Source organism: Coffea eugenioides, chromosome 1 (assembly GCF_003713205.1).
Source record: "Coffea eugenioides isolate CCC68of chromosome 1, Ceug_1.0, whole genome shotgun sequence".
Lineage (NCBI taxonomy): Eukaryota > Viridiplantae > Streptophyta > Magnoliopsida > Gentianales > Rubiaceae > Coffea > Coffea eugenioides.
The window spans coordinates 34,567,875-34,639,963 of record NC_040035.1 but is presented as its reverse complement, the minus strand read 5'-3'; the positions used below and the strand labels follow the sequence as shown (position 1 = coordinate 34,639,963).

General features: G+C 36.2%; 1 protein-coding gene and 1 pseudogene across 1 annotated transcript; both read left to right on the top strand.

The window, feature by feature from the left end:
• Window positions 1-29,878: 29,878 nt before the first annotated feature.
• On the top strand, window positions 29,879-58,385 carry LOC113771057 (annotated as a pseudogene).
• Window positions 58,386-64,725: 6,340 nt separating this feature from the next.
• On the top strand, window positions 64,726-66,593 carry LOC113768797 (protein GAST1-like). Its single transcript, XM_027313291.1, has 4 exons — window positions 64,726-64,841; window positions 65,300-65,356; window positions 65,538-65,574; window positions 66,113-66,593. Exons 1-4 carry the CDS (start codon window positions 64,776-64,778, stop codon window positions 66,292-66,294), a joined length of 342 nt encoding a protein of 113 aa, XP_027169092.1. The 5' UTR covers window positions 64,726-64,775; the 3' UTR covers window positions 66,295-66,593.
• Window positions 66,594-72,089: the final 5,496 nt, after the last annotated feature.

Genomic DNA, 72,089 nt, shown 5'->3' with positions numbered 1-72,089 from the left:
ATTTTTAAATGTTTGATTCCATTTATAGTCCAATGCATGAATCGATTTAGTAAAGTTGGTGGGCCTGGTTGCAAAGGGGCATATAAAAGACCAACATCCAACTTCTTCCAAGAATTAGAATTCAAGCTATATATCCATATGGTTGTACTTTTAGAGTTTGAACTTGAACTTTCCTTTTGTAATATAGGAATTCTAACAATTCTGTAGTCTTTACTATCCAAAATAAAGGAAATCCCAACTAAAGATCAATGATTATTTGATGGCAGCTCAAGAAGTCTAGACTTGTTGGTCGTAGGATTCCATAATACAATCAAAGGTTTTGAATATATTTTCAATAATACTAATCCATTAGATGAAGCCTCAACCACCACCTTATCAAAATGACTGATCTTGAAAGGAAATGAGACATTGAATGCCTTGCCACATTTAGTAGTATCTTCACCGTCTCCAACATCATTAGGTGCAAATTGCAATAGAGAAATTGTTGAATCTCAGTACTATGTATTCCAAATCCAAGTAGCTTCTCAGTATTGGTAGGCAGATGTTCGAGCACATGCATTGACGTGAAACTAATGCTATTAATGAGTGCATACCAAGACTTGCAAACACTCTTAAAGCACACCAATGTCTTGCCTGGAGGTCTTAAGAGTATGTTTACCATTATGTCTGGTGGTAAATTGCCTTCTATGAGCATGTTTAGAGGTATCCCATAATTTTCTGTAATAATAAACAATGACAGAATTTAGAGATTTACAATGTATGATCTTTTTATCATTTATAATAGCAATTTGCCACAAGTAATATGGTGTTTTAGTTTCTCATTTTAATGCAAAATGTATTCAATTTTACTCAATTGGAATATATGTTGTAAATGAATTTATAAACCAAACCATGATACTTATTGTTTGGATTATTAAGTAAACAACTATGAGAAACACACTTTTCCAAATAAAGAATGAGTAATTGAACGTAAAAGATTATTTGAAATGTCCAAAATTCTTCCAATTTTCAAACATCTATCTCCTCAAAGGGAAAATATCTTTCTCAAATTATTCATGCATGGAAAGTTTCTTTACATTTCCAAATTGCCAAAAACCCTTTTAACTTTTTATTTGAAGCTTTGAAAGGATCACTAATATATTGAATAAAAAGAATGTATTTAGAAGAATTTTATTATCACCATATCTATCCAAATGAGTAAAATAAAAACTGCTATTCTAACTTAAAAAATTCATAAATTTATACTAGTATAAAGTAGAAAAATTCACCTAAACTCAAACTTTATTTAGCAACTCTATCCAAAAGACATGAAGGATAGTAATCGAAAAAAGATTGAATGACAACAGTTTGAAATGAGTTTAAGAAAATCAATATATTTATAAATCTAACTTGATTGTAGAAAATCTTAGGAAGTCTGAGTTTACTACTAATACCAAAGGTATTCTATCAACAAAGTGGCAGTTTAAGAAAAAAAAATGTGGGCATATTAGAAGTCGCCATTTTAGAAAATCATAAATTTGTTACAATACTCTATTTATGCATTCTATTTCTTACAACATAAAAAGGGTAACTAATTTAAACTTTAAGAACTGAAAAGGGATGAAAATGATTTCAAAATATGTCAAATTTAAATATACAATAACATTGTAGATTTACGCCTTTATTGGCTTAGCAAATATACGGTTGAAAACTTGAAACTTATAATGCATAAGGAAAAGTTTTTTAAATACAATGTTCCAATAGCACACTCCCAAAACATCCAAATACAAATAATAATAATAATAATAATAATAATAATAATAATAATAATATACTACCACTCCTACCTTTTATCCTCCGCTACCATCCCTCTCCACTCTACCTCCCATCACCAATACCATCTCCTATCTCCTACTTCTCTAACTCCGGTCATCGCCTCGCACTTTCTTATTCCCTCTTCCCCATCCCCTAGTTTTCCCCTTCCTCTGTCCCTTGGTTTCTCATTCCTTCCTCCTCCCCTCTCATCCTTCTTTCCTTCCTCCCCCTAGCCATATCCCACCTCTTTTTTCTCCAACTGCGGCCACCACCTCACACGTCCTTGTTTCTCCTTCCCTCCTCTCTCCCAAATCTCTCCTCACTTCCATCCTCTCCCTCTCTCCCCCTCGGACCCCTCATCTCCCCTTCCTCCCACGATTAGACCAAATCTAGTCGTGGGTAGGAGGGAAGGGGGTAAGAGAATGAGAGTTCTCATTTCCTTCCTTGCACTCCCTGGAACCCTCTCCTCTTCTTCTTCACACCCCTTCCTCTCTCCTTTCTCCTGCGATCAAATCTAGTAGTGCTGATAGAGAGGAGAAATTTGAGAGGGTACATAGGAAGAGAAGAGGAGAGAGAGGAGAGAGGAAGAAAATAGAGAGGATATGGGAAGAGAAAGGAGGGGCAGTGGCCCGTGGCATTGGTGGAAGAGAAGAGGTGGTGGGCAATTGTAGTGAGAACTTTTAAAATGTTTTTAAACTATCCCAAAAAATTTTGAATTTTAAAATAATCTCTAAGATACATTTACAGTGAAAGTTTTTCATATACAATGCTATAGTGAAAAGTATCCAAAAAAGTATCTAATCCATATGAACTAATTTTTTTAAAAAAATAAAAAGAGTAATTTTTAAAATTTTTTTAACCCTATCTAGCCCAAATTTTAAACCCTGAATCTAGCAGCTAATACAACTTAAAGAGCCATCCCTTGGTAATTGAACCAACCCTAGTGGCTTATTTTAATAAATTAATAATATTTGAAATTATTTTCTTTATAAATAAGAAATGAGATTCTTAACTTTAAACTACAAATCATGTACGCAATTAAAATATTTTATTAATTGTTTAAAACTATTTAACTGAAATTGACTATCATATTGATTATAACATATTTAAATTTATGAATTTACTAACAACTTTACATGAGATTTTCATTTTTAATTTCCAACCCAAAATTACTCTACTTCAACTTTCCTCTCCCTATTATCCTCTATCACTCTCACACTCTCCCTATCATTCACCTTTTATAACTACTACATGAAGAGTTGATCAATCATAGTTTTTTCTAGTTTACAGCTATAGAATCCAAGCATTTCACATTGGCTCACACTTGGGTAGACTCGATTTTCAAAGACCGAATGGCCCAGATAGTGCCACACTATTTTACCAAGTGGTGTGGCATAATCTGGATCATTGGGTTTTTGAAAATCAAGTCTACCCAAGCTTGGGTCTTTCACATTAGTAATATTTGACTTTTTCCTTACACTCTTTTATATTATGCCTTGCAATTCTTTCCTTCAATAGCAATGTAGAGATCATTGCTCCACTAATACTAACCACAATATAAACAAATGAAATTTATAAGATATAACTAATATGTGCTGGTATATGTGTGCATGTGTGTGCATCATATTTGTAATGATAATACATCTTCTTAAATAGTTCCTATATTGTTATTCTATTTTGTTTATTATATATGCATCTTCTTTCTCTTTTTGCAGCAGGGATGGAGAATTTACCTCTTTGATGGATCCATTCGTTGTCAATGACATTGTTCTTCAATTTTTGTAATTGCAATTGCAAAGACTTCTAATATGCCCTTGGAAAGCTTATCATTCTACTATTAAGTGCATCGACAGCAGGAGGATTGATAGTAGTAGTGGTGGTTGTCTTTTGTAGATTGAAAAAAAAGAACAAAGTTGATGTAGGTTAGGTGGCGTCCGGGTTTAGTTAAAGTTGTGGTACACTAGCTTGCATCTAGTTTGAACCTTGTGTATTTGTTGCATGTGGTATTTATGAAAGTTTTTCTATAGATATCACCTATATAAATTATTGTTCTTACTTTAAGGCATCTGTCACATTCATTTTTTCCATTCTTCTTCTACGACAACCTAGTTCTTCCATAACCATGTATAATATAATATCTTTGTGACAGCCCCAACTTCCCCTAGGGCATACCCTAAGGGTTAGCGAGCTGCCTGCCCAACTCTCGCTAGAACTACTAAACCGAACCCACACAAGCTAAAACGTTCCGAAAAATATTACAGCGCTTAAACGTTTCGACGACCGCGAACAACGAAGAACGAAAACGAAACTGAAAATGAAAAGTAACTGCCACGTCACAATTTGGCCGGATTGGAGGCAGTGGCTCGAACCAAAAATTTTCAAAATCCTCTGCGAATCTGGCCAGATATCCGGCCAAGAACTGGCTGGATTATCGGCCGGATTCCGTGAACATTTCCCTCCAAAATTTTCTTCTTTTCTCGTTCAACTTCCGCACTCGTCCAAAACCCAACCAAATACAAGTAAACTATGTCTAACATGAGAGAATGTACATTTCTAAGTACAAACATGAGGAAACACTTTTATATATATACATTGGTAAGTTTACAAATCAAAAGGATACATTGAATTAAGATACATTTAGGTTTTCAAATTGTCGAGGAGCTATACAAAAGAACAAAAGAATCTCTAATTAGCTCAACTCGCTTCACAAAATCATGATTTCCAAAAGTTGTTCCTGTAAGGTAAACAAAGATAACGAGGGTGAGCTTTCGCTCAATGAGGTACCAACAGTTTATACAGTCAAGAACCACAGAAGTACACTTCAAACAATCATACAGACCTCATTTAAATACCAAGGAACACCACATTTAAAGGATACGGATGGCGCTCAAGTGCCAATTTTCCTTTTTTACTACTTGATCCAAACCCGTTGACTCTCCGTCAACGTTTGAAAGTAACCACGACCGTAGACACCACTTACACCATATTCCGTCCACCATACACACTTCTTATCGGGCCCGAACACCTTACAGTAACAGTGGGGTAATACTCGAGTATACCATAGGGTCGAGAAGATAACACTCCACTCGACAAGCAATAAACCCATGGTTCATTATCTAATCAACCAAGTTCTTGCCGGCTCGACTCGATTAACGACCAATGAGGTTTGAGCTTAGAGATCACAGTAAAGTCATTGGACTTAGCCCCAAACGACATCAAACCATGCACAGGTAACGAATTCACAGATTATACAGTATACCATCACACATATAAGAGAACGAGAGTGATAAAGTACACCCTCGTCTCATGCACAGAGTTCACAGTCAGTCAATCCAAAGATTCAAGTACAAACAACCATTTAAGTATTAAATCATGCAATGGTACACTCACCAGTTCAAGCAAAGAAAGTTCACAAATTTCAGTCCAACATAGGCCTTGGATCACCGGCACGTCTTAAAAACAAGCAAGAAACAACAATTGAGACTCGCACACGAGTCGTATACTCGCTCAATGAACTACTAATGCAAAACCAATATAGCTTGGAAGGAAAAAATAAATAACATTTAGGGCTAAAAGCTTAAACAAGCCCAAAACCTTTCATTTCTACTCAACCTCAACCTAAACTCAAAGGAATCCAATATCTTAAATATTTGGACAGCATTTCCCCTTAAATTCCACACTTTTCCATCCTACAAACAACCACCAAACTTCATCCAAAACAATCACAAGTACACCTACAAATTATAGGCTATACAACACACCTTATTAGGGTTACAATATCCTTCAATCTTAGTCAATCAAGAGCTCTACAACCAACCATAGAAAAACCCTAATTGAAAACCCTAAAACTGAAATTTTACTCTACAAACTGAAATTTTTCGCAAACAACCACAACTAACATATAAAAACTTCATTTTACATCAAAACAATCACAAGTACACCTACAAATTATAGGCTATACAACACACCTTATTAGGGTTACAATATCCTTCAATCTTAGTCAATCAAGAGCTCTACAACCAACCATAGAAAAACCCTAATTGAAAACCCTAAAACTGAAATTTTACTCTACAAACTGAAATTTTTCGCAAACAACCACAACTAACATATAAAAACTTCATTTTACACCATATCAAGCTATCATTCCATGGCCAACCATAAACATCATATAAAAACCGAAAAATCACCAATAAAATCTGAAATCTAGGAAACTCTACTTTAATTCATGAAATCTTCCACAAAATAGCACATATAGCCACTACAACCCATTAATTTACCATTATTAAAACAATAAGGGAATTTTTCAAACAAGGTACTTTGAAACCCCAAGAAAGTTGATAGCTTAGTGCTTTCCCTTCCAAAATCACTCCACCACCCTCTATAATCCTTCCTAGCAAGAGACTTCTATGGAGAAATTTAAGTTTTGGTTGGTTGAATCACAAGATTGAGCAAGAGATGGAAGATACAAGATGAAGGTTTCTCTCTTCTTCCTCTCCTCAATGGCCGGCCAAGATGGATGAAAAATGAGAGATTTTTGGTCAAAATTAATGTTTGGAAAAGGTAAGAAAGGTGAGTCAAAGTCCACCCTCTAATGATTTTGCAACATATGGCGTCTCTTATGTTTATCTCATCCTCCTATATCACCCTAGACTAATCAATCCAACTTACCAATTATCTCCTAACACCTGGTAAAAATAATATCCCTTAATATGAAACTTTACGTATTCGTTAAAATTTATCACACTTAATGCACTAGGGGGTCCCACGTCCAATATCCACTATTATCGTCTCATGAACTAACGTATACTAGAAAAATGATTTAAAAACTATAATCACTCATAAAATATCTAGAAAATTATCATAATAAAGAAAATATAGAGTATGCGTGCAAAGAAATAAAATAATGCCTAAAATTAAGAAAAAAAATTGGGTTCTCATACTCGCTCCCCCTTAAAGAATTTCGTTTTCGAAATTTCTTACCGTAATTCACAAAAAACTCAAGGTATTTCTTTTGCATCTCTTCTTCCACCTCCCAAGTTGCCTCTTCTACCCCGTGGTTTCTCCACAAGATCTTCACCAATGGAATTTGTTTGTTTCTTGGCTCCTTAACCTTCCGGTCGAGTAATTGCACGGGTTTCTCCTCGTAGGTAAGTGTTTCATCTATCTCAATCTCCTTCGGTTGTAAAATGTGAGTTGGATCGGAATAATACTTTTTGAGTATCGAAACATGGAAGATGTCGTGAATCCTGGACAAACTTGATGGTAGTTCAAGTTGATACGCTACCTTTCCAACTCTTTGGAGAATTTTGAAGGGTCCTACGAATCTCGATTGTAGTTTCTTTTCTCTACCCGCCGTAACACTTCGTAACAGTGTGATCTTAAGGAAAACACGGTCTCCAACTTCGAACTCCAAATCTTTCCTTTGGTTGTCCGCGTAGCTCTTTTGTCGGTTTTGAGCTGTTTGGAGTCTTTGACGTATCAACTTGATCTTTTCTTGAGCATCCTCCATCCATGAAATGGTTGTTGGATCTAAAACCTTCTTTTCGCCCACTTCATCCCAATAGATCGGTGACCGACATTTCCGTCACTAAGGTGCCATTTGAATTGATGAATGGTAACTATTATTGTAAGCAAATTCCACTAAGGTCATGTGTTGGCCCCAACTACCCCCAAAATCTAAGATACAAGTCCTCAACATATCTTCAAGGGTTTGAGTGGTTCGCTCTAACTGTCCATCCGTTTGGGGGTGATAAGTGGTACTAAGGTTGAGTTTGGTCCCCAAGATCTCCTGAAATTTCTGCCAAAACCTAGATACAAATCGGGGATCTCTGTTTGAAACTATACTCACTGAAATTCCGTGTAGTCTCACGATTTCATTCATATACAGTTGAACCAATTTTTTCAGGGAATATTTCATGTTCACAGGCAAGAAGTGGGCTGATTTGGTTAACCGATCAACGATCACCCAAACGGCATCATGTTCTTTTTTTGTCTTTGACAATCCAGAGATAAAGTCCATTGTAATATTTTCTCACTTCCATTCGGGTACTCAAGAGGTTGCAACAAACCCGAGGGTTTTGGATGTTCAGCCTTAACTCGCTGACAGATAAGACAAGATTGTACATAGTGGCCAATTTCTCTCTTCATATCATTCCACCAATACAACTTTCGTAGATCTTGATACATCTTGTTACTACCCGGATGGATCATATACTTCAATCGATGGGTTTCCTCCAAAATCTCCTTTTTTAAAGTTTCATCCTTAGGCACCACTACTCAATTCCGATACTTTAAGATCCTTTCAGAGCTCAAATTAAAATCAGGCAATTTCCCCTTCTCAACTTTTTCCTTCCACTTTTGCATCATCGGATCCTCCTCTTGGGCCTCTTTAATTCGACCTAGTATAGCAGATGTTACCCGGATATTCCTAAAGGTTACCTTTTGACGTTCCAAACTAGGGTTCCACTCACTAACTGCTCCTAACATCTCCCACTCTTTAACTATTAACCCAACTATTTGAGCCTTCCGACTTAAGATATCAGCTACTACATTCGCCTTCCCCGGATGGTAGTTAATCGTGCAGCCGTAATTTTCTAGAAATTTCATCCACCGTCGTTGCCTCATATTCAACTCCTTTTGGGAAAAGAGATATTTAAGACTCTTATGGTCAGAATAAATCTCAAAGGTTACCCCGTACAGATAGTGTCTCCACTTTTTCAGAGCAAAGACAACTGCGGCCAGCTCCAAGTCGTGGGCAGGATAGTTTTGTTCGTGAGATTTCAATTTCCTAGAGGCAAAAGATATCGCGTTCTTATTTTGCATCAACACGCATCCCAATCCTTCGTTTGAAGCATCAGTATAAACGGTGAAACTATTCTTACCATTAGACAGGACTAGAATAGGGGTCATGGTTAACTTCCGTTTCAATTCCTGAAAACTACCTTCACACCTAGTGTCTCACAGAAAACGGCCATTCTTTTTCGTCAAATCGGTTAAAAGGCCAGCAAGTTTTGAGAAGTCCTTAATAAATCGACGATAGTATCCATTCAACCCTAGAAAGCTACAAATTTTCGTGAGAGTTTCTGGTCTTTTCCACTCAGTCACCGTCTCTTCTTTCGCCGGATCTACAGTGATACCCTCTTTTGAAATCACATGCCCCAAGAACAAGATTTCTTCCTGCCAAAATTCACACTTACTAAATTTGGCATATAGCTAGTGATCTCTTAGGGTTTGTAAGACTAACTTCAAGTGCTGTTCATGCTCCTCTCGAGTTTTTGAATAAACCAAAATGTCATCAATAAACACCACAACAAATCGGTCCAGGCAGGGTTTAAAAACTCGATGCATTAAATCCATAAAGGCGGCAAGGGCATTGGTCAATCCAAAGGGTATAACGGTAAATTTGAAATGCCCATATCTAGAATTGAAGGCAGTTTTTGGTACATCCTCCTTCCGAATTAATAACTGATAGTATCCCTGTCGGAGGTCTAATTTCAAAAATACCGCTGTTCCTTGTAGTTGGTCAAACAATTCATCGATATGGGGCAGTGGGTATTTATTCTTAATGGTCACATTGTTCAAACCCCGATAATCTATACACAACCTCAAGGTCTCGTCCTTTTTTTTTGACAAATAGTACAGGGGCTCCCCATGGAGATCCGCTCTCTCAGATAAACTCTAGTTCCAACAATCTTGCAACTGTAATTTCAACTCCTTAAATTCAGCAGGTGCCATCCGATATGAGGTCTTAGAAATAGGTAATGTCCCCGGTAACAAGTCAATCTTGAACTCTATCTCCCTCTCCGGAGGTAAGGTTACTAATTCATCAGGGAACACATCCGGATATTCACTCACTACTAGTACATCTTCTACCCTCAACTTATCAGTGGGAGTATTTATAAGAAAAGTTAGGAACCCTTGTGCCCCTCTACTCAGTAGTTTCCTAGTCCAAATACCCGAAATCAATGCAGATGAGGCTAAAGTACCCCTTACGTCTAGCCTTAAAGTTGCCTCTCCAGGTATATTAAATTCTACCACTTTCCTTTTACAGTCAAGTTAGGCATCATACCTAACTAACCAGTCCATACCTAATATAACGTCGTACCCCTTAATAGTTAAGCTTATAAGATTCCCCAAGAGCTTTCTCTCTCCTACCCAAATTTCACAATTTGCATACATCACACTAATGATAAAACGTTGGCCCCCCGTAGGAGTACTAACTTCCAAATCATAAGGCAAGTTAACAGGTTTTATATCAATTCCGTACATAAAATCGAGGTTAACAAAGGAATGGGTAGCACCAGAGTCTATCAAAATCCTAACTAGACGATGGAAGACAGGGATCGTACCTTCTACGACTCCAGATGAGTCAGGGACTTGATGTTGCTCAATGGAGTATACCCGAGTTGGCACCTTTTGTCTCGTCCCTTCCACTTTAGATTGCCCGGAATTGGCCTTTGACGACTGCGACGTTACTTTCGACTTTCGGGGTAAAACCGGACAGTTAGCAATTTGATGCTCCGCACTCCCACAGCGTAAACATTTCCTTTCCTTCCTCCAGCAGTTGTCCTCCGTGTGGCTCGGTTTCCCATAATATCCGCAAGGACCCCGGGAAACAGAGGCTGAGCTTTCCTGTGAGGCACTTCTCTGTTGGTCTCGTCCAACTGAACCACCCCTTGGCGAGGTTCCTCTTGACATTCTCGGAAGTCTCACTCCTCCGACCCCTCTTCCAGACTTGGGAGGGTTACCCTTTCACCTTACCCTGAACTACTTCCAGAAAATCCCGTTTTCTCACCTGGAACTTTTTAACTTGAAGTCTCGCATTTTCAACTCGCAGTGCTTTTTCCATAGCCTCACTAAAAGTATTAATCTGAGCTACCGCCAGATCCTTTTGAATTTCCACATTTAGTCCTTGAATAAATCGCCGCACCCTCCTTTGTTCAGTTATAATAAGTTCAGAGGCGAATTTAGACAGTCTAGTAAATTGGCTCTCATACTCGGCCACCGTTTGAGTTCCCTGGCGAAACCTAATGAACTCGTCCTCCTTCTTTTCCTGAATTAAGGGCGAAAAGTACTTTGCATTGAACTCCCTTATGAAATTTACCCACGTCTTTGGTGTTTGTTCTCTTTCTCAATTCGTTCGTATCACGTTTCACCAGGAACGGGTGGTCCCTTCCAACTGGAAGACAGCAAAAGTGACATGTCTCTCCTCCGAATAGCGTAAAGCCGCAAAGATATCTATCATCTTCTCCAACCATCTTTCGGCCACGTCTGGGTCAGGTGCCCCAAGAAATTTTGGAGGGGAGAACTTTTGGAATCTTTCGAGAGCTCGGTCCTCACCCTCTATATGATTGCCAGGGTTCCCAAGTTTGTGAACAGGGTATTGGCTCTGGTGTTCCACTACGTGGGCCAACAGGTCCGTCATTCGCTGAATAGTAACAGCTACCTGAGCATTAGGGTCGACTCTAGGCTTAGGATTGGATTCAGGTGTGGGTTCCCGATTACCCCTTTCAGTTGAGGGTTGTCTAATTCCGCGTCCAAGGCCTCGGCCACTACGAGTACCCTCCATGATTTTAATCCAATCTAGGGTTGAAACACAAGTACGATATTAAAGCAATAGATAAACAGGATAAAAGAACAAGAAATAGGCACTAGACAAAGGCATCTATGCATATAACACACAGATGTATCAAACAAGTCATACAGTAGCAGTCAGTCAAATATATACAAAAGTAATCCCATGAAAGTAGTGGGGTCATCCAAAATACAATATACAAAGTTAGGCCAAAATACAAAAGTTTTCCCCACATGGAATGAAAACATAGCTCAAAGGAGCTCTAACCTAGTTCCCAACTGAATCCACGGACTCTCCCCCTTGGCTAGAACTAGGTGTGCTCCCCTCTACAGGTGTTCCGTCACCGAGAGCCTCTATTTGAACATTGGCGCCAATCACTCCTTAGATCAGCGTCTCGCCTCCCGACCGGTTACTAACTTCCCTAATCACCCTCATAAGGCGATCAGTAGCCACGTGCAACTGCTCTCTAAAGGCATCGGTTCTCTCTTGTTCCATAGCGACATCCCCTTGGAGCTCGCGAATCCGGTTAGCTTGCATTCGCATGACACCCCTTAGTCTCACCATTTCGATTTGGTCCCTAGCGGTGGCTCGCCTAAGCCTTCTCTGCTCATTAAGGATGGCAACGACTACCTGGTCTATATAAGAGTAGTTCTGGCAACGACTACAGCGGCGAGTCCGACTAGCAGCACTCCATCGGCGGATTGGTCCTCCAGGCCTCTCCTGATAATCAATTATGCGAAAGCGTCTCGGAGGCGGCTCACCTCCGCCTTCTCCACTTGTTCAGCCATAACCTACAAGGATAGCGAAGGTTTATATCTTAGACAAGGTAATCATACTTAATGGCACCTTGACACAATCCCCACAGGTACTAAAAATAAATTTCTAACTTGCCCAAGTCGTTTCTAACCTAGGCTCTGATGCCAACTGTGACAGCCCCACCTTCCCCTAGGGCGTACCCTAAGGGTTAGCGAATTGCCTGCTAACTCTCGCCAAAACTACTAAACCGAACCCACACAAGCTAAAATGTTCCGAAAGATATTACAGTGCTTAAACATTTCGACAACCGTTAACAACGAAGAACGAAAACGAAACTGAAAATGAACATAAACTGCCACGTCACAATCCTGCCGGTTTCTGGCCGGATTCCTGGCCGGATTGGAGGCAGTGGCTCGAACCAAAAATTTTCAAAATCCTCTGCAAATCCGACCAGATATCCGGCCAATTAATCCGGCCAGATATCTGGCCAAGAACTGGCCGGATTCCGTGAACAGTTCCCTCCAAAATTTTCTTCTTTTCTCGTTCAACGTCCGCACTCGTCCGAAACCCAACCAAATACAAGTAAACTATGTCTAACATGAGAGAATGTACATTCCTAAGTACAAACATGAGGAAACACTTTTATATATATACGTTGGTAAGTTTACAAATCAAAAGGATACATTGAATTAAGATATATTTAGGGTTTCCAAATTGTCGAGGAGCTTTACAAAAGAACAAAAGCATCTCTAACTAGCTCAACTCGCTTATCAAAATCATGATTTCCAACAGTTGTTCCTATAAGGAAAACAAAGATAACGAGAGTGAGTTTTCGCTCAATGAGGTACCAACAGTTTATACAGTCAAGAACCACAGAAGTACACTTTAAACAATCATATAGACCTCGTTTAAATACCAAGGAACACCACATTTAAAGGATACGGATGACGCTCAAGTGCCAATTTCTCTTTTTCACTATTTGATCCAAACCCGTTGACTCTCCGTCAACATTTGAAAGTAACCACGACCGTAGACACCACTTACACCATATTCCGTCCACCATACACACCCCTTACCGGGCCCGAACACCTCACAGTAACAGTGGGGTGATACTCGAGTATACCATAGGGTTGAGGAGATAACACTCCACTCGACAAACAGTAAACCCATGGTTCGTTATCTAATCGACCAAACTCTTGCCGGCTCGACTCGATTAATGACCAATGAGGTTTGAGCTCAGAGATCACAGTAAAGTCATTGGACTCAGCCCCAAACGACATCAAACCATGCACAGGTAACGAATTCACAGATTATACAGTATACAGTCACACAGATAAGAGAACGAAAATGATAAACTACACCCTCGTCTCATGCACAGAGTTCACAGTCAGTCAATCCAAAGATTCAAGTACAAACAACCATTTAAGCATTAAATCATACAATGGTACACTCACCAGTTCAAGCAAAGCAAGTTCACAAATTTCCGTCCGACGTAGGCCTTGGATCACCGGCACGTCCTAAAAACAAGCAGGAAACAACAATTGAGACTCGCACACGAGTCGTATACTCACTCAATGTCAATGAACTACTAATGCAAGACCAATATAGCTTGGAAGGAAAAAATAAATAACATTTAGGGCTAAAAGCTTAAACAAGCCCAAAACCTTTCATTTCTACTCAACCTCAACCTAAACTCAAAGGAACCCAATATCTTAAACATTTGGACAGCATTTCCCCTTAAATTCCACACTTTTCCGTTCGACAAACAACCACCAAACTTCATCCAAAACAACCACAAGTACACCTACAAATTATAGGCTATACAACACACCTTATTAGGGTTACAATACCCTTCAATCTTAGTCAATCAAGAGCTCTACAACCAACCATAGAAAAATCCTAATTTAAAACCCTAAAACTGAAATTTTATTCTACAAACTGAAATTTTCCGCAAACAACCACAACTAACATATAAAAGCTTCATTTTACACCATATCAATCTATCATTCCATGGTCAACCATAAACATCATATAAAAATAGAAAAATCACCAATAAAATCTGAAATTTAGCTAACTCCACTTTAATTCATGAAATCTTCCACAAAATAGCACATATAGCCACTACAACCCACTAATTTACCATTATTAAAACAATAAGGGAATTTTCCAAACAAGGTACCTTGAAACCCTAGAAAAGTTGATAGCTTAGTGCTTCCCCTTCCAAAATCACTCCACCACCCTCTATAATCCTTCCTAGCAAGAGACTTCTATGGAGAAATTTAAGTTTTAGTTGGTTGAATCACAAGATTGAGCAAGAAATGGAAGATACAAGATGAAGGTTTCTCTCTTTTTCTTCTCCTCAATGGCCGGCCAAGATGGATGAAAAATGAGAGATTTTTGGTCAAAATTAATGTTTAGTAAAGGTAAGAAAGGTGAGTCAAAGTCCACCCTCCAATGATTTTGCAACACATGGCGTCTCTTATGTTTATCTCATCCTCCTATATCACCCAAGACTAATCAATCCAGCTAACTACCAATTATCTCCTAACACCTGGTAAAAATAATATCCTTTAATACGAAACTTTACGTAGTCGCCAAAATTTATCACACTTAATGCACTAGTGGATCCCACGTCCAATATCTACTATTATCGTCTCATGAACTAACGTATACTAGAAAAATGATTTAAAAACTATATTCACTCATAAAATATCTAGAAAATTATCATAATAAAGAAAATATAGAATATGTGTGCAAAAAAATAAAATAATGCCTAAAATTAAGAAAAAAAAATTCGGGTTCTCACAATTTTAATGTGTCTGCTATAATGAACTAACTTTGTTCATTAGGTAAAAGATATCTTTCTAAATACACGTGGACAAATGATAATGATAAACTAGTAATACTACATTTTGATTTTTGAATAAGTAATCATTGCTCTTCAAGCGTTATAATCTTACATATTAAATAGACCATTATGAATTATCTATTTAGATAATTGAAATTAATTTTGTCCTTTAGATAAAAGATATTTTGCAAATACATGGTCAAGAAAATTCTTGAGAAAATAATAATACTTGACTTTTGTTGTTATAGATTTTTGTTTTCAAATAAGTAATTAGTATTTTTCAAGTGTTAAAATCCTATATATTAGATAAACCATTATGAGTTATCTATTTAAAAGGATTTGAATTAATTTTGTCCATCAGATGAAAAGATGCTACTCCCTCCATCCCATTGAAAGTGTCATACTTTTCTTTTTTGATTATTTCAAAATATTTGTCATGTTTGATATTTCTAATTACTTTGTACTCTGAAATTTCCCTTATGCCCTTCATTAATGATGCATAAAGACAAATATGATGTGATTGCTTTTTACTTTTTACTTTGACCAGTACATGATTAAGGGTAAAAGTGGAACAAAAGCAAAAACTTTTTGGTAGAGTATACTATGCATAAAAAGCACATATTCCCAAACATGATTAAATATATGGGACGGAGGGAGTAATTTTTTTCTCGAATGAGATTAAGGGATTTACGTAGAAATAGTTAATTGTGCAAATGGTAATAGTATATTCTGATCAAACTATAGAGCATTTTTTATAATTTAGACAAATCTTGAAGGAGGTAAATGTAGTTTTTTACAAAAGAGAATTATTTTGTCAATTTTCTACTTTTGTTACTTTGGTTTCAAGCTATCACTCATAGGGTTAAACTATAGGGTTTGTTTGGTATCATACTCAGTCTTCAAGAGTGGTAAATCTAATAACCCATCAACTTTTGAGGCTCAACATCAACACTAACACATTCTGATATGAAAAAAAAAAAAAAAAGAATTTGTGTCAAAAATTTTTTTTTTTTACTTTCTTATGTTTAATTGGGGTGAACTTATACATATTTTAGATATAAGTAAGAGGTATTCTCATAGCAATTTGGAAGAAAAATCCTCTCTCTAGTGTAGAGGAAGCTCTCTCTTGGGGTAAGAGCCAACCTCCCTTTGGTGGGAGTTTCAGCATGTTTTCAAACTTTTTCAAAATCCACACGATCCCGCACTTTTTTCCACAATATTCCAACCATCACCACTACCAATCTGTTTCAGCAATCAATGAAAGATTAACGCAGCTTTAATCATCGCACTCAAGGAAATTTAAGGATGTCTATCCAGGGGGAACACAAAGTTGTCTGTCCTACACTTTATGAACAACTGAAAGCAAGGTAAAAATTGATTTTTCTCTTTTCCTTGCTCCCGTTTCAGAGGTAAGGCCTGTACTCATGCATTAGTTTTTACAGCGTTTTTTATTTGTCAGTGTTGTCTGTTTCTCTTTGTCGTAAGTCTGGCTGGTCTCATTTATTGGGATAGTCTCGATCCAGAAGTGCTTGTTTTGTCCCCTGTTTTTTTTCCGCTTCCTTATTTCTTAGCTACTCTTTGTGCTTTCCTTTGACTATATCGTGGCTGGTAGTTGAAACGGCGTAACTTCTAAGTTCAGAGAGAGCATACCCTATCGCATCTCAGTTTTATCTATGGAGGGTGACCTATCTGAACTATTACAAAGATTTTCGCTGGAAGGGAATGAGATCTCTGGAGCTAAACTGGAGCTGGAGGACCTGAGCAGTGGAGTAAAGGACTGTAAAGGAAGTCTGGTAGGGAGAATCATGGGGGAGAAAATAGCTAATTTCACCGGAGTGAAGAATTTTGTGACTGCAGCATGGAGCTACCCCAAGAATCTGACAGTTATGGAATTGGGTCCAAACCTGTTCCAATTCAATATCCCAAACCGGGACGATAAAGAAAGAATTTTGGCAGGGGGTCCTTGGTTAATGGATAACCAAATCTTAGTGTTGAACAGATGGTCTGAAGGGGTTGAAGATGACTATGGTGCTTTTGTTACTGCTCCTTTATGGGTTCAGATTTGGAACCTTCCCATGCATTGGCTTTCCAAAGAGGTGGGCAGGAAAATAGGAGCAGTATTTAAGGATATAAAGGAAGTGGTTATCCCTCAGGGAGGGGGAAAAGAAGGTAGGCATCTGAAAGTGTTAGTGCATGTTGATCTGTCAAAACCCCTGCTCAGAGGAACATTGGTGCAGGTAGCAGGGTCACTCAAGTGGGTTGCTTTTAAGTATGAAAGGTGCCCGGATTTCTGTTATAAGTGTGGAATAGTAGGACACGGGGAACGGACTTGCAAAGAACGTATAGCTGTTCCAGAAGGTATGCTAGAGAACCAATACGGACCTTGGATGCGAGCTGGGATTAACAGAAGCCCAGCAAAGGAAAGAGTGGTAAGGGATGATACGGTGAAGGATAAAAGATATTGGAAGTTTCAGAATGGAGAAATGGTGGAGAGGGAGAAGTGTAGGATCCATTCTGGAGAGGTGCTTCTTAAGGCTCTTAGAACCTCAGGGGTAGGAAATAGAAGTACCCAGGAGGTTACGAATGAACAGGAGGATGAAAGGGGAGTCCTGCGAAATCGAAGTGAACCCTATACTAATGTGGAAACTAGCGGAAGGGAACATGGGCGTAGAGAAGATCCCCAATCCTCGAATAAGGAGAATATTGATGTTCCTAGTTTAGACCAAGTGAATATAGAGGAAAATCAGTCTATAGCTGAAATGGAGGATATGGAGGAGGACAGAGAAGGTTGCACAAGGTGGCTGGTTCAGGAGAATAGTTTACTAGAGATTCCAGTTCGGATGGCAGGGAGGCAGGAAGAGTCCCAAGGTATTGTAAAGATTCAAGAAGCTATTAACAAGCAAGTCAAAAGGTCTTACAAGAAGTTGAAGTCCCCTATGAAAACACGAAGGGCTCTGAAAGAAAGGAATGATCAGGATAACATCTTTGAAGGAAGAAGGAAAAGGAAGGTTCAGCTATATGATGAGGATATGGAGGAAGCGCATCAGCAAGAGGCATCAGGTAAACGAGCTAAGCCTCTGGAAATAGTGGATTACACAGCTATGAGAGAGGTGGAGGTGGGGTCCTTCCCTAATGGGGCCCCCCAAAGGAAATGAGGGCTCTGGTGTGGAACTGTCAAGGAGTGGGGAGCCCCTTGACAGTTCCCCACCTGAGGGAGGTGAACAACCTCCTCTCCCCAAATGTGATCTTCTTGTGTGAGACTAAGAATAGGAAACTAGTGGTAGACAGGATGGCAAAAGGGTTAAGGTTTGATAATTGTTTTGTAGTGGAAGCAATGCACAAGGCAGGTGGTATGGCTGTGATATGGAAAGAGGACACTAATGTCAGGGAAATCAATCAGACTGCGTTCACCATAGAGGTCAGAATTGAGGATCAAGAGTCTCAGTGCGATTGGTGGCTTGTAGGGATTTATGCGAGTTGTGATCCTCAAATTAGGAAGGAACAGTGGAGAGTTTTGAGGGATAGAAGTAGGCTGTGGGGAGGTAGATTCTTGATTGCAGGGGATTTCAATGATATAGTGTCGAATGATGAAAAGTGGGGTGGAACTCTCAGGGAGGAGAAAAGCTTTAAGAACTTCAAGGATTTTATCAACCAGAATAATTTGATAGATTTAGGCTATGAAGGACATCCTTGGACTTGGAGTAACCACTGGGAGGAAGATGGAGAAATCAGACAGAGGCTAGACAGATGTCTTGCTAGCTATGAATGGGTCCAGACTTTTGAGAAGACAAGATGTCAACACCTGGATACCTTTGCTTCTGACCATAGCATGCTCTTTTTAGATACTGAGCCACATAAGGAAAAAAGGAAGAAGAAGTTCTTTTTTGATAAACGTTGGCTTCAAAGGGAAGGGTGCCAACAGGTGGTGGAGAAAGCTTGGCAGTTGGAAGAGCCTGGTTCTCGAATGTTCAGGGTTACCAAGAAGATCAGAAATTGTAGGGTTGAACTATTGAAGTGGAGGAACACCTTCCAAGCAAATTCTAAAAGTCTGATTGAGGAACTAAGGAAAAAGTTGGAAGCTGTGAGAGTTTCGAATTATGTTAACAAGAAAAAAGCTACTGCTGAGATCAAATACCAACTGAAGGAGGCTTATGAAAAGGAGGAGCAATTCTGGTGTCAAAAGGCAAGGATCGATTGGCTAAGAGATGGGGATAAAAATACTAGATATTTCCATGCTTATGTTAGAGGTAGAAGAACCAGGAATAAGCTTAGAAATTTGCAAAGGAATGATGGCTCATGGACGGAGAATGAGGAGGAAGTAACCACAGAAATTTCAAACTACTTCAGTGAGTTGTTTACCAGTGGAGGTAGGAGAGATATGACTGAGATGCTAGAGGGTATCCCCCACTCTATAACTCAGGAAATGAACACCAATTTAACTAACTCAGTTGAGGAAGAGGAAATTAGAGTAGCTCTCTTCTCTATGCAGCCTGATAAAGCCCCAGGCCAAGATGGCATGACCCCTTTATTCTTCCAACGTTTTTGGAGTACTATCAAAGGAGACTTGGTTCCAGCTATTCAGTCTTTCTTTAGCTCAGGATTCATGCTAAAATCCATAAACCATACTATCATTTCTCTTATCCCTAAAATCATGAACCCAACAAATGTGAAAAACTTTAGACCCATTAGCCTGTGTAGTGTCATCTACAAAACCATTTCCAAAATTTTGGCTAACAGACTGAAGCTTGTCCTGGACAAGTGCATAAGTAACACACAATCTGCTTTCATCCCAGACAGACAAATCTTAGATAATGTAATTCTAGCTCATGAGTACATGCATTACCTCAAAAACAAAAGGCAAGGAAATGAAGGCTATATGGCAATAAAGTTGGACATGGCCAAAGCATATGATAGAGTGGAGTGGCATTTCTTACAGGCTATGATGCAAAAGATGGGTTTTTGTGCACAATGGATTACATGGATAACTAGCTGTCTGGAGACTGTCACGTATTCTTTCAATTGTAATGGGGAAACCAAAGGCTTTGTAAATCCTAAAAGGGGAATAAGACAAGGGGACCCTTTGTCCCCTTACTTATTTCTTATTTGCTCAGAAGGTTTCTCAAATTTGTTGAGAAAAGCTGAAGAGAGAAAGGATATAAATGGGCTGAGGATAAGCAGACATGGACCAGTCATCACTCACCTTTTTTTTGCAGACGATTCCCTCATTTTCTGCAAAGCAAACAAACAGCAGGCCGCAGAAATCATGAAGATTCTTAAAACGTATGAGGAGGCCTCAGGTCAGTTAATCAATCTAGAGAAGTCATCTGTTTTCTTTAGTAAGAATATGTCTTTGGAACATAGGCAAGACGTGTGCAGCTCACTGGGAGGAATGACAGAGATGCAACAAGGAAAGTACCTAGGTCTGCCTATGGTGATCTCTAGGACAAAAGAGCAAATCTTTGGTTTTATAAAGGAAAACATAAAGAGGAAGATACAAGACTGGAGGAACAAGTTACTGAGCACAGCTGGCAAGGAAGTAATGCTTAAAGCAGTCTCAATGGCAATGCCAACTTATGCCATGTCTGTGTTCAAGCTGCCAAGAAAGCTTTGTAAGGACATAAGTGCTCTGATGGCTAACTACTGGTGGGGAGAAGCAAATGGGAAAAACAAATTGCATTGGCTATCTTGGAAGAAAATGTCTATGAACAGGAATGCAGGAGGTTTGGGCTTCAAGGACATTGAAGCTTACAACAGAGCACTGTTGGGTAAGCAGATATGGAGAATCCTCACCAACCCAAACCTTCTCATTAGTAAAGTGCTGAGAGCAAGATACTTCCCAAAGGATTCTTTACTAACTTGCAGGCCACAACAGAATGCTTCTTGGATATGGCAAGGACTGTTAGGAGCTAGAAGTCTAATCGAGGAAGGGGTGATCAGAAAAATTGGTAACGGGAGAAGTACGAGCATTTGGGGCCATAAGTGGATTCCAGGTTCCAGTTCAGGTAGGCCAACCTCCCTTGGACCTCAAAGCTTCAACTTGAAGATGGTACATGAACTTATAAGCCATCATAGATGGAAGAGGAACACCATCTTCCAGCATTTTAATCAAAGCGATGCTGAGAAGATACTGAATATTCCTTTAAGCCTGATGGGGAGGGAGGACAACTACTATTGGCAGCATAATCCAGGGGGAACCTATACTGTCAGCTCAGGCTACAAATGCTTAATGAAAGAGCGTACCAAAGCTAGGCAGATAGTACCAGAGGCAGCTGGACCAAGCATCACAGGAGAAGGTCAGCAAGTTCGACAAATGTGGAACACCTTGTGGAAGCTCAACATCAAACATAAGGTGAAGATATTCATCTGGAAATGTTTAACAGGGGCACTACCAGTAAGAGCAGCAATTTTTAGGAAAACAAGTTTGGGAGATCCTGTGTGTAGATTATGTGGGGAGGACCAGGAAACAGTTGAACACTTATTGCTAAACTGCCACCACACGCAGCAGGTATGGAAGGCAGCTCCATTACAATGGGATGGTGCTGTTGATCAAACAGGGGATTTCAAAAGGTGGTGGATCAGAATTTCAGAAGCAAGGAATAGGCATGGAGGGATGGAACACATTGGCCTGACTGCCAATATCTTATGGCAGTTGTGGAAAGAAAGAAATAGCAAGGAATTTGAAAACAAGACCAGCTGCTCTCCAGTTCGGACAATTGTTAAAGCTCAAAAAGAGTGGCTGGAGCAAGAGGAAGTTATGAAAGGCAAAACTAGACTGAGCACAAGAGAAACATCTTTAAATCAGGATGAGCAATATCAGGGGAGCAATGAAGAGGACACCATCAAGCTGGAGGTGGCTACAACAAGCCAGAATGGTCAGGAACCACTGGGGATAGGAGTCACAGCTACCAAGTACCCAAGTATTAGACTTGCGGAATGGGCACTCAAGGAGCGAAGTAAGGGTGACAAAGTCATAGATGAAGCAGTGGCTGTCCATCTGGTCTTGTGCAAAGCTTTAGAGCATCAGTGGAGCAGAATAACGATCCAGTTCCAAAGCCAGGACCTTATGCGACAGATAAAACACAATAGCCCCTCTAACAGTAGGCTAGCTACCTTGATAGACGACATACTGAGCATGCAAAAGTTGTTTCGAATGTGCTTGTTTAGATTGGCTAATGAAGATAGTATTACACGAGCTAGAGCTTTAAGTTCTTATGCCTTTGGCATTTTAGTGGATGAGGAATGGAATTTCCTCGGTGCCTGATGTGCACTAGTTGTAAAGTGTTTTTCGAGCCGTTGCTCGTACATGTAATTTCCTTTTCAAATGAATGAATAGCTTCTAACGTTTCGAAAAAAAAAAGTAAGAGGTATTCTAGAATTGGATAAAAGTTATAGATTCATGGATTTATATATAATTACATTTTTTTGTCCTAATTTGAGTTCAATTATGTCTGCTAATGTAACCCACTTTTTTTTGGTATTTACTTTAACGAGTCATTATGTTTTCTTCTTCGATATCTGTTGCTAGTTACTTCCAGTTCTCAATATCAATCCGTTAAAGTTCCTTTATCACCACGTGTCAATACCAATTAGTTAAAACTCTTTCATCTTCCTGTATCAATACTGGTTAATTAAAATTTCTATCAACTTTCTTTACTTCACTTCTGGTGGAGTTCTTATCTTCTTTGATTTCTTGTTTATGCCGAACTAATTATTGGTGTAATTTTCTCCTTTTTTTATTTATTATTAATGCTTATTTTGGTTGATTCTTACTTTCATATTCCTTTTATAGGTTGTCTTTTCAATTGTAATTAGAATCTCATACTATTTCATTTCCTTGCATCACTCTCGTTGTTGAAAGATCAAATATTTTGTGTTTTCTATCATTTCCATTATTTTTGACATCATCCTTTTGCTATAGGAATATATCATGTGTTTTGTAATTACGGTTTTTTTTTTAAAATTTGCATTAGTAATTTGATTGTTCTATACTTAATATTAATTTATGTGGTTATGTAAACTGGCCTTCTGGTTCACTTTTAAGAGAATATCAAATCCTTCTTGTTGTATGCAAAACAAGAATTAAATGGAAGAAAAGATACCCTAGAAGCTCTATCAGTCTTACAATTATAAAATTTGATATATAAATTTCTTTTTTGTTAAAAGATTACAAAATTACAGTAGACATTTTACACATGTAAACTAATTTAGGAGGTTTAATTAGATTTAGAACAAGTTTCCTGATTATTTAGACATGCAATTTTACATATTCTTTTCTTATGAACTGATAGAAGAAGCATCAATCATCCAAGAAACCTTTCTTGAACAAGGACACATGTAGTGTATTTGCTCATAATCTTGTAACATGAGGATGAATTCATCATAGACTTATTGATTATTTAATATAAATTCACTTGTCGTCATTCAATTTGTGGCCAAATGCTTTTGACCCTTATCAATAGGATATTCGCTTCCATGACATTAGAAATAATTATTTGAAAAGTTGATTAGGTTGTTTAAAATGAGCAAAGAACTTCAACATCAAGGTGAATTTATATTATAGTTGTGAGAGAGTTTACCAGATCTTTGTAGATTAAGAGTTGTATAATTAGATCTGATTAAAATTTGAGGTGAAGTTCATTTAAGCTGAAAATCCTTTTCTTCTTTATTGCTAATTAACTTTTGCTAACAATAGCCAATAAAATACTAACATCGAGGTGAAGTTCATTGAAGTTCTATGATTTTTTTCTCTTTTTTTGTGTAGCTTAATTTTATTTAGCACTCTTGTTTGTAAAGGCTTATTATCCAGAATTCCTGATGAACCCATGCATTATACATATTGTAAGGACCCGAAATTTTCTTATTTTTATCGAATATTATTGGTTTATTTAAATATTTATTCACCCGTTTTCTCCGAATAATTTATTTCAACCATTTTAAGTCCATTCCTATGGAACAATGTCTTCCTTATGTTTTTAAAACGTCTCGTTAGCAAATTTAATTTTTCGGAGGTTCGTTTAAGTGAGGAATAATGAGTACACGTGTTTCGAGGCAAAATTCTATCCGAGAGTGCAATTATCTTGGAGAATTAAGAATGATCAATAGTAGATTAAGAAAGTTAATTGAGAAATTAGAGGTGAATGAGTTCTAATTAAGCTTATACCGTGTTCGCGTCAAAAGTTTTTGAAAATCGCACCACGCGACAAATTGGAGGCTTGAGGAATCAAAATGTGTGAGTACTCATAGTTTTATTTCTAAAATAACTATTTCTATGATTAATTACCCTAGTAGTAGTTACTTATATTATCGTTACAAGAATTCCTTTTAAGTTCACTTTATCGCACGCGAATCGGAAATTCGCGTAAATCGAGCCGGAGCGGCTAAGTGGAGATTTAAGAAACTTAATCTAGACTACTAAGAGTGAATAATTATAATGTTTAAGGAAGTGCATTAGAGGTTTAGTGCACAAGTGAAACAAACCCGAGAAGAATCGATCGGGTACGAAACGCGCGCGTACGCGCACTATTGAGAGTTGACTTTTGTGCAAAATTTGAACCACAACTACCAAGCTTCCAATAGAAGCTTCACCATCAGCAAACCCTCTCTCTTTTCTCTCCTATGCTGGCCGAAAACTTCAAGGAAGAAGGAGAACAAAACTCTTCATCATCTCACCTTATTTCTTGCACAAATTTCTTCACAAAAACACCATTCAACTTCTAGCAACTTGGGGATTCATCTTGGCTTGGAGGAGGAGGTCTTCTAGCCGAGTTTCTTGGAGCTCTTAGTGGCCAAAATTTCTGAGTTTCATCAACCAAGAGGTAGTAAATCATCCAACCCTTGAAACTTGATTCTAGTGAGTTAGATTTCACTTGGAAGCTTGTAGCTTCATGTGGGTATCTTTATTTTGTTGGAAATCATTTGAGTGGGCTCTATGAAATCCCACAATGGACATGTTGGACTGATATGATAATTTTGGGTGTTATTTATGTTGATTAAGTGTTGAACTAATGGATATAAGTTGAAAAAGTGGAAAGAAAATCAAAGGAAAGCTTGCATGAGAAAGGGCTGAATTCTGCCCTGTTTTTGCAGAGCACTTGGTGCAATTTTTTTGTGATCAAATGACCTTGAATTTGTTGTAGATATGTTGTTTAGGTTGTGTGGAAAGTTTTCACAAAAAATTACTTGATTTGGTTAAGAAAAAGTTGAGTTTTGGACAAGAACAAAACTGGAAATCGCGTAACATGGGTCTCCTGGCAGTGATTTTTGATTGAGCATATCTCTCTGCTCAGATGTCAAAATCAAGTGCTGTTGGTGGCATTTGAAACTAGACACTTTTATTTTTTTCAATGGTATAAAATGCATTTTCTGATTCGAATTGAGTGAGCCGTACTAGTTCTTTAAAGTTACCCGTTCTGTTTTGTTGCTCTGCTCGAGAGTAGTGAGGTGCTGGGACTTGTTGCTTGAATTTGAGCTAGCTATGAACTGAATTTCAAAACGCTTTCTTCTGATGAATTGTATCCTGTTGAATTTAGTTTCCAACACTACTAACCATGCCCAAATCCAAGTTGAATTGACTGAGTTATGGCCAAATTACAGAACTGCACCAGTGATAGAAAGCCCTAATTTTGGCTAGCCGAATGGCTTGGCTCGAATTGGGACTTGTTATTTTGAAACTTTTGGTGTTAATCACCTACCAAATATATGTTGGATGTTTCTTAGATCTTTCCTTCATAAATGAACCATGTTTGAGATGATTTCATTGGCCAAAGGTTCGAAAAAAAGGAAAAACGGAAGCATAAGGCAGAATTGCCTTGGAAATTCCTGGAACTTTAGTGGTCCTGTTAACTGACTTCACATACGAATTTTTGCATGAAATTTGACAGAGGAGTAGCCCTTATATGGTAGTGTAATCATACCAAATTTGGTGCCATTCCAAGTCGATTTCAATGCCCAACTGAAGTCCCAAAATTTATGTTTCAAATCTGGAAAATTGCCCAATGGTCTTCATTTTGAACCAAATTTGAGCTGCTATATCTTGGCGCTCAAAACTCCGATTCTTGTTCCGTTTGCTTTGTTTTAAACTTTGATTGTAACTCTAATTGATTTTCAAATGTTAGTGGCTAGTTCACATTTTGTGAATTTTACCGAATTTCCAAATTTTACCAAAAACCAACCCCGAATCTGTCTTAGAAGTGCAAGTCAGTAGTTTTAAACCGAAATTTGAGTGTCTTCCATTTAGAATCATGGAAAAGTGTCTTCTAGGAACTTTTAGTACTTTGGAAATAGTTTCCAATGGTACCAAGTTTTCCAATTTTAGACCTACAAAGGGTGAGATATGATTTTTCAAAGAATGCACCTCAAATCTGAAATTTCTGAACTTAAAGGAAATTGAGTTTTTAGAACTCTCCATTTCCCTTCGATATTGCTTGACTGTTTTATACTTGATTTCAAAGAGAAAAATCAGATTTTCCTTACATTATTAAACCCCACTATAGAGTCTCGATTTACGAGTAATTAAGGCTCATTTTCATGATATTCTCTTAGATTGTACAAGAGTACAATATTCCTTGATAATTGGGGGTTTTAAGCGATAGTGTGTGATAGATAATTATTGTTTGCTCAGGCATTCAAGGGGACTTTCAAGAGAACCTCACAACGGACGCTTAAACACTTGAATTGTGTACCACTCTCTCATTTTGACTAGGTGAGTGTCAAGTGTATGTGAACTTGTTACGTGCTTAATCATTATTAGTGATTGAATATTTTGAAAATGCTGAGTCGAGTGTGTACTTTACCGCACTCGTTCTCATTTAAGTAAAGTGTACTTGAATTACTTGACATGAAATACTTGAAATGAATATTTACGTGAAGTGTACTTGAATTACTTGAAGTGAATTGCTTGAAGTGACTTGTTAAGTGAATTAAGTGAAGTGTTTCAATGATTAATTATGCTATGGCTGCATAAGTCGATTGGAGTGAATCTCCTCGACTCCTAGTGATACTAGTGGGGGACGCCCAAATCTCATCGGCCGACCTTGCGATTCGAGCCGGCATGGGCTCGGTCGAGAAGTTTGGTGAGCCATGAGAAATGTGTATAAACTTGATCTAATGGGGAGATCTTGCTTGGCATACTCGAGGAGTATCGCCTATAACAAAAGAACGTGTGGGCTCGAAGCAGGGGGAGTAATGGTGAATGGGGAACGAGTAAATGAAGTTCTACGGATTATAACCTACCCGATTGATAGAGTGTCAACTCGTGGAGGTTCTTGATCGTGCAAGTGGAAAATAGCTCCTAAAAGCTCTTATATCCTTGAATTGTTTCTGTTTATTTTTCTCGCCCGAATTGTTATTTATTTGAATATTACTGTTGTACTTGTTAAATGGGATTGTTACTTGGACAACGTGCTTGCATGTGTGTTTCTTGGCCTCATGAGCAATCGCTCACCCCGTAGATTCATTTTTCTTAACAAGAACGGATATGGAGTGAAACTCGGAGAAACCATTGGGATGAACTTTTGGATTAGGGTTTCAATTGTAATCGATTAGACAGCTTTTGGCAGTTGTATATTTTGAAAAATTGATGTATTTTGAACTTGTGGTGTAAGATCGGATATTTATATATGGAAGCGACTTCACTTTCTTACTTTGTCTCGTCGTATTAGCTATTACTGTATTAAGCTTGAACGGGAATTGTACCGAGTCCTGGCGAGAGTTAGGCAGACGTCCCGCGGATACCCTTTGGTTCGCCTTAGGGAGAAGTGGGGGCGTCACACATATATCCAATTTCTTTGCGAGTATGTACAGGATTACTTCTTATTACCTTGAGAAAGACTCTTGAAAAGCTAACATGCTTGATAAATGACACACAAATTTTCTTGAATAAATAAGTATTTTTAAAAAATTTAATCTTAGTAAGCATATGGAAGTGTCACTAATTATCAACACATAAGTTATACTTGCACACTTAATATATGTAATTTTTAAATTTTGTTATTTGATTGTGCATCATTTGGTTCATGCTTTAAAAAAAGTTCAACATCAAGGTAACTTTATGTTATAGTTGTGAGAAGGCATGCTATACTTTTGTAGGTTTAGAGTTGTATAATTAGATCTGATCAGAACTTGATTTGAAGTCCGTTTGGGTTGAAAATAAATTTCTTCTTTATTGGTAATTAACTTTTGGTAGCGGTAGTCAATGAAATACTAATATCAGAGTCTTAACTACTTTACATTCTATGATTTTTTTTCCTTTGTTTTTTTTTTGTGGCTTAATTTCACTTAGCACTCATGTTTGTGGAGGTTTATTATTTAGAATTCTATATTTTATATATTTCCAATTTCTTTATAAGCGTGTAGCGGATAGCTTCTTACTACCTTGAGAAAGGTACTCTTGAAAAATTAACATGCTTGAAAAATGACACACTAATTTTCTTGAATAAATGAGTATTTTATAAACTTATGAAACTTAGTATACATATAATGTCACCATTCATTGGCACATCAGTTATACCTATACACTTAATAGAAGTAATTTCTGAAATTCTATTTGACCATAAATCATTTGGTTCATGATTATAAAAAGTTTTGCAACCATTGACTAGAACATGTACAACATTATTTAATTACATGCCAAAATAATATTTTTAAATGATTGGCCAAAATGAATAGAGAATGCATTCTGTATGGGTTGAAGATTACAAAATTTGAATAACACACTAATGCAAGACTAACTAATATAGGACCATAAGATGATTTAGAAAAATTTGGCTCCTCAAATTTAACCTTTAAATTAGGTATCGCTTGACTGATTCTCTAGGATTTTCTCTTTCTAAGATATACAAATTACTATACAGCTATTGATTTGATTTAAGAAAGTATATATGGCATGCATGGTAGCTAATTTGGTAAAGGTTGGCCATTTAGTATTAAACTACTTAAAATTTTCAACCCTACTCCTTATGTTGTAATTGAAAAGAAAGTGTAGATTAAAGCATACAAAATTTTTTTCAACTCTATCCTCCTTTTTCACTCAATAACTACCACCAACACCAATAAAATTATTATCTTCACAATACACAAGTCAAGTCTATCCCTCAAATATTGGATAAAAAAATAACTTAATCTTAGTTTGGTTTCTTGGTTGATAATGATGATGAATTTTTTGTGGCTTATATTCTTTTGAAAATTGGTACATTACTTGGATTTATTTGTGTGAGTTAGTGTTTGCTAATTGTTACAGAAAAGGGTCATTAAAACCTCCTAGTTCCTTGTCTCTCTTATAAAGTTCAAAGTCTCCCTTAGACATAATTAAAAAAAAAAGATTTTAAAATGAATAGCCCAATGATTGTAGAGGAAGGGATCAAGGACTCTGTAATTGTCAAAACAACCCGCAGAGTGCAATTAAAAATCTGAATCAAATCAACATTATTTACCCTAATTCAAATTGTCAGTTGGGCGGTATGCTTACTCTAGCAACAACATCAAACCTTAACTTGTGGTTCTGATAAAGGAATATAATTATTTTATAGCATAAAAAGAAAAGAGAAAAGTATAAGATCAATTTAGGAGATTTTGCTAACATAAGGTTTGTTTCCTAGGGAATTCTTGCTTTAGAATACCAAAATAGGGGCTTGGAAAAAAATAAAAAATATGTAGGTAAGTTATGTGCAATTTCTCGTTCACAAGCGGAGGACTCTAGAATTATCATAAACCTCAAGGGAGTTTTCCGAAAATTTTGGTCCATTCTTGTTCTTTGTCTTCATCTCACCACTGGTCATCGTTGTTTGGGTTCAAAAAAGCCAATTGGCAAAGAATGGCAAGAAAGAAAGGACTATGCGAGTACCACAAGTGGCAGCAAAACTGAGAAAAAATGAGAAGAGGAAAAACATGTGAAGAGAAAGACAAAGAAAATGGTAGCAGATGGATTGTTTCAGTCAATGATAAACAACAAAGAGAAGAGGTCGCCTATCCACACCAAGTTTAAGCACTAGAAAATGCTTGAGAAACATAGGAGGACCAAGGCTCATGAAGTGGCCAAGCAGAGAGCTCTTGAACTTGGCGAGGAGGTTTGCATTTCCTCTCTCTCTCTCTCTTCCTCTTTCTCCATCTTATGAATGCATTTTGTTTATCTGGATGCTTTAGGGTTTTATGTGGTTTCCAATTAGAAGCCTCTAATCAATACTAATCATTTAGAATAAGTAATTTTTTATATCCAATGAAGTATGTACTATTAATTTGTGAATTTGACTAATTTTATCATTTTTATTTGTAAATAAACCCTAATAAATACTAATGATTTGGAATGAGTAAGTTTTGATATATAATGAATGTGAACTATTATTACTGTGTTTGATTGATTTTAACATTTTTAGGCGAGGATTTGATATGATTCTTGATACACCAAGTCGAATCAAGAACATGAACCATAAGCCCTGGACCTAGGTTAAGGTATAACGTTTAGGGATAGAATTCGTAATCAATCAAGGACCGTGCGAGATTGATTAGAACAGGTAGAACGACGCCATGATAAGTGACTAATTTACGTTATATTTGAATGACATTTTATGTTATTTTTAGTCACTTTGGTTATATTATTGGAAGAAAATGAATCATTTTGGCAATAATTGGGGAAAAATGTTCTTAAATGATTAAATGAGGTTTTTATCACTTTTTACTTGCATTTTGTGCATTTTGACAGCTTTGACACATTTTAGTATTTCGACTATAACTTGAGCTACAGTGATCGGATTGAGATGATTCTTAACCAATTTGAAGATAAGAGATAGATCTACAACTTTGGTGAAGACATTGAAATCCAGTTTGAAGGTTTTTCAGGTCAAAAAGTCAAATTACAGTAGCCAATTTTTATTGGTCGAAGCTGAAACAGGGCATTGAGCAGTCAAGGGTATTTCAGTCATTTCTTAGCCTACACAAATTCAATGAGGTGATTCTTGATGAATTGGAAACCTAACTCAAAGAGCTACAAGTTTTATGTTTTGGTCAAGAGTTAAATCAACTACTATCATCAAGAAAAGTTCAGTTGAAATTGAGGCAAAAATCGGAGCAGAGCTGGAAATTGAACAGAAATTGCACAAAAGGTCACTATAGCAATTCGGCCGAAAATTGGCCGGATTTATGGCTAGATTTCTGGCCGAATTGTGGTCAGAAAAGGTTGCTCTTTATGCGGACAACTTGATTTCACCTCCAACAAGTCACATGTAATGCTAGACATGTGACAACCACTTTGCAGCTATAAAAGGGAGGTGTAAACCTCATTTCTTGACCACTTTTTACCTTTATATAGCCAAAACCATTGCAAGATTGAGGAGAGACATACAGGAGAAAGCTTGGAGTCTGCAGAAATGTAGTTCTTCCATTTTCTAAGTGTTAGGTTAGTATAGTATAGGATAGTTAGCTAGTTAGTTCATCCATCTTGTTTATTTGCTAGATGAAGAAGAGGTTAGATGATGAAGAAGGCAAGGAGATGAATTCATGTGATAAGGTTTACATTCCTTTCCAACTCTTTATCTTTTTTACTTCATTCCAAGTTTAGTTAATATACAAGTTATAGATTTATATGTTATTATGTGTTTCTAAAGTTTATACCTTGAGTTTGGTTGAACTTTCTATGATTGCAAGTGTTTATTATTTGGTTGTTTGATGCCATTAGTTTGAGCAAGTTATTTAGCACTTTAACTATTTAAATCATGATTAATTTGGTACCATTAATTGTGATTATCGAAGGTGTTGTTTCTGTAATGAAAAATTGAGATTTAACACTGGTTCAAGAAGTGCTAAACATAGGGAGTACACTCACGAGAGTATATGTGCACCTATGTGGTTTTAGTGATTCATTTCATGTAATTTCACAGAAGAAATGAACTTGTAACTAATTTCATAACCATGAGAATAGGTATGGATTAGTTATGAGTATAATTGATTCACTACGAAAGTAGGATTCATATGCATAAGGAAATTACACCATAACTAGCCAAGATAGTAGTTCTCAATGATCCCAAAATAGCACTTGCATGAGTAGTTAGGGATACCATAACCTAAAGAGCTTTCATTTGTTATTTTGCATAAGTTCAGTAGGTTTCATTTCTTATAATTCATTGATAGTCTAAATAATAGAGAAACTTTAGTAGTGCCGGTAATTGTTCAATCTTTCTCGTGGAATCGACCCGATATATACCCTAAACTATTAGTTGACCTGTATACTTGCAGTGAAACGGGTGTATTTCGGATTTTTTAACTTGTACGTATAGCAAAATCCCTTCAAGTTTTTGGTGCCGTTGCCGGGGAAGATTTGGCAATATCGGTATGAAGAGCAACTTTATTAGTTTAGACATTTTATTAAGAGTCTAGTTGTGACGCCCCACTTTTCCCTAAGGCGAATCAAAGGGTATCCGTGGGACGCCTGCCTAACTCTCGCCAGGACTCAAGCCAAATCATTCAAACTTATTATCGAACTACACAACAAAAGTAAGTAACTTAAGTACAGTAAATGCGGAAGCTTCAAGCTTATCAATAGTCATCCATTATCCAACCCGCACGTCGGGTATTTAAAATACATCATGAATCCCAAATATACATTACGCCCCAAAAGTTACATTTCAATTCCAAAAGTACAATCCAAAACCAAGGGCATAGCCTAAATATAATAGAAACCCTAAAACAAAAGTACATCAGGAGGGTTTCTCCACACTTCCCCGAGATTCAATCCTGTTAAGGAAAACAAATCTATAGGGTGAGCAAAACGCTCGTGAGACCAAGAACACACATGCAAGCACGTAGTTCAAATAACAATCTCAATTACGAGCTAAACAATAATATATTTCAATAATTGACAATTCACCAAAGGAAATTTATCAGAAACAATTCAAGAATATAGTAGCTCTCAGGAGTTAAGTTCCACTCGCTTTGCCGATGTCACTCGTATACCTTTTCCCGATGATACTCCGTCAAATGGGTCGGTATTTTCAATCCATAGATCACCACTTACTTCTTTCCGTCCACCGAACACCGCTTCGGGCCCGCACGACATTTAGAAGGCTATACTGCACGAGTATGCCAAGCAAGATCTCTCAAATAGATCAGGCTTATCATGTAATTCTCAAGACTCACCAAGGTTCCCGACCAAACCCATGCCGACTCGAGTTCCAAGGTCGGCCTATGAGTTTGGGCGTCCCCCATGTATCATGTAAGTGTCGAGGAGATTCACTCCAACGACGTATGCAGCCATAGCATACCATGTCATGTATTCAAACATTTGACAGATCTAAGCAGGTATTTCAAGTCATGTAAACCAGGTAGATCATGTTAAGCATGAGTCATTTGTATTCAAATGAGAACGAGTATGATAAAGTACACACTCGGCTCTATTTTTCTAAAACAAGTGGGCTAAGCACGTAATCAGGTAAACCAAGCAGGAATCAAGTCCAGAGAGTACAAGTATTCATACACTTGACACTCACCAAGTATTAAGTGCAAGTAGGGTCAAGGAAAGTTCAAGCGTCCACTGTGGGATCCTCTTGAAAATCCTCGTGTGCGCCTGAGCAAATAATAGTGAATTATTATTCACACAACCCAATTATCGAGAAATAATTCGTGCACTATTATAATCTAGAGAATTTCGTGAAAAGGAACCTTAATTACTTGTAAATCGAGATTCGAGTGGCGTTTCATAAAGTACAGGAGCATTTGGGTTTTTATCTTGAAAATCGAGGTTAAAACGTTTGCATAATGTCGAAAGAATAAAGAGTTCTTGGAAAACTCTATTTCCTTGAAAGTTGGAAAATTTCAGTTTTGATATGGATTTTTGAAAAATCGTATCTCACTCGATACAAGTCTAAAATTGGAAAACGTTATACCGTTGGAAACCTCTTGGAAAGTACTAAAAATTCTTAGAAGACACTTTTCCACGAATCTAAGTGAAAAGTACTCAAAAATGAGCTTGAAATCACTGTTCCAGAATGTTCAGGATTGAGCTGGGGTTGATTTTTCGCTAATTTTGAAAATTCGGCAGAATTCACTCGTTGCAAACCAGCCCTTTAAATTTATAACTCAATTACCGGTGCAAGTAAGGTTTAGGACAGAACAAGTGGATCAAGAATCAGAGTTTCGAGCACCAAGATATGGTAGCTCAAAGTTGGGGAAAATTCAAGACTGTTGAACAATTTCCAGATTTGGGTTTCTGACTTTAGACCATTAGTTAAGTGTCGAAACGGACTTGGATTGGTGCCAAATTTTGTAGTATAGTACTCCTATATTAAGGGTATCTCTCTATCAAATTTCGTGGAAAAATACCTTCGGGAAGGTGGTTAACCAATCAACCAAAGTTTTGAAATTACTAAGGCAAAACTGCCTTTAGCTCCATTTCTCTCCGTTTCCAAACATTCGGCTAAGGAAAACCTCCAAACATGGTTCATTTGTACAAGAAAAGTCTAAGGAACATACATGATACATTTGGTAGGTGTTTAGCACCAAGAAATTCATTTAGTAAGACCACAACAAGTCTCACATCAAATCTGTCTAAATCCAAGGGTTTTCAAGAACCAGGCAGTCACCGTATTTTGATCATGACTCACTCAATTTAACTTGGAATTGAGCATGGTTGATAGTGTTGGAAAATACATTCATAGGGCTATAATTTCACAGAAGAAATCGTTTTAAGATTCAGCATGCAATTGCTCGAAATTAAGCCTAAAGTTGCAGCATCATCAAATCGTTCCAGCAGAACAGAGAAACAGGGCAGCCTTCTTAAAATGATTGGTTTGGCTCACACACTTGGAACCAAAATGTGAATTTTATACCATTGAAAAGGTGTGGATGTCTAGTTTCAAATCCCACCGACGGCACTTGATTTCGACGTCAGAGGACAGAGTTACGGCCGAAACACTATCGCTGGACAGAGCTACACGGAAACAGTTTTCCAGCTTGACTAGTTTTACAAAGAAATTCATTTGCCCAACCAAACCTCAATATTTTCCAATGAAAATTTTTACACAACTAATACAACATATAAACATCATATTAAAGTCATTAGATCATCAAAAATTGGCCTTAAAATAACCGAACAAGGCAGGGGAAAAATCGGAAATTTCTATCCCATGAGTTCCTTGAAGTTTCTACTAATTATACACCATTAATCCACCATTTCAAACACTAAACCAGCATTATAAATATCATCAACCACAAAATCAGCAACAACCCAAGAGTGGGAGTTCATAGAGCCCACATTCCACTTTTTCCAACAACAACATCAACCCATATGAAAATAAGAGTTTAAAGATATACTAGGACTTCCAAAAATCAAAATTAGAAAGCTTGATCTTTACTTACTCTAGTTGATGTCCAAGGCAGTGATTTTTGGCCCTTTTTGCTCCAGAAAAACCGTGAGTTTTAGCTCCCTTTTGCAGCTCAAAGAGGTGTCCAAGTGTAGAGCGAAGTGTATGTGAAGTTTGGTCTGAATCTATGAAGGTTTGGTGCAAGAATTTGGAGATGAAAAAATTTGAGAAGCCTTGGTTGTTTTTGCTGCTACTGGTTCGGTCAAATGAGAAGGAAAAAGGAGTGTTTGCTGATGATAAAGCTTCCGTGAGAAGCTTAGCAAATTTTGGTTTTAAGTGTACAAAAGTCAATTCTCCAATAGTGCGCGTACGCGCGCGTTTTGTGCTCGATTCCTCTTGCATTTGTTTCACTAGTGCACTAAACCTCTAATACACTTATATTCATATAAATATTATTCAATCTTAATTGTCCCAAAATAATGGTCTAACGTCTCTCAATTAAGCGCGCGCGTGAAAACGCGTATTTCCAATTTAGGCGCGATAAAATGAAATCTTCGAGAAATTCTTGTAACGATCGTACCACTAACTATCACTTGAGTACTTAAACCTAGAATTACCTATTTTAGGACCATTGTACATGTCTCCAAGTTTTGAACTTATTGTACTCCCAAATGGCTAAAGTTTTCAGACACGTTTTCACTATTTTCATTAATCAAGCTTCCAAAAAATTAATTTTTGAAACGAGTCACATTAAAAATATAATGAAGTCATAACTCCATGTAGTTAAGTCTAATAAGGTTAGAAAATAATAATCGAAACAAATATTTGAATAAATAATTAAATGAGCAAAATTAGGAGTCGAAAAATAATAATTTTACGAGTCCTCACACTAGTGTGTATTGAATGTTATTTTCTTTTATTTTTGTATTTTATGTGTGAATCAGCTATTTTTCTTACTAATTTTGCTCTTATGTTGTTTAAAAGTAATTTTAGGTGATGAGGAGGATAGGTCTATTTGGAGGGCAATACTTGAAAAGTGGAAGATTGGCAATGGATAGTTACCAAGTGCAAATCTCCTTCAACAGAGGTAACCAAGAAATTACTGAAGATATGTCTTTTGAAGATGGTTTATGGTGCTTAAAGGCAAAACGTGATGTTATCATGTTACAAGTTCAAATGGACACAATTATGCATGAAATTGAACAAAGGAGGAATGCTAATGTTTTTAATTCTTATCATAGGATTTGTGACTTGTGTGGTGCTTATCATGCTACTAATACATGTATGCAAGCATAAAATGTGGATTACTATGATGAATTAGAATATTATAATCCTTGTTTTGATCAATATAGTGCTAATTGGAGCAATTCTCCTGCTTATGGTTGGGATAATCAATGTTCTTATAGTAATTCTTCATATTTTTACGATTACCAACCTGAATGTGTCCAATATGAATCAAAACCATCTTGAGAGTTGGCAATAGAAAGGGTAGCTAATGATTCTAAGCCATCTTGGGAGTTAGCTATAGAAAAATTAGCTAATGTGACTTCCGACCGTTTTGATAGGATTGAGGAAAGAATAGATGAATTAACTTCTTACTTTGGTAGAATACATGAGCAATTGAATATATTGTGTGAAGTTATTTTTTCTAATAATTTGCAAAATGATCCTAGCATGAATGGTGGGAATGTTGTATGTGAAAGTGGATTGCATTTTGGTGAAAATGCTGAATCTAATGTGTGTTTCAATGAGCAAATGTCCATTTCACATAATAATATCTTTAGAACTAACCTTGAACCTCAAGAGGTGAGTTTTAATGACTCATTTTCACCACTCTTGAGGAGTGTATTGAAAGTATAGGTTCTAAAGGTATTGTTGCCCAAGATATCCTCATTGTATTTCCTTTGGTAAGTTCTCAAGTGGTGCATATTCAAGACAATATCTATGAAATACTTGGAATAGGTAAGTCACTTCCATTTCTCACATCATTAGATCATGTGGCTTTTGTTATAAAGTCACCTTTTAATGATCCACCACGGCCTAAAATAGTGGATTACTCGTTAACTAAAACTCCTTGAAAAATGAGGTGATATAGTCAAGCTAATGACTATAAAGAAGCGCTTGTTGGGAGGCAACCCAACGATTTCTTGTTTTTAGTAGCTTTTAAGTTGTTTAAACTAGTGTTTTTGTGTGTTTTATAGGTGGCAATGGCAAGGGTTCATGCAAATTATTTCAAGTGCAAAAGAGTTTATAAGGAGTGGAGACCGATGTGAAAAAGGGAAGCTTAACCTATATTTTTGAGTTTACAATGCTTAATTTCATGATATGAGGTTAAGTCAGTCTTTTGCATGAAGTTGAAGTGCATTCAAATGTTTAAATGTGTTCATAACCTATTTGCACTCTTTTGAACCATTTGAGCACCATCATGTGCATTGGAAGTGTCAAGGGGACTATTTAATCCAAGAACCTCAACCCTTAAATTATATTCTATATGTTTTTGATTTGTTTTGAGGTGTTGAGATTCATGTTTAAGTCACTTTTCATGTGCGTGAAGTGTTGAATTGTTAAAAATTTCATTGTAGAGCACGAATTGGAGAGTGTGTTTCAAATTGGGGTCAAACTGAATATTGCAGAAACTTATGCAATAAGTGCAGATTCAATGAATCCGAGGCCTCAGATCTACTTCTGCAATCAAAAGATTTTTTGCAGCAAAATTCGACCAGAATTCACGGCCGGATTAACAGGGGAGGACGAAAAAATTTTTTCCAGCTCACTGGCCAGATTCTGGCCAATTTCGTGCAAAAGAAGGGAATCCACGCGCGGATTCCCCAAGTTCTTCCCTCTTGTCTTCTTTAACCCCACTCACACACTAACACCTCAAACACACACCACTCACTAAAACACCACTTTTCACCATTTAATTTTCAAATAATCGTCACCAAATCACTCCTCTTAACCTCTAAAGTGGATTTCATAGTTCACATTCTTTCAAAAAATAACTCTAAAGTGGTTTCAAGCTTACCATTAATTAGGGTTGCACCTTCTTTAATCACCCAATTGAGGACGAATGGGGGTAAGTTTCTTGGGGGTTTTCACATCATGTTCATCACTAAACATCACCAAACCATTTTGAGGTATCCAATCTTCACCTAACTTTGTCATTTAAACTTTGCCATGATTGAATATTGTCTATTTTTAGGCAATTTTTAACATGTGAAGTTAGATATATTTATATGAGCTTATTGATGCTATTGGTGATTGTTAGTGATAAATACATCTTGTGGTTTGCACTTATTGTCTTTATTTGGTGAATTTTTGCTAGTTTTATGCTTAATTTGGCTTCGTAACAAAGTTGCATATTAAGTGGCCAATGTAGCATTTTAATTAGCTTTATGATATTCATGTGAGTAATTTAGATTACCTAATGAATGAAAAGTTACTTGGTTGAATGATTTCTTGAATTTTTAGGTAATTCTAAAAGAAGAGGTGAATTGAAGATGACTTTAATTGATGAAATTCATAAATGCACTTATAATCCTTGTGGTTCAATGGTTTTTAGTATTTCATGAGTTCTCAAGAAGGTCATTTAAATTTTGGCTTGGTGTGTTTGCCTCCATTTTGAAATTACTTTTGTACTTGAGGGAACTTGATCATTGATGACAAAATGTATAAATGGAACTTACTTTGTTCATGACGGTGGGCTTATTTTGTGAAATTAGCTTCCCTTTGCTTTGGATACTAATGCATATATTTGATTAGTAAAGATTAGTTCATTTCATGTTTTTATCCCTTGAACATTGTATGATTCCACATGCTTGATCATTTTTCCTTTTTCCTTGAATTGCATCTTTTTTTCTTGTTGATTGCAACCTTTTATTTTTAAGAAGTTGATTTTGTCTTTTTTCAGGGTGCAATAATTAAGCTCTCCATTCTTTCTCAATTAAGGTTGAAAATTCATCACATTGCCATGGATTCCGCTCGCGCAAGTCATAAGAGGAGTATTTTCTTTTACTCTTTATTTATTTTCCTTTTCTCACATTGAGAACAATGTGAAACTTAAGTGTGGGGGAGGGAAATATTTGAACTTGCATTTTAATGCAATGTAATGATATTTTGTGGATTCGAATGCTTAGAAATGTTAGAATTGTGCTTGAAAATTTTGTCATGTGGATAATTTGCTTGAAAATGGGTTTGTTGGCAGGGAGTTTCATCCATTTATAAGGGAAAACTCTGTCAAATTTTTTCAATATTTTTTTCAATATTTCATTATGGCCCAAAAATTCTTCAAATTTTTGCATTTTTATTCAAAAAAGGCCAAATTGTTCCAACTTTAAGTGCTCTAATCTTCCATTTGTTGAAATGTTATATATATTTGGGAAGGTTTAATCTTCATTTGACTTGGAAATGGTTATTATGCAATTAGAATTTTTACATTTTAGAAAGTATATCTGGTAAAGTAGGGAAAATTATGCCTATAATTTTGCTTGTTTAATGAGATTTCTCCTCTTTACTTAATTTTCCGAATAAGTGATTGATATAGTTGATAAAAGGTTACACTCCTCCTTTGATTATTTTTATACAATTTTCTACGAGGGACAATCTATTTATTTTCTTAAAAAAAAGAAGAGAAAAATAAAAAGAAAAAAAATAATAATAAAAAAAGAAAGTAAATAAAAATTGTTCTACTCCAATGATTCTTGTACCGAGTGATAGGTTGCAATTTTACCATTTATTTTATTATTAATTTCCCCTATTGTCTGACCTAATGTGGATTAATTGTTAGATTCTACTCACTTTTGAAGAATTGGCATTTATTACAGGGAGTAGAATGAAAATACCATAACAAGTGCCAATTTGGCAGTCATCAGGAAGGACTCCAAGTGGCAGTCGTTCAGGGGTATTTTTGAAATATCAAGACGCAACCCTTTTTGGTAATTTATGGAAGATAGCATAAAAGAAGAAAAGGAACGTAGGGCTGGAGTCTTCTTCTTCTCGGGGGGGAGCGGCCGCACAGTAGCAGTAGGCTACTTAGATACGAAATGGAGATTGCAGAGGATTAACACTATCTTGGGAGAGCTTTTGCTCTTTGATTTTTCTTTTGTTAGCTTAGGAGTAGCTTCAATTCACGCATGTCAGGAGAACATTGGAGACCTTTGACTTTTCTTTTCGGCTTCTAGTATATTTTTCTTCCTTCGTATGATGAGATAAAGGGAAGACATTAAATCATCCTCTGTAACTTTACTTTTCTTTATTCCTTCGATCGGATTGAATTTGCCCATTTTTCAATCAATGGCCGATGCTTTCTCTTCGAGTTCGTGTGGGTCTTTTGCATTAGGGATGAGCTAAATTCCCTTTTCTAGTCAAGGAACAACGGATGCTTTGATTCGCCTAAAAATTGTGAGATCGATTTAATTTTCTCATTTCCTTTTATTTATTAGTATTCGCATATTCTCTAATTACAGTGCTTATGCTTGTTCGATTAATTGATTGTCATGGATCCAGATAATTAGTTAATTGGGTAATCTATTGTCAATTAAGGTATTAAATCCGTAATTGTTTAATTGCTCTGAAATAGTGACAACTGACATGATTGGGTTTGTGTTAGGGAAATACGCGGGCTAATCTGAAATAACCCTGATAGTGCGTTATTTGATTAGAATAGAACTCCTCTAATACGTAATGCAATTGGGGAATTAAATCTTACAGACGTACTTAGGATTATTTTTCAATTAGAGCAGTGATTAACGGGCGTACCTTAATTACCGGCACAGTAAGGAGGGGTTGACTGTCATCGTTTGTTTGGTAGTTATAACCTATTTATTAATAAATAATTGAAAATGCTTGTGTATCGATGATCAATTAGGTGAACCATTGCTGAAGTTATTTCTTGGCTAGACCTTTAATTATTATTACTTTGATTTTAGTGAATTGTAATTTAATTTTTAGTTGGTTATTTTATTCTTAGTTGAATTGTTTTAATTGTTATCGTTTATATAAAAACACCCCTGTGTTACTTTGGATTTCTTAAGAGAACAAATATCCCCAATCCCTGAGAATACGACCTTTCTTGCTCTGTTTACAAATTCATAATTATTTATGAAAAAATCATCCCATTCGGGTATATCGGATCAAGCAAACTCTTCGGGAATAGGGTGAATCAAGTAATTCATTGCACACCTAGAGTCCCTGCTCCAGTATTTGGAATCAGGTTTTGGCTACTTTAACTGGCAATTAGATTTATTTTATTATTGCACAGGTTTCGACAACCTGTCAATTTTTGGCGCCGTTGTCGGGGATTGGTTCCAGATTAATTTGTTTCTTTTTGAGTTCATCTTGTTTTAATTTTTTTATTTATTTTTCTCTTATTTTTTTATATAGTTTATAGCTGTTAACATTCTGTATTTTGATGATAGACTGGACTTTATTCCTGAATGGGGTTATGAGACTCGTGTTTTTCCTAATGATCAATTGGTTGTTGCAAATTGTGGAACTTATTTTGCCTCAATTTATTCAACCGACACATGCCCCGCATTTCAAGATAATCTAAGTGCTCCAATTGATACTTTTAGAGATTTTTCACCTCGATTTCAAACGTGGTATGACCCTTACCCAAACAGGTATGATCAAGGATTGTGGGATAATTTCAATTTTAATTATGCGACGGGGCCAATGGATTTTCAACAGCAAGAGTCTTAACAACCATCATCCATGTCAGGTATGTCTCTTGAAGAAATGATTGAATTACTAGCTGCTAATACATATCAATTTCATCAGAAGACACAAACGAGTATTCGTAACATAGCGGATCAAGTGCAACTATTGACATCCGGGATGGTGAATCAAGTGCATCTATTAACATTTAGGATAATGCAATTGGCTTCTCACATTTGTGAAAAATTGCCCTCACAGACTAACATCAATCTTGAGGAAGATGAGAGTGCAATTATCCGGCCAAATGACATGGAACTGCAAGAGTTTCAAGAAAAAGAATCTAAAGATGCAGTTGAAAAGGAAGTTGATGTGCAAAAAATGAGCCCCCAATATCAACTCGTCCAAGTGAATGAATCCAGTGAACAACCTCCAAATGCGGTGACATCTCCTCCATTCCTTAATCAATATTCTCTTGACTCTTATTTTTCAATTCCTGTTAATGAAATTGACTTTAGTATACCAGAAAATCTTGAATTTCATGACAGGAATAAATTAAGAGTGGCGATGGCAAGATATCTTGGACCAATAAATACATGTGAGGGAGGAGTGAGTGGAGAATTCAAATTATCGTTGACTTGTTTGGCGCCATTTACTAGTCCATGGAAGACCGTAACTCATGTGCTCAAGGATTACTCTATTTATGAGGGTTATCAGGACTATATAGAGGATGAATTATTAAAACGAGCCACAAGATTTTATCCTCCATGAACAAATATGACAATGTCTTGCCAAAAACGTTAAAGAAAGGCGCTCATTGGGAGGCAGCCCAATTTCTTTTAGTTATTTGTTCATTTTTGTTTGTTGGTTTAAATATGTTTTCCTTAAGTTTGACTGATATCTAGTTTCAATTTTCATTTTTGATGATTCGTAGGTATCTATCTGACATGACGCACCCGCGTCAACTGGGCGCCTGGCACATTGTGACTTCCTGGTGCTTAGTAAAAAGGGTTTCGATCCCCTTGACGTGCCCGCGTCAAGTCATCCGGAGAGCTCATCGTCAGAAGGGTTCTGGCCCTCATGACGCGCCCGCATCAAGTCACCTAGGAAGCTATTCACTTCGTGCCTTCATGACGTGCCCGCGTCATGTTCGCGGGAAAGCCTCACGCCCGCTGCCAACTCCACTTCACACCTTGCTCCGCCGCCAACCTCCCTTAGCCGCGCGACCCTTCAGCGTGCGCTGTTACGCAGCTTCTCTCGACGCCAACGACCACCACTACCTCACGCGACCGCTCTTTCTTCTCTTCCCCGCAAGCCCCCGGCCATCCGCGAGCACCGCCGCCTCTTGGGCTTGCCACGGCACCACAGCCCACCACCGTCTCGCTCTCACGCCACGCACGCGCGACACCAGCCACGCTTCGGTAACTCATGGAGTCGCCGCCGCAGTTCCTTCCGCCACCACCAACTACAGTCCCAGGGGTAGAGATGAGCGAATGACGAACATCGCCCGTCAAATGGCAAGGATGTCTCAGAATCTGGTCTCGTACCTTCACCACGTTGGTTTCCCTCCGCAGCTGCCAAATACCCCTTAGCCACTCAAAAGGGAAGTTTTGTTGTCCTTTTCGCTTTAATTGCTTTATTTCCTCCATTGAGGACAATGTAGGATCTAGGTATGGAGGGAGGGACAGCTGTGCTAGTTTTTCTAGTTTTTAGTTTTTAGATGTTCTTCTTTTATTTTTAGTTTGTTATTTGTCTAGTCTTAGTTTACTTTCTTTTTTTTTATGAATACCACAGTTTGATGTTAAATTGTTGACTCTAATTCTGCTATTGTCAAGTTTTAATAATAAAAATGTATCAAGTTAATGTGGTTGAGTCTAAAAATATCTCTTTGGTGAATATCGGTGATTGTTTTACTCTTATAATTTTTGGTTAACTTCCCTAGGCATAGGGAATGATTGTTGACATTTTCATGTGAATTGGTCCGGTTATTAACCGTAGTTCTCCATGTTTGAAAATGAGGCTAGCTGATGCAAATTTTCTTTTAATTTTTGTGTTATATTGAGTTTTTGTGTTATTTAGCTGTGAATAAGAGTTGACTGTACTCCGCTAGTCTTTACTACCGAATAACCGGGGATCTTCACCAAAAGTGTCGATTCCCGCGACAAAAAGTAGTAATTACTATGAGTACGTGGTCACGTGGCGATAGAAGCTGAGTAACCAGGCTCTTTCATTTGACAAATGTCAGAATTCGCGTCAAAAGGCTCCAATGGCTAGAGACTAAATCTTTTGTTACTATTGAAAAAAAAAGGAAAAAAATAGAAAACATGAAAAAATAAAGTGAAGGTTGTGTTAGTGTGTGATAAAAGTTAGCTTGCCGATTTATGAATTTAGTGTTGAGATGTTGGTTAATAGTTGGACCATTTGATGATAAATGTTGTGCGTCATTCCTTTTTTTTAGATTAGTTCACCTGAAATTAGAGGAGTTTGTGGTTTAGAAACTAACCGAAATGATGTTTCTTGGATCTTGATCACTGATGCTAGATATATGTTTTCTCCTTGGTATCTTGGCAATATGGTAGATAGAGCAATAGCCATTGTCAAATGGTGGTGGTCGTTTGCTGTTATCATGCTTGAGCGCAAGCATGGTTTAGGTGTGGGGGGAATTGATAGGTTGCAATTTTACCATTTATTTTATTATTAATTTTTCCTATTGTCTGACCTGATGTGGATTAATTGTTAGATTCTGCTCACTTTTGAAGAATTGACATTTATTATAGGGAGTAGAACGAAAATATCATAACAAGTGCCAATTTGGCAGTCATCAGGAAGGACTCCAAGTGGCAGGCGTCCAGGAGTATTTTTGGAATATCAAGACGTGACCCTTTTTGGTAATTTACGGAAGACAGCATAAAAGAAGAAAAGGAACGAAGGGCTAGAGTCTTCTTCCTCTCGGGGGGGAGCGGCCGCACAGTAGCAGTAGGCTACTTAAATACGAAATGGAGATTGCAGAGGATTAGCACTATCTTGGGAGAGCTTTTGCTCTTTGACTTTTCTTTTGTTAGTTTAGGAGTAGCTTCAATTCACGCATGTCAGGAGAACATTGGAGACCTTTGACTTTTCTTTTCGGCTTCTAGTATCTTTTTCTTCCTTCGTATGATGAGATGAAGGGAAGACATTAAATCATCCTCTGTAACTTTGCTTTTCTTTATTCCTTCGATCGGATTGAATTTCCCCATTTTCCAATCAATGGCCGATGCTTTCTCTTCGAGTTCGTGTGGGTCTTTTGCATTGGGGATGAGCTAAATTCCCTTTTCTAGTTAAGGAACAACGGATGCTTTGATTCGCCTAAAAATTGTGAGATCGATTTAATTTTCTCTTTTTCTTTTATTTATTAGTATTTGCATATTCTCTAATTACAGTGCTTATGCTTGTTTGATTAATTGATTGTCTTGAATTCGGATAATTAGTTGATTGGGTAATCTATTGTCAATTAGGACATTAAATCCGTAATTGTTTAATTGCTCTGAAATACTGACAACTGGCATAATTGAATTTGTATCAGGGGAATACGCGGGCTAATCTGAAATAACTCTGATAGTGCGTTATTTGATTAGAATAGGGCTGCTCTAATACGTAATGCAATTGGGGAATTAAATTTTACGGGCGTACCTAGGATTATTTCTCAATTAGAGCAGTGATTAACAGGCGTACCTTAATCACCGGCACAGTAAGGAGGGGTTGACTGTCATCGTTTGTTTGGTAGTTATAACCTATTTATTAATAAATAATTGAAAATACTTGTGCATCAATGATCAATTAGGTGAACCATTGCTGAAGTTATTTCTTGGCTGGACCTTTAATTATTATTATTTTGATTTTAGTGAATTGTAATTTAATTTTTAGTTGACTATTTTATTCTTAGTTGAATTGTTTTAATTGTTATCGTTTATACAAAAACACCCCCTGTGTTACTTTGGATTTCTTAAGAAAATAAATATTCCCAATCCCTGAGGATACGACCCTACTTGCTCTGTCTACAAATTCATAATTATTTGTGAAAAAATCATCCCATTCGGGTATATCAGATCAAGCAAATTCTTCGGGAATAGGGTGAATCAAGTAACCCATTGCACACCTAGAGTCCCTGCTCAAGTACTTGGAATCGGGTTTTGGCTACTTTTACTGGCAATTAGGTTTATTTTATTATTGTACAGGGTTCGACAACCTGTCACCGAGTAACCGGGCATTGGCATCTATAAATATCGATTTTCGCGTAAAAAAGTATTTGAATTACGAGTATGCATAGCAATTTAAATAAGTGAAATGTTGAGTAACTGGAGATTTTCACCTAAAAGTGTCGATTTTCGCGTAAAAAAGCATTTTCACTATTTAAGTAAAAAATCAAGTGTGAATAAGTCCCTCTTAGTTGTAGAATTTTTGAGAAAAAGATAATTATAGGAGGAGAAAGGCTATAAAACGACTTTGTGATTTGCTTATTTGTAAAATTAGGTTAGAGTGAGAGATTAAGTTTAACTTGTTAAAATTAGGGTATAATTATCTTTCCTTTACTTGATATTATGAGTATTTAGTATAATTTGAATAATTGTATAATGATTGTTCCCAAATCATGAGGAATTAAATTTGACAATAATGCATATATTGTTTCACCTTTTGAATCATTGTGGTTGATTATGTGTGGATTGCTTGAAGATAAGCAATGATTTAAGTGTGGGAGAATTTGATAAATGACTAATTTACGTTATATTTGAATGATATTTTATGTTATTTTTAGTCACTTTGGTTATATTATTGGAAGAAAATGAATCATTTTGGCTATAATTGGGGAAAAATGTTCTTAAATGATTAAATGAGGTTTTTATCACTTTTTACTTGCATTTTGTGCATTTTGACAGCTTTGACATATTTTAGTATTTCGACTATAACTTGAGCTACAGTGATCGGATTGAGATGATTCTTAAACCAATTTGAAGATAAAAGATAGATCTACAACTTTGGTGAAGACATTGAAATCCAGTTTGAAGGTTTTCAAGGTCAAAAAGTCAAATTACAGTAGCCAATTTCTATTGGTCGAAGCTGAAATAGGGCATTGAGCAGTCAAGGGTATTTTAGTCATTTCTCAGCATACACAAATCTAAATGAGGTGATTCTTGATGCATTGGAAAGCTAACTCAAAGAGGTGATTCTTGATGCATTGGAAAGCTAACTCAAAGAGCTACAAGTTTTATGTTTTGATCAAGAGTTAAATCAACTTCTATCATCAAGAAAAATTCAGTTGAAGTTGAGGCAAAAATTGGAGCAGAGCTGGAAATTGAACAGAAATTGCACAAAAGGTCACTGTATCAATCCGGCCGGAAATTGGCCGGATTTATGGCCGGATTGTGGTCAGAAAAGGCTGCTCTTTACGCGGACAACTTGATTTCACCTCCAACAAGTCACATGTAATGCTAGACATGTGACAACCACTTTGCAGCTGTAAAAGGGTGGTGTAAACCTCATTCTTTGACCACTTTTTACCTTTATATAGTCAAAACCATTACAAGATTGAGGAGAGACATACGGGAGAAAGTTTAGAGTCTGCAGAAATGTAGTTCTTCCATTTTCTAAATGTTAGATTAATATAGTATAGGATAGTTAGTTAGTTAGTTCATCCATCTTGTTTATTTGCTAGATGAAGAAGAGGTTGGAGGATGAAGAAGGCAAGGAGATGAACTCATGTGACAAGAGTTACATTCCTTTCCAACTCTTTATCTTTTGTACTTCATTCCAAGTTTAGTTAATATACAAATTATGGATTTATATGTTATTTTGTGTTTCTAAAGTTTATGCCTTGGGTTTAGTTGAACTTTCTATGATTGCTAGTATTTATTATTTGGCTGTTTGATGCCATTATTTTGAGCAAGTTATTTAGCACTTTATCTCTTTAAATCATGATTAATCTGGTACCATTAATTGTGATTATCTAAGGTGTTGTTTCTGCAATGAAAATTGAGATTTAACACTGGTTCAAGAAGTGCTAAACATAGGGAGTACACTCACGAGAGTATATGTGCACCTATGTGGTTTTAGTGATTCATTTCATGTAATTTCACAGAAGAAATGAACTTGTAACTAATTTCATAACCATGAGAATAGGTATGGATTAGTTATGAGTATAATTGATTCACTACGAAAGTAGGATTCATATGCATAAGGAAATTACACCATAACTAGCCAAGATAGTAGTTCTCAATGATCCCAAAATAGCACTTGCATGAGTAGTTAGGGATACCATAACCTAAAGAGCTTTCATTTGTTATTTTGCATAAGTTCAGTAGGTTTCATTTCTTATAATTCATTGATAGTCTAAATAATAGAGAAACTTTAGTAGTGCCGGTAATTGTTCAATCTTTCTCGTGGAATCGACCCGATATATACCCTAAACTATTAGTTGACCTGTATACTTGCAGTGAAACGGGTGTATTTCGGATTTTTTAACTTGTACGTATAGCAAAATCCCGTCACGCCACAATCAAGCTGATTACTTGATTGATAAATCGGTGAATCACCTTAGGCCTACTCTAAAATGTTCAAGGTCGGTTTTGATAAGCCAAAAGAACCCTTTCTCTCAAAAAAGAAATCTGAAAATTTTCTCAAAATATTATTCACTGTATGACAAACATAAAACTAAGGCTTTTTATAGCCTTTACAAGACACAATACTCCTAATCATACTAGAACTCACTTAACTAATCCTTAACTACCTAGAAGTAACTAATCATTATTATGGTCAACATGACCCTAACATTTTATTCTTCTAAAAGTAACGACTCAACTTAACATGAAACCAACTAATATTACTCGAACCAACCTCAACCAATTGGCTAGAAACTTGGGAAAAATAAATGACTACTACAACTAATAACTCAATCATCCACTAAAACACAACTTGATGACCATTCTTGATGTAAATGACTTTGACATGTTTCAAAGCTAACAAGATTTCGTATCATTTCCCTGCTCTTAAAAGTGATTTGATCACAAATCGATGCACGAAGGGACACAAGAAGAGTTACATATCATCAGGATTACCTCATGATGAACACGACCAAGAATTGCATCCAATACAAGGACCACCATAGGCAATGCTGGAAATGGCCGATTACAGTACCTTGAAACTCCTGGACCAACTTCAATGCTTGTGTATCAATGAGATATAAATCTTCAAATTGGTACGTAGCATCTTCTATGAAACCAAACTCTTCAAGCTCAATGAAACTCGCAAATTGCAAAATCTGATTTGGTAATGTTAGAATTTCACTTGGACTATCTACAAGTCGAAAATAGTAGTTGTAATGCTCATTGAGGAACGCAATCTTTAAACGAACTCTTGGTACACAATCAGTCCCAAAGGTTAGTCGACAACTCACAAAAAAGAAATAAATGTGTAAAAGAAACATAGACATGATAAGAAGGAAGAAATGAAGGCAATAAGATATAAATTTCTAGAATTGTGTCATTGACATCTTCACAAAAAGGAATGGCAGCAAGGTTGGTTGAAATTGGACAGCAATCATGCAATTCCATGTCCTCTTGCTTAACCTGCAAAAAGGAAGGAAAACTAGTAGCAAACAAGTTAGTAAAGTTACAAGAAAGAATCTCACATGCTCAACTCATACTAGCAAACAATGTTTCCTATTTTTATACACCTCTTTGGCCGAACTAACTAATGCCTTTCTCTCATCACCACTCTCGGCCTCACTCCTTTCCTTTTTCCACAACTCATACTCTAACTCGCATTCCTCATGTAACCTCACTTAATCCTCTTGGACCTGTCTAGGAATAGGGGGAACAAGAGTAACCTTTCTATCACCATGCATGAATGAATACTTATTAACTCGTCCGTCGAAGTGGATAGTTTTGTCAAATTGCCAAGGATGGCCTAAGATCAAATGGCTTGCTTGCATTGGTACCATGTCACATACCACTTCATCTTCATACTTACCAATGCGGAATGGTACGTTCACTTGCCTATAAACTAGTTCACCACCATTATTATTTAGTCATTGGAGTCGATATGGTTTTGGGTGCTTGGTGGTTGGAAGAGTCAATTTCTCAACCATGAACAAACTCATTACATTTGTGCAACTTCCACCATCAATTATTAGACTATACAACTTGTCCTTGATGTGACAAGTGTCGAATAAATTCTCCCTTTGCACATCTTCCTCCTCTATGGCTCGAGTAGTAAGCACTTTTCGGACAACCAAGAAGCCAATTTTACCCTTAATAGGCAATTCTTCCTCAGAGTTATCGCTTTTCTCCACTAAAGGTGGCATACCTTCACAATCGTCCTCATTATCCGATACAACTTCTCCATTTGGCAAGATAAGCATGGTCCTCTGGTTGAGATATTGAGATATTATGTGTCCAAAACCTTGACACTTAAAGCATTTAGTCTCTCTACTTCGTGGTTTTAGAGTGTGTGTACCAAACTCAACCTTGATTTTAGCTGCTAGTTTTACATCATGTAGATTTTTCGTGATTGAGAAGGAACCGAGCTCTTTTCATCACTTCTTGAAGTAGAATTTCGGCAATTTTCAGTTTGATAGTTAGAATTAGGAAGAGTGTTACCCCTCCTCTTGAGGCACCTTTTCATCTTCTCCGCTTTGTCCAACAACTCATTCATAGCTAGATAGCGTTGGAACTCAACTATCTCTACAGTTTCAGGCCTCAGACCATTTAAAAACTTGGACATTGTAGATTCTAAATCTTCTTGCACGTCGACCCTCATCGTAGCTATCTCTATCTCCTTGTAATAATCTTCCACAGACATATTGCCTTGAGTAAGAGTTTGTAACCTATTATGCAAGTCTCGATGATAATAGTTAGGCACAAATCTCTTTCGCATCAATCCTCACAACTCCTCCTAAGTTTCAATAGCCCGCTCACGATTCCTTCTACGACTAAGGCATAGTTGATCTTACCATACCGATGCATAGTCAGTGAACTCCACGGTTGCAAGTTTTACTTTCTGCTCATCCATGTAATTATTGCATTCAAATATCGTCTCGATCTTCTTCTCCCATTCGAAGTAAGTCTCGGGGTCGGATTTTCCTTGGAAAGATAGAATTTTCAGCTTTATTCCCTTGATTTGATCATCACCTCTGTTATTGATGTTTCGGACAGCCCTTGTTCGACCTTCATCCTCCTCATATTCATCATTAGAAGCTCTATTTTCTACTCTATTACTCCTTCCTTGGATTGTTCCACTTCGATTTTGGCAATTTTCAAGACGATCTATCCGTTCATGTAATGAGTCAAATTCCAATCTCATCTTACTTTGGAATTCACTCATCATAGCCTCCATGATAAGTTTAGAGTCAGCAATGCGTGATTCCTCTCAGATTGACATGTTAAGGTAACCTGCAAAAAGGTAAGAAAGAAACAAGTGTACATTGCCTCACACACTCCCTTACGTATTTACCCTCAATGCTTGTCTTTGCACTCAATCACTCTAATGAGCTCACAATCAAGCTCTAATGGGTGTTACTTGATGGTCTTGAATAACTTAGAACTATCCTTAAGATGAAACTTTACTTATCAAGTAGTATTCATAAGATTGTAGCACAATCAGAATTTTTCAAGCAAAAACAAGAGTTGAACTCGGAAAAAAGGTGCTGGAAATTTGCTGAAATTAGGCCTCAAGTATGCTAGAATTTGCGTGAAGTGAATGCTGGAAAACGGTACATAACAAAGATGAAATTTTTTTTTCAGATTTACGCCTCTAAAGATGCTGGAAATTTCATTTAAACAACAGCAAGAATAGGGGTGTTTCGCGAATCGAGCCGTTCGCGAGCCGATCGCGAACGGCTCGAATACTAGCTCAACTCGAACTCGTCAATATCGAGCTCGAGTCGAGCTCGAGCTAATTAAGTCGATCTCGAGCTCGAGCTCGAGCTCGAGCTCAAAAACATTAAACTCGTTGGCTCGCGAGCTCAATTATATATATTTTTTATTTTTTATTGGTTATTTTAATAGTAAAATTACATATATATCCCTAATATTTTATTATTTGTTAAAAAAAATATTTTTTTATTCATTTTAAAAATAAATAATTATTTTTTATTTTTTAAAAATAAAATAATTATTATTATTTTTTTATTTTTTAAGCTCGAGCTCGAGCTTGATATTTTGAGCTCGTCGAGCTCGAGCTCACAAAATTAACTCGAGCTCGGCTCGATTAGCCAAAGCTCGACTCGAGTTCGGCTCGTTTGCACCCCTAAGCAAGAATGACTCTAGAATTCAGACCAAGAAATTTTGAAGAAAGAAGACACGACTTTCCTAATTGCAAGCAGAATTGAATGTTGCACTTGGAGCAAGGAAAATTTCTGGTTTGCTGCGTTTTTTTTTCTGGTGGAACAAGAATTTATGGTGCTTTGGTTTATTTCCAAAAAGGTTTGGACAAGAAAGAATCAGTTATGGTAGTACTAGGGGAATCCGATTTGAATTTGGATACTTGCACGCGGCTTTTCCTTCTTGTTTACAATAGCGTGCTGCCTTTTTCTTTGTTGTTTTCCAAAACAACTAATTTTCAGGTGGTTTTCAACGGATCAAGATATTCAAGGCTGCTGGAAATTTTTTTCCACTTTTCCCAAAACAGGTTCGGATTTGGTTTAAGGAAAAAAAAAATCTGTTTTGGAGCAAGGACTAAGTTTAGTGCAAGAATTCGGCTTCAATGTTTGTCTTTCAAGACCTGGAAACCAAAACAAGATTCTTTAGTTTCCACCAACAAGATTTCAAGATTTCAAAAATTCAAGAGTTGTTCTTCAACAAAGTCAAGAGATCTTCAAGCTTGGTTTAAGAAATTCAAGAACTTCACAAGTTTAGTTCAAGAACTTCAAGAAACTTGCTGAAATTTTGGGCAACAAAGATTCAATCAAGAAACCTCCAAGAACTTCAAGAATCACCACAAAACAACAACTTTGCAATTCAAGATTTCAAGAAACGACTCAACACAAGGAACGACTCAACTAAGAACTTGATTTCCTCCAGAAACCCTAGGTAAGTTTTGAATTTCTCAAGAAAATTCTATGAACAGAATTTTTTTAAAAAATTTTCAGGAACTGTATCAAGATGAAACTACAAAACTAACAGAAAATTGAATTAGATGAATAGTGATTTTGGAATGAACAGTAGTTGCTATAGTAGCAATGAACAGTAATCACTACAGTATGATGAACAGTATGATTTTTTTAACAATAATCAAAACTAGAAAATAAGACACGAATCAGGAAAGACCTAAAACAGCAAACAACCAAGAATACGAAGAAACAAGAAACCCTAGAAACTTAAAGAAAATAAGGATAAAATGTTGATACCTTTCAACTAGCTCTAATACCAATTGATACGATTCTCGATACGCCAACATAAATCAAGAACATGAACCACAAGCCCTGGACCTAGGTTAAGGTATAACGCTTAGGGATGGAATTCGTAATCAATGAAGGACCGTGTGAGATTGATTAGAATGGGTAGAACGACGCCACAATCAGGGTGATTACTTGATTGATAAGTCGTCGAATCACCATAGACCTACTCTAAGATGTTCAAGATCGGCTTTCACAAGCCAAAAGAACCCTTTCTCTCAAGAAAGAAATCTGAAATTTTTCTCAAAATATTATCCACTGTATGACAAACGTAAAACAGATTTTTTTATAGCCTTTACAATACACAATACTCCTAACCATACTAGTACTCACTTAATTAATCATTAACTATCTAGAAGTAACTAATCCTTACTATGGTCAACATGACCCCAGCCTTTTATTCTTCTAAAAGTAACAACTCAACTTAACATAAAACCAACTAACTTTACTCGAACCTACCTCAACCAACTGGCTGGAAAATTTGGTAAAATAAACGACTACTATAACTAATAACTCACTCATCCACTAAAACACAACTTGATGACCATTCTTGATGCAAACGACTTTGACAAGCTTCAAAGCTAACAAGATTCCGTATCAGGATTAATTAAGACTAAAATGAATGGTAGCAAAAATCATAAAGGATGTTTGTGATAAGAGTCTGGGTAGATAATGGTGGAAATGAAATTTATGTTTGGTTAGTTTGCTAAAGTGGTTGGGTAAAAGATTAGGCTGAGGAGAATCTATGCAAGTTGTTTAAACTAGTTGTTATGCTATTTATGGATTCAAACAATTATTTTACTATTAATACAAACTTAATGAAGAAATTTCAATGTTTAATAGCATCAGCTTTAGAGTGATCAATTAGAAAGAGCATCCAATACTATTTTGATTGACATTAATTTCTACAAGCAATCTCCATCGAAGAAGATCCCTCGCACGATTGAAAACACAGGGGAGCTTGATGAGACTATCTACAAGCCTAATGATGAGAAGCTAATTCCTTTTGCATTTTTGACTTTCTTTTCGCACTCAAGGTACTGATTGGGAAAGAATTCTTGGGAAATTTGATTCAATCGCAGGTTATCCTGTCTGTTTCTTATTTGCTTTTCTTGCCTTTTGCTTTTGTCTCTATTTGCCGGAAATGATGCAGATGAATTTAGTTCGATTTTGAAGCAAAACAATACTCCTAAGATACTCACAACCACTTGTCATTTCAGTTCTATTATATGTGTGCCTATTTGTCTGTAAACTAGTGCCTGTAATTTCACATCATCTTTAGTGATTTTCTCTACTTAAACTCTTGCTCATGTTTTGTTAATCTATTTTTTTTTGTATAAATTCTTATTCTCTAGAGGGGACCTGCTTTTATACCAGATCTACTCTCCATGAACCCAAATGCACACTATTTTAAGAGAGGAACCTACGATATTAAAAATATTTTTTTTCTAAATTTCTGTTAATTCTTTTCCTTTCTTTAGAAAAAACTAGAAAGTAGTTTTTATTCCTGCTCACTTTGCTTATATAGATTGTAGAATATGCAAAAAATAAAACTTCACATCTATTATCGTTTTCCACACTAACTGCCAAGAACCAAGTTAAAGCATGCAACCCTTGTCTAGCATTTATACTTAATCATCACCTCTGGCTTTTTTCGTCTCATAATGAATTAGTATGAAATCTTAATCATGAACTTTTCTTCAGATGCTTTATTAATAATGGCATTACCTGATGAACCTACTGTCATTTCAAGCTATCAAAGCTGCTTCTATGGAAGGATATCAAGGTTTGTTGGACCTCTGTTCTTTTTTCAGAATCTTGTCTAAGCTACTAAGTTATTTAATTAGGAAAAATTTTCTCTTAAGAGAAGAAACTAATAGTTTGGTAAGTTGGTGAACATATAAAGTGTGTTAGTCTACACTCTAATCCATATGAAATATTGTAATTTCTAATCATTCTTTAGTTAAAAGTACTTTCAAAAGACTTTGGACAGACCTCTAATTTCTTTGTTTCAATATCCTGCTCTTCTTTTCTCTCTTTCATTTATTTAGTTTTTTGTGGTAATGTGGTATTTTAAATAGTGATGTGCTTCCTCCTGGGGGCTTGTTTTGTGGAAATGGCCGTTGTTTTCATGAATATTTCAGCGTGTTTAACATTAATATGTACTGAGACCTTGCTTTTCTTTATTGCATTTCTTGTGTTGCAGTTATACTTGGATAATGTTTTAATCTCATTTGCTTGCAGAATCATGGTAATCCAACTAGCCACAAACTTGAGCTAGTCTTGAATAACTTCACAATGTGCTCGGGACATCATCTTGGGAGGTGATTTCCTACTTTATCTAGATATTATGTTTAATATAGTAACACTAAATTTATTTCTGTCGTATGGTGTGGATTTATGTGGATCATCTTTCTCCCTCGCTCACTATTTTTGTGTATGTCTAATTGTGTGTCTATACCCTTCCCCCTTAGAATATATTTGGATGAATAATTTCAGCAAATGGTTTGTATCTTTTGCCCATTAGGATATATCTTCATATTCAGTGAATGTGACTCTTCCATGAATCATTTTTTCGAATAGGTTGATACAATCACTTTCCTACATGATCCCAATTTTCGTGGTCATCGAGTTGTAACATTTCACAATTAGCGTGATTTTGTGCTTTCGCCATTACCGGGTGTATTCTTCGCATTTAAGGAGTGTGTTCTGTTCCACATGTTCACTTGCAATTGTATTGTGATACCTAAGTGTCTTGTAAAGGATTTTGTGTGAAGAAATAAAATTTTGTAGTGAAAAGTGAAAGATCTAAAGTTGAGTGACTAATGTGTTAATAAGTGAAAGTTGAAAGAATAAAAGTTGTAGCGGGATTTCACTATTCATCTTTGCCAAAATTTCTTCATCTTTTTTGTTTCCTTTCTTCCTTCTTTCTCGAATAAAACCCTTTCTTATTGCTCTTCTTTTTCCATACAATCAAGAAGGATTCTTGACAAATCAAGCACAAGTAAAGAGTGAGGAGTTAGGAAATTCTACTTTGCCAACTAACCAAGGCATTTTCTTGAAACTTTGAGCATGATCTTGTTTTTTTTTTATTGTGGTGATTGGGTGGTATTTGGTTCAAATCCTTGGTTAGCTTCCATGGTTATGGTGTATAGAGTTTGTTTTGGTCTCTATTTTCATGTTGGTATAGGGCTATCATCAATATGAAAAGGAGAAATGTCGAGGGAAATAAATGACTTGAGTTAGTACTTCATTCTCAAGATTGTTTATGTATTTACATGACTTTGGGAGCTGAAATTTATTGATTTTGACAACTATGAAGGTTGGCAGATGACTTAAGATGGAAATGGAATTTGAATATGGAATTTGGAACTTGTTTTTGCCCTGAAAACGTGGTGAAAATTCATGGTTAGATTGTTCAAAAATATTGGCGGATTCAATTTTTTGTGTAGACATACTTCTGTGTTTTGGTCATAACTTGATGTAGAAAACTCGGATTTAGGTGCCGTTTGTTGCTTTGGAAACTAGATTCAGAGCACCTTAATTTTGTATAAATATCTTGCCCTTTTTTGTCTTTCTGAAAGTCAATGACCCTTTAAATTTGACCTTTATGTTCTGCTTTGATGAGGAAATAATCTTTTGTTAGGAATTAGTGGTTAACGTTTGTTGCATTGGAAACTAAATTCAGAGGGCTTTAATTTTGTATAAATATCTTGCCCTATTTTTGTCTTTTTGAAAGTCAATGACCCTTTAAAGTTAACCTATATGTTCCGCTTTGATGAGGAAATGATCTTTTGTTAGGAATTAGTGGTTAAGGGTAATATTAGGCTCCTTTTTATGATAATTTGGAATAACTTGGTATCTTTAAGATTGTGATTGAGTATTTTATTATTATGTCTAGGTGAGGAAGGCAACCATTATTTCAATTATTTGAACTAACGTGGGTATCCATTGGACCGAGATTAGTGGTGCATGTATCCTTTATCTTTTGAAAGATGATTTTGAAAGCTACTTGTTTAATTGCCAAAGTGGCACGAGCATGTATAATTTGTGATATTTGTTATTACTCTTGCCATGGTCATCAGTATAAGCGACTATTAATGGGACTAGTTCCTAACATGTAGTTGGTATATGAAACGAGTTAACCATGTTGTAGTTAGCAATATGAAACGGACTAACCATGTGGTAGTTGGCACTATAAACTGCATTAACTGGTTAAATTAACAAGGGAAATTTGCCAAATTGGTCCCTAACATTTACCAAAAACACTTTTTTAGTCCTTTACATATAAAATCAGCCAAAATGGTCCTTCACATTTAAATTGTGAGCCAATGTGGTCCTATTGCTCGTTTTTGCTCATTTCTCCGGCTAAAAATAGCACGCCTCTCTCACGTAGTCATATTTTTAGGGGCAAAACCGGAAACACATTTCATTACCTGTTAAAAGTAAAAAGTATGGACAACCACCAAAATACACATTTCACCTTTGGCCCTCAAAGTTTCAAGAAACCTGAATTGCATCCCCGAATGGTGGCGAAAATTATTTTGTAATTCTCCTGTATAAGTGATGTGCTTGATGAATCCATAGATCTGGTTCTTGTTTACTTATATCCAAAAGTCCTAACCTTTCTATTCTAAGTGAGAGTCTAACAAGTCCAGGACATTTGTGCAACATCGATCCCACGAATCCAATTTGGGCCTTAGCTGGAACCCTAAGCCTCAGCTCCTCCGCCGCCCGCCAAAGCCGCTTACTCGTGTCCCTCCATCCTTTGCAAACCCTGGCCGCCGACAACAGTGTTGGAGGCGGGAGCCTCCTCAACACCTCCCACAGACAACTCATCAGCAGCTTCCCGGACCCGGCAAGATCCGATTCGGGGCTCCAGCTCGAGAAGCTCCTCCTCGTCCTCCTGGTGCTCTTCCTCATCCTCTCCCTCGTCTTGCGAGTCCCTCGCATCAATATCATCGTCGAAGGAGAGAGCTTGCCGGAGGTTGGAGAAATGCTGGCGATGAGGAGGGGGAGGGGGAGGACGGACAGTGGAGAGAGGAGAAGGGATAGCGAGGGAGAAGGCGGCTGAGTCAGTTGAGGGCGTGGCGGTGGGATGCAATTTAGGGTTTCTTGAAACTTTGAGGGCCAAAGGTGAAATGTGTATTTTGGTGGTTGTCCACACCTTTTACTTTTAACAGGTAATGAAATGTGTTTCCGGTTTTGCCCCTAAAAATATGACCACGTGAGAGAGGCGTGCTATTTTTAGCCGGAGAAATGAGCAAAAACGAGCAATAGGACCACATTGGCTCGCAATTTAAATGTGAAGGACCATTTTGGCTGATTTTATATGTAAAGGACTAAAAAAGTGTTTTTGGTAAATGTTAGGGACCAATTTGGCAAATTTCCCAATTAACAACTAGATATGTGGGGTCAATTGTTGTCTTATGGTTTGAACTCTTTTATATTTGTGACGTATGACATGCCATTAAGATGTTTGTAATGACCATATTCTTATAAAGGTATATGTATACGTTAATAATGTTTAAAATGTACTTTGTATGTAACATGCTCAGACTAATAATAAGATACATGCGCTACTTATTGAGTGAGATTTCGCCCATCCTTTGTTGTTATTATGCAGTTAATGATGAGTTCATTAAGGTGGACCTTGATAGCTCATGGGCATGGTAATGGAGATGGAGATGGCTTTTGGCTAGAGAATGACTTTTGTACTTCTATATAAGATACTTTATGACAGGTTTTGAATATTGTATATATTAAAGAAGGTTTGATCTTGCTTTTACTTTGGAAAATGCAAAATTACTATTATGGATGATCTTGTGTTTGCAGATTTAGAAAACTTAATATAAAGTTGAATGTAGTTGCTTTGGAAATTTGTTGCCTTATGCATTAATTTTGTCTAGGGCGTGGCGGTGTTTACGTTCCGAATACAGTGCATGACATATATTTTATATGTGTAACCTCGTTCCAACGTGTAGTTACATTTTTGAAACTAAAGAAAGTACGAAGGTTGCCTCCATTGGCAAACAGAGCAAGGATAATGAGGATGAGAAAATCTCCGAGAAGAAAATAAATGCACGGCTTCAGGTTTGTCTTTCTGGTTCATTTCATTTTTGTCTTGATGTGCAGTATCTTCTTTCCTTTGGGATAAGTACTTCTATCACATTCCGAATTCAAGAATAAGTTTCAGTGATTACAAAAGGCCATCTGGTTTATAAGAAAAGACTAAGCATTGTCACGGAATATAGTATTGCACTCAAATCATCATAACTTGCCTGTCATTAACTCTATTGTAAGTTTGAATCTACTGATCACTGGTACTTCCTGATATTTGGCATCTGCAGTACTCTTAATCCTTCTCCTATGACTATGCACACTATACAGTTGATGTTCAGACAATGCCAATCTTACATGTTCCTTCCGGTAAAGGAATGGAGAAAACTCCTCTTGATATTTTCATAGTCCCCTATGATGGTTCTGTCATACTGGTCTTTTACGCTTAACCATTGGTGGTCTTCCTTTTTCATTGCTATTTATACAGATGGACATTTCATTTCATGCTTTAAGCCGTTCTTTTTATGGTTTGAACTTGGATTAGAGACTAGGAATAAACATAAATTCACTAATTGCTAGAAAAATGTTGAAAAGTTTAGCAACAAGGTGGTATAGGGAAATAAATGGAAGACAAGACAACAGAAACTGTCGTTGGAGTCTATATTTGAACTACTTATATATAAGAAACTTAACATGGTAAAGCTGGATTTGCGCCAAGAGAACTTGGCTTCTTGCTAGTCTGCAAAGAAATGCATCCTTACCAAGAAGCAAACTAACCTGCCATTTAGTTTGACCGTTGAGTCAAAGAAAGGTTCATCTCTATAAATTGACAAGTCGTGGAAGGCTAGGCACAAACAGTGATAAGACTGGTTGGACATTAGAAAGTGTAGAGCATTTATACAAAAAAATGTACGCTTACTCAGTTGTTGGTCGTTGAGCCAGTTCCTCTGGAAGCAGCGTAAGTTCTGTTTGTTTCGACTTTTGGGTATCATTTGGATTCCATCTATCTCTTTCCTTATTGCAAGAGAACTCTGGATTCAACTGAAATACTTTGAGGATATTCTTATCAATACTAGGCATGTCGTATTCGTATAAGGAGTGCTGACAGCAAAGTTTGGGTGTGTGGAGATACAGACCTATCACTTCCCTCGAAGGGAGTGAGTTGACTTGGAATCACAAAGATGTCTTCATATTGATCTAAATTTGTACCACATTGTAAAAAAGTTTATAAGGAAATGTTCATGGTTTCTTGGCTGGGTTTGAAAAGCTAGGTACGCTGATGAGTTTTCTGACAGGATGGAGCTAATTAATGATGCTATTGTCGTAATATTGAGATATTGAACCCGTATCTGCCTCCACATGACTGCTGATGTTCATGATTTCTTGGCTTAGTTTGAAAAGCTAGGTATGCTGATGAGTTTTCTGACAGGATAGAGCTAATTAATGATGCTATTGTCGTAATATTGAGATATTGAACCCGTATCTGCCTCCACATGACTGCTGTTTGTGGTAGTTACTTGACAAACATTACAAAACAAAACAAAAAGGAAAAAATTGAAATTTCGGGCTTCAGATAGTGTAGAACATGTTGAGTTTGTCAATGTACGAGTTTGTGCATGAATTTTTCAGGTAAAAAATAGAAAAGCTTCCAGCTGCCAGTAACCATTAGGTGATATTGATAGTTCACTTAGTATCTCCTCTGCCTATGAGGCCTTTGGTGACATTTGGATTAAAACTTGCAGGAATGCAGTCCGCGATTCACATTAAAGCTAATCAGTCTGCAGCATGGCAACTTAAAGCTGGCAACTCACCTGGAGGATATAAAAGATCTTTGCTCAATGTTTAGGAAATGCTCATTTGATAGATTACCTGGTGATAGGGATAGACTCAGTGCTAAACTGAGTAGATTAGCCATACTTCTTCTTTGATGAGGAACCTGAAGCTCATCAGTGGCCCAGTCCACTTTTGTAAAGTCAAATTTGAGCCCTTGCTCATACAATGTAATTTTACTTCCTTATTATGAGAAAATTTCTATCGTTTCGGGAAAAAAAAAAAAAAAAAAAGTCTGCAGCATGGGAAGTTTTTTAATATGAGTGGGTTCACAAGGTGATTCCCCCTTGTATTTTATTCCACAACAATGCTTAATTCAGATTTAGCTCTTCTGAATTCGTTCAGTCCAATCATATTTATTCTTTTTTGTATTTTACTAATACATTTTTCTGTGTTGGTTTCTTTATCTTTTCAATACCAGCCAGAAATGGACACTAGTCGCAGGAAATTTTTCTTGTGAGAGAAACGTTGAGCCACTGGGTGAAAAGATTTTAGTGTGCAGGTTTACACCAAACTGTAGCTTCCTTAGTTTAGAAATTATGCCTCTACATTGGTTGTTTATCAGCTCCAACTCAAGGTCTGAAGGTTTTAAACTTGGCGTTGGCAGTCCTGTTTTTTGGGTTCTTTTGGGTGCATGTAATGTGATAGACTAGTAATTTTATCTAATGTACAGATTAGCTCTTGTAGACTGGTTTATTTACTTGCCATTTTGGCTGCAAAAGGGAAACTCGTGGTACAGACTCTTAAGCAAAAACCATGGGAAGGTTGGTAATTAGAACTAGGTCAATCTTTCTGTGTGGCCAATGATTAACTCCCTGTATTTGAATTCTAGTACTGAAGATTTAATCTACAGTCTTAAAGATGTTGCTACTTAACTATTGGTCGAGGTGTCCATATGTTGTTGCTCTTGATTTTTCTTACCTTCACTTGATTAAATTAACTGTTCTTTGCTTGGAAGCATAGATGGCCTTTACAAATAAACCCCAGATAGAAACCACATTCGAAATGGGAAAGAACCTTGTGTCTTCCATGATTGAAATGATACAGATCTAAGAGCCGTTAGGAGTTGCGGTAGTTTATTGAAAAGTACTTTTCTAATAGAGTTTTTAATAAAAGTACTTATTAACTGTTTAAGTGCTTTTAAATATATTGTGTGGAAGTATAGTTCAATAAATACTTATTGTATTGAATAATGTGTAATTTGAAAATTTTTAAAAATGTTTATCTCTTTATTTGGTTCATAATATAGGATAAAATAATTAAGTTTTATGCTTTACTTTTTAAATCACAAAAACTACTCTAAAAGCACCAAATTTGAGTTTTTGCTAAAAGCACTTTTAATATCAAAAGCTCTACTCCTAATTTTGTGGGATGATATTCACTAAACACTTTAAAAGTATTTTTTGTACTTAAAAGCGATTTTTTACTAAAAGCATCGCAACCCCAAACGAAGCCCTAATATGGGAGAAAAATAAGATGAAACACGGTAACATATGTAAATTACTTCTATAGGGAAACAACCCTTTACCCAGTTTGAGCAGGACTTGGGACTCATATGATTATGGTTTGTGAGATTCTTCACGATTGGTGTATTTATTATACTTAATGATGTACGATTAGACCATGTTATTGTATCTATCTATCTATATATATATATATATATATATATGTCAATTTATGCACATCAAATTTTGCTTAAACACACTACTATTTTGCTGTTGTACATCAAATATTATGATAATACCAAACCAAACCACAACCATATTGCGTCCATCTTTCTTCACCTCCAACTCAACCCCCATCCTTTATTGTTAGCCGCAACAAGGAACATGCACAATGTTCAACTAGTGGCTCAGAAAAGACTAGACTGGTAACAAGTCCCCACAAGCTTCCCATCATCAAGACAAAAGGCCAAGAGAGGGCAGAAGAAGCGCAAAAAACTGAAAAAGCAACACTAGCCTTAATATCCATCTACAGAGGCAGTTCCAGCTCATTAATTCCAGTCTTGCTATCCTCTTCCTCAATCATCATTAAAAACATAAGTGTCTACATAAACACAAATGCATCCTAACACCAAATTGTTTCTTTTTTGGTTCACCTTATAATCCAATCCGCTCAACAGAAAGTTAGTGAGTAGATACTGCATTTATCTGTTTCAATGGTGGGAGTTACACTCTTTTCAAGTTCCTCTTTTTTTTTTTTGCACTTCGATTTGCATGCACAAAGACACATTTGTGTATAGAAACTTATGATTATATTAGTATGTGAAAAAGGATGACAAATAGTCCTCAAATCCACCTCAACTGGTGGGGATGTTAGTTGCAACAAAACCCTTGAGTTTCTGATTCAATTGTTAGACCCTTTTCTTACACTTTCTTCCTTGCTTATAATCTCACTTAAATTGAAAAAAAAAAAAGGGTAATCTAATTCAATTTGCAAGCCCTCATCTTACCCTTTTCTCATTGCTTCTAACCTCATTTAGAATCCAAAAACAGGTGATCCAACATTAAGACACATTTAAGAGCAAAAAGTTTCTCATAAATTGTGTGGTGCAGAATGGACATGGTTGAGCTCTTTAATTGATCAGATGCACATTCAATTTGCTACTGTTACCTGACCATAACTTTCAATTTGAGAGGAACATGTGATTGCACATGTTGAATACCAACCTATCGCACTCATGTCTTCATAGCACATGGATGAGATAAGTGAGCCTGGGGCCCAAAACTGTCCTTGTGATTTTGCTGATCTTACCATTTTAGCCTGAAAAGGGATTTTTCTATATTGTTCAACTCTTGCTTTAGTATATTTTTAACTTCTTTTTCTGTATTTTACAAAGTTCAATAAATAAAAGGGTGTGGCAAATTTTTTTTTTTTTATAGATTTAAGAGACTTGAATTTTTCTCGTCGTGCCACATTTTCAAAATCGTATTGTATTTTTTTCCCAAATTTGACCACGCAAGTTGGTTTCAAACGATAAGCCTTTCTAAGTGCAGTGCTGCAAGCAAATTGAGCACGTCTACATATAAAATAGAATGTGGGGTTCTTAATTATACATTTCTTTTGAAGAGGTTTTAATGGACAAATACGTGTAATTTGTAAGGGCTAAAGAGGTTTTGATCCAGTGAATAAAGTCGAGATTTCAAAAATTAGATGTTTTGAATTCAATTTTCATCTACTCCTGCCTCACTTCTTAAATTTCATCCTTCCCTTACTCTAAAAGAAGGGTGCAATTTGTTTACTTTTCTGTTGGACAGGAAAAATGGTATACAAATAGATATGGTAATATAAACTTATCCATTAAATGAAATAGCAAATTGGACAATTCAATGAAAAGAACCACATGTGAGTGACCTTGGGAGAGTGATGGTGATAAGTGACCACACAAAGGTAAATCATTTCTTTTATTAAAACAATTTTCAATCCAAGGTGTTTATTTCTATCATCTTCTTGATGATTCAGGTACCCAGACAACGTCTATAAATATGGGTTTCTTCCTTTCACAAATTCATACAATTCTCTATCTCAGCTTTTCCTACTCTTTCCATAGCAACAATGGCAACGAAAGCAACCCTCCTACTATGCCTAGCTTTTGTTCTACTCATTCTGGTGCAAAATCAAGTAAGCCTCACAATTGAGCCCTCTAGATCTCTCTCTCTCTCTCTCTCTCTCTCTCTCTCTCTTCCTTAAACTTCAATAATTCAATATATTTCATTGCTTCTTTTTATTGTTTGAGAATATTAGCTAGCTCTCCATTTTTGCGTGTTAATCATACAAGTTCATGCACGAAAATGTATGCCATTATCTATCTTGTTATGTTAATCACATTAATGTATATCGTTCTTTAATTAATACACAACATTTTTGCTTTGCAAGTCATGCACAAATGACCATATTATGTAATCTTCTTATTTCCATGTGTTGCTTGTAAAGCTAAATTGCCAATATGATTCTTCTATTAGCTTGGTCTCCATTTCAATGATAATATTCCACAACTACTATGTTTGTCCAAGCAAATAATTAAGAGCTTGTAATTGTTCACAAACCATCCTTTCATAACTTTCATCTGGTTCTTGCAGGCTTCTAGTGTTGGACTGTCAATTTCTCAGCATCAGCCTAAGGCCCTGAATGCAAGGGTGAGAGCATGTTTCATGATGTGTGTGTGTGTGTGTTTTAGGCAAACTTTGTGCATATTTTGCAGTATTTTACACAAATAATTTGTGTATCATAGACTCATACGAGATTCTAATGCATGATATTGGCATAATACAGCATGTGTCACAATTTTCTATTAACAAAATTCTCATTCTTTTGCAGCAATATGGAATCACCGAGGGAAGCCTTCGCCCTCAAGGTGGGTTAACTAAGAATTTTCATTATAATCAGCAAATTGTCAGTGGATTGTTATATGCTTGGAATTCTTACCAGTTGTTCTTTCATCTCTGGGGCTCAACAAAAGTGTATTATAATAAAGTTGGGTTCTGAATGGCCCCATTTAAAGAAAGACAAAAAGGGAATAGTGAGCTTACTGTTTTTGAGGGAATCAAAAAAAGGGGTGGATTGGGAAAAATATGCAACCCAATAAAATTAACTATGAATGCTAAACCAAGCATTACAACTGCAGAGCATGATCTTGACATGAAAACCGATTTTGATTCTTTTTTTAATTAAAATAATACAGTGTAATGCCTATATAGCTCAAAAATCCATGACCTTATTTCCTAGAACTACTTGCAAAGAAGAAACTAAAGAAATTAAAACAAAAACTACTTTTTGACCTAAGAATTGAAAATTGTATATGGCTACATGCATCTGTATTCCAATGTATTCTTTTCCTTTGTAACTCTTAGAATCTTTTGTTTTTCCTCATTACGTTTTATCCTTTGATGCAGAATGTGGACCTCGATGCGGTACTAGATGTTCCAAGACAGCTTACAAGAAACCATGCATGTTATTCTGCCAGAAATGTTGTGCAAAATGCCTGTGTGTCCCTCCTGGCACATATGGTAACAAGCAAGTTTGCCCTTGCTACAATAACTGGAAGACCAAGAGAGGAGGGCCCAAATGCCCATAACTTTATAGGAGTAATAATTTCATGCAAGAATTTGGTTGCCTAACTTATTGTACCCTATGCTCTGTAACCCTTTTCTTTACTTTTCTTTTATGTTTTTGGTTTTCAAGCTTTCCTAGAAGAATCCATTGGAAGAAAAGAAAAGTGAATTAAAATGAGAGTTTAGAAGATGAAAAAGGGAAAGACCCTCAATCGTTAGGCAGTATTGGATTCAATGTATCCATTGTAACCTATTCAATATCCATTTCTACTTATGCTTTCTTGATTAATAGCAATATCCATTTTTACTTTTACTTTCTTCATTGATGACTTGATGGTTAATTGATTCAAATATTTGGCGAACTGAATGCCGCAAACTACCAAAATCTGGCAAATCAATACTTTTGCAGAAAAGTAACAACCTTTATTGTTTTAGTTTAGGTAAATTGTATGACTGTTATCTAGTGATTGACGTACCTTTATAGCTAATGAATGAAGGTTGGTTGCTAGTGGTGCAAGACTCCGCATTTTAAGTGGTTCAGATACATAGGGCATCATTGACATGTTCATGCATAGTTGTTCCAAAAAACAAAAAATTAAAAAAAAAATGTACATGGTTAAGACATTTTTTTTAAATATGACATATATATTGTACATTACAACAATTCTTATCTTTTTTACTTCTTAAATACCTGATAGCTTGCTATTAGAATTTAAAAAAAAAAAAAGGAAAAAGAAAACAATAACAACAAAAGAGCACTTGATAGCACTGGCAAAACTAGAGTCTGGAGATTTGGAAAGTGATATTTATGAAGACGTATATTTAAGGGGCATTTTTATATTTTTGGAAAAAATTTGGAGAACAAAGTATAATATTCACAAGGATATAAGTGAAACTTTAGGTATTTTAAAAGTAGGTAAAAGGACTTCTAAAATTTTGGTGGGCAAAACCTAATTTTTGTAAAGATATATGTGAAACATTTACAAATTTTAAGGGGGCTGTCATAGAATTTCTGAAATCTAGGGGAACGGGGATCCGGTCTAGCGTGTATTTACTATTTATGCACATGAAGTGAATCAAAGAACCAAAAAAGGGATAATTTCAAAAACCTCCTTTGTGATTTGTCATAATAGCACTTAGCATCCCCATAGTTTTGAAAATCTCTCTACCATCCACTTGAATGACATCTGCTATGACTTTGTCAGACCCTTTGGGTTGAATTAGGAATATAAAATGCATATCCCAGGAGACATAATATTCTGCTTCGATTTAGACCCTCATGTTGTCCTTTATATGATTTTTAGAGAAGAAATGAAAATGAAAACAAAACTGAAAAGCAAAAGACAAAATAAGAGGAGGTGTCAATGTAATAAAGAAAAGAGAGGCAGCAGTTTACAATTTTTGTTTGAGGCCTGATTTTCTCAAGAGTAGACGAGTCAGGAGGTCATCTCCAGCACACATTCAGCAGTATCACCCCATCCTTGTTCCAATCCAATTTCTTTAACTTGATTTCAAATTATGAATATGGTGTTTTCGGAGGCAGCTCTGTAAGATATTTTATAGCCTTTTACGAGCCATCTTGAAGAGTATTAAATTTCTTTATCCGATCATTGAGCATCATTATCTGTATAAGAATGCTAAAGCCAAAACAAATTTAAAACATGAAGTATATATGTATAGGTATTTTCAAGAATAATACTAAAATTCACTAGCTTTCATGTCAAATACTATTTATTATTCAATTTAAGCACAAGGAAAATCGATATTTTGCTTAGAATGAGACATAGTGAATATGATTGTAACCACAGAGCTCTAACTCAGTGGCCACCACCTCTCTTGGTGGGGTGGGAGGTCAGGGGTTCAACCCGTGCCTCCCACCAAATTGCCTGCCCCTCATAAGCAGCTCGGTTGGTCTCAGCAAGCCTCATTAGGAGCTGGTGTTTAGTGCCCGCAAGAGTTCGAGTCTTGTGGTTATCGTGTTCGGGGGGATGGAGCCTATCCTCCTGGGCCGGAGTGGGATTAGTCGGGCCCCGTAAGGATTGACCCGAATACCCACTCCGTCAGCAAAAAAAAAAAAAAAATATGATTGTAGCATTTTGTATTGTAATTAGATTGCCCATGTAGTTGAATGATGATAGTTTACCTTATCTTTGTAGTGGTGGGATTGAAGAAACTCAAGAAGAAGACGGACCATATTCTCTTGGTCATAGAACATGGGGGGCAGACATATATTTGTTAAGAAACTTTGCTCCATTGCTGACGGACTTCGTTAGAGTTGGCTTGGGAACTGATGTAACAAATGGTTCAAAGTCTAGCTCGACGACAAAGTTATTGCCGCTACATATACAAAATGCTCAATCAATTCAAATTGGAGGTATAAATTAGATCATTAAATTTGCAACGTAACCGCAAAATGCAAAAGACCATACTCTTCGTCCACTAGCTCTTCTTTGAAGTGCAAATATTCCTATAGAGTCATTTCTTCAACGCGAAGGTCATTAACATAAACACCGACATATTCCCAAACGCCCGGCCTCAAACAAGTTGCAAGTGCAAAAGAACTACTTAATTTCAGTAGTCCTGATTTTTTTTTTTTGTCAATTTTAGCAAACAATTACTTAATTTAAGCAGGGTCATAGCGTCAATTCACCAGCTTTGATTGAGACCTCTTGTCTTGTCCTACTGACAAGGGATACAAGAGAAATTTTCCAATATAGGGCAGGGACAGTCATCAGAAGGACCGTCCTGGACAGTTCACGGTCAAGATTTGACCAAAAAAAATTATACGGTCTAGATTTAATCTTGTATCTCGATTTTAACAACATGTGTGGGATCCATAAAATTTTGTTCTAAAGTTATACGTTGTTAAAAGTAAGTTATATCATGTGCAAACAAAATTACGCTGTGTGCAAAATACACATAACTACCCGTGGTCCGAAATTTTCAAAACCTCAAGGCGCTAAGTGCTATGATGGCAAACCACGAAGGAAGTTTCTGAAATTATCCCCTCTTCCCAAAAATAAAAAAGAAAAAAGAAAAAGCAAGACTTCTTCCAGGTTATATCAGAGCGATTATTGATGAGCTAAAACATGTAATTAGTAGTTATAGGTTATTAGCAAAATAGGTTTCATGTAAGTTAATTTATATTAACCTGGGTAAAGCAAAAGCTCGTGTACTAGACTGCAATAGCTGTAGAAGGGGAAAAGATTTATTTCGATCTTCGAAGTCGAATAGGAAATTGATGCTATGAGCTTGAAATTTTCATTCGACAAAGATGCACACAGAGTTAAAGATGCTCATTCCAAGTCAAATAGAATTTTGTTTCATGGGATTATACTCCATTTTAAATTGTAAAATGTCTATCAGCACTTTGGAGACTCCAAACAAGTCTGTAATGCCAAAAACACTTTCATGGAAAAGATGTTCAATTATTGGAGTTCAATTATTGGAACAAGTGCTAACGTTTGCTAGTTCTTAACAGCAGCTGAAGTCATCGTTAGTATCACCCAATATTGGCTTATTTGGGCTCTTCGTTATAGTGACAATTAAATCTCCATTTATACACATAGACCAAGATTACGCAAGTATTTTCCAACTTACATTGAGCTCTCAAAGTAATGACTATGATAAGCCAACATAGAAAAAGAAAGGGAAAATCGTTCAAAACATTCATCACATTTTACAAGATGACTTTTTTTGTCCCTTACTTTTAAAAGCATAATTTTACGTCCTTTACAAATTCATATTTATCAAATTTGGTCCCTACTTAAGCTTTCAACTAATTTTTTGTCAGAATCCACTAAGTGCCTTGCACGTGATCATTTTTTAAGGGCAAAATTATCAAATCAAATTTTATATAATCCGATTCATAGTCCCTCACATTTCACAAAATGAATTTTTTCATCCATAACATTTTACAAAATGAATTATTTCATCCCTTACATTTCACAAAATAAATTTTTCTATCTCTCACATTTTTTTTAAATTGAATTTTTTCATCTCTCATTAATCATGTGTATTAATAGCTTTTTTCTTCTTTAAATCCATGTATATATCTATTTGATTTCACCTGAACAGTACGAATAGCATATAATATATTTTTATTTAATTTCACTTAAACAGGTTAATCGTAATTGTAATATGCTACTCAACATATATATACAGGGGTTTAAAACTAACAATTTTGTTTTAAACCATGTATATATCTAGATGATTTCACCATGTGAACCTATTCAATATTTGTGACCTTTCTCTTTTAGTAATAATTTATTTATTGAGTTGTATAATAAGGCCATCTAATTAATGTGCCCCAACTTAAATTCTATAGTCATGCTAACAAATTGCAGTTTAAATCTAAAATTTTTACTCGCCACTTTTAAGACCAAAAGTTGAATTACTTGCCTTGTGATTGTTTTAAAATTTGAAAGTGCCAATCACTTACTTCTTTTTGTCATACTTTTCCTTTGTTTATTTTATCTGTTCAAATTTAATTTGATATAAACACTCGATAATGTTTAGGATTAAATGTTTTCTTTGTTTTCAATTTTCGAGTAACAAAATGAATATAAGTGAAAAACTAATAATTTTTTTAAAATTCATGTATATATCTATTTGATTTTACCTGAACAGTACGAATAGCATGTAATATATATCTATTTGATTTCGCTAGGTGAAATCAAATAGAGATATATAATGTGCTATTCGTACTGTTTAGATGAAATCAAACATATATATACATGGAGTTTGTTTTCAAAATAACTTTTGTTTTGGAAAAATATTCCCATAGTGATATACTTTTAAATCATATTCCCATCATAGCCTATTTAGTCCAGATAGGACTTTTCAAACTTTCCTTTTTTCCCTCCCTTCACAAAAAAGCTTTCAATTTTTTATTAACAATACTTTTCTTTTTCTAAATTAGTCCAATAAGTGAATAAATAACTATTATCTTCTTAAAATTAATGTCAAACAAATCACCTATAAGAATCTATCGCAAAAGTTATTCTATAAGGATGTATCTTAGTACGAAGGGAGGAAAAAAAGGGAAAAAGGCAATTGGAAAAAAAATTAATTGTATAAGGATATCTTACTAGGAAAGGAGGAAAGAAAAGAAGAAGTCAACTAAAAAAGTAGAAAAACATTATGGGATTTTTGTGGAGACATATTTGAAAAAAAATTGAAAATCGTGTCTAAAATGCTTGATCAATGGATTAAATTAGACAAAAAAAAAACCACCATACTTCAAGTAATTTGTATGATCATATAATAATACGTACCACTATTAATGACAAAATATGAGTAACATGTATCCCAAATTTAAACTCTTTTTTGCTTGAAAAAAATTATTGTTCTTCTATCAATAGTAAAACAAATGCAAATGATTTATACTATTGAAATTCTTGTAAAGAGAACACTAATTGGGAACACTGAAGCTTGGAATTATTATTGTACGAAGTACATTTGGTGCACCTCATATAATAAAATATATCTTGTAATGCCAGAAAAATAAAGAAGAGGGTAAGAACAAAGATCGGATATCACGGAAACGTAGGAGTAGATATTTACATTCAACAACTTGCATTGAAAGTCCATGTGGCATCAAATATATTAGAAAGGGCATATTTTTCCAAATTGAGTTACCTTGGGAATATTTTTTTTCAACTGAATTATTTTAGCAAAAAACTCTATATACATGTGTATAAAAAAAAATTATTCGCACACATGATCAATAGGGATGAAAAAATCCATTTTGTGAAATGTGAGGGACTTTGAATCAAATTATATAAAATTTGATTTAACAATTTTACTTTTAAAAAAT

What these genes read in the sequence shown, in the direction of transcription:
- LOC113768797 (XM_027313291.1), top strand. Translation starts at nt 64,776, where the DNA reads ATGGCAACGAAAGCAACCCTCCTACTATGCCTAGCTTTTGTTCTACTC. An exon ending in TCATTCTGGTGCAAAATCAA is followed by an intron (nt 64,842 to 65,299) that starts GTAAGCCTCACA and finishes TGGTTCTTGCAG; the next exon opens with GCTTCTAGTGTTGGACTGTC. An exon ending in GGGAAGCCTTCGCCCTCAAG is followed by an intron (nt 65,575 to 66,112) that starts GTGGGTTAACTA and finishes CCTTTGATGCAG; the next exon opens with AATGTGGACCTCGATGCGGT.